This window comes from Lemur catta, chromosome 1 (genome assembly GCF_020740605.2).
Source record: "Lemur catta isolate mLemCat1 chromosome 1, mLemCat1.pri, whole genome shotgun sequence".
In the NCBI taxonomy this organism is placed as follows: domain Eukaryota; kingdom Metazoa; phylum Chordata; class Mammalia; order Primates; family Lemuridae; genus Lemur; species Lemur catta.
Window position 1 is genome coordinate 269,724,916 of NC_059128.1, and position 72,089 is coordinate 269,797,004.

A 72,089-nucleotide genomic window follows, 5' to 3' on the forward strand; every position below is an offset into this window, starting at 1 on the left:
AGTCAATCTAGTGATATTCACAAGAAAAAGGTAGAAAAAACTCCTTAAAAGCGTGGAATAGTGGTTTATTTGCCCTATGCTCACTCAGATTGTTTTAATGAGAAGTACAAAATGTCATTATTTGGGGGGAAAAATAAATCATTAATAAATCATGTTAAAAATCTATGAATATACTGTAGAGAAGCAGAGTAGGAAACAACTATGTTTACTCTTCAATTATTTTTTAATGTTGTTAGTAATGTAACCACTAAAGATACAAATAAATTTTGTCACATTTAAGTTACTTGATTAAAATTATTTTCAAAAGTGGAAAAAGTAACGTTGGACTCTCTATTCATTCTCTTTTTTCAGTCAAATGGTCAATGTGATTTGTATTATTTTTTTTCTGATTTGACTAGCTTTGGTTCCTGCCATTGGTATATGGGGATGTCCATCAAATATAAGTTACCAGCCTTGTATAGGCCTCATTTCTAGAGCTGATTATTTATTAAGAAAAAAATTACCACATCTAAAGCAAAGTTTCTATGAAAATTCAAAGGATAATTATTGGTTTTGTAAAACAATTATTTTTTTAAAAAATAATTTCTTAAGAAAATACTTAAAACAGTGAGACATTCGTCTTCCTGGCCCACTGAAATGAAAGTGATATAGTGAGATCAATTACATAATTCTTCTGTATTAAAATATCTTACAATAAAAATAAACTCCCATGAGCTTAATGGAACTCAAACATCCTTAGATGCAAATCTTTAACAATAGGCACATTTGGTATGAATATTATAAAATTTTATAAAAAACAATTGGCTTTGTAGTATTTCACAAAGAAAAAAAATAATTCCAGTGAAATGAAACACCTCAGATTTTCTGAGCTACGGGGTGTGGGGGTATGCAGTATACTATCTTAAAGGAGATTTTTTGGTGTATGATTATAAAAATATTCAATGTCTATTCAAACTTACAACTTACTTAAACAGGCTATGGCAATAAAAGCAACAACTTCCTGAAAATCATCACATTCCATCACTCAAACACTTACTGGTACAACAAAATACTTTCCAGTTGGGAAAAATCTTTAGTACAGTAGAAACATACTTAGATTAAAAAAATTTAAGGAATTATTGCCGATGATGTGGAAACAGTCTTATTAATATTAACCACTTTTTGTTCTGCATTAACCACATTAATGATGATAACCACTTTTAGATGTGGTTAATTACCACATGATCTTTAATGTTCCTATTAAACTAAGTCAACAAGAAGAACAAAACATTGTAGGTCTTATGGAACCCTTGAACAAAACAAACAAACAAACAAGCAAAACAAATGCAAATGCATTTTAAAGGCCTGCTGGTAAGAGGTATACCAGTGTTGAAGGTGTTGGATATGATAGAAAAATCTTAGCTGGGTGTTTTGTATGTATATTACACATTGTGAGATTCCAGATGGGAGCCAGAGAAAGAGAAAGCAGCTGTGAAAATATAAATTGAAAACACCGTGAAATATGTTTTTTTTTTTTTTTTAAATTTCAACACGAGGAAACTAAGTTTTAGACTCTTGAATACTGGTCACATACACACGCAAACCCTACTTCTATATCCTAAATTATGCATTAACTGGGCTGGCTACCTGAAAAAAATACAGGCAGTCAAATGTCTAAGTAGATGGACCCGTGTATATATTTAAATGACTAGATATACTGAGATCCTTCTTCTTTTCATAATTTCTCAGAAGATGCTTGCTGTCAAAATAGTTTTTGACTCAAATTTTATCTCCTGTAGTCAGAAAATATGCTAAATCTTATTAAAACAGCAGCAAGTTCTTAATTTCCAGTAAAACATCCACAGCTCTTTCTGGAAACTGAAAGGAGTTGAAATAGCTGCAGACCTACTTTGGTCAAACACTTTTGTATAGAAATATAATATATATATATATATATATGTATATTTTAATAGAACCAAGGGATATAAAGTGACATACCAAGGAAGAACATATTTACAAACAGTAAAAATAAGCTACTGTGTATCATGGGTGAAAATGATTACAATGTCTTTAAAGACATTCTGTAAGAGGTAGGTGACAAAGGGGAGACTCTTCTGCCATCTTCAAATGTCCCCTGATTCTACATTCATCAGTGATTTTTTTCATTTTTGTAGGCCCAGGGGATGCTGAATCACTCCCAAGTTATTCTATATTCCAAGGTCACCATTGTCATATGAAGCAGTGCACATCTTCTTTTGGTCACAAAGAGCAGATTCTGCCCATAATTCGACTCCTGTAGACAATGACACTGAAGCATGACATTCTGTGCATTAGGTAGACCTCTCGTTCACCACGGCAGTATCAGTGCTGAATCCTCGAGTTATCTTTGTGCATAAGATCATAACCACAGGCTAACATTTCTTTAGCAAACACTGTTTAAATGCAGAAGGCCTTTGGGAGAGAGGACATCCCTTTGCTAACTTCCGGTTTCCATCCTGGCACTGCACCGTCCTGGTGTGCCAGCCTGTGTCACAGGTCCTAGAGCAAGCCAGCCACGGGCCCGTCACCCACTGTGGCTGTGAAGTATGGGGTGCTACTTTATTGCTGCCATGGCTAGTGACAGAGTTTCCTTTCGGAGTGGACTTCTTGGGAACAAAAAAACTGTAACGAACATCTAATGCTTTCGTGGGGTCTGTTGCAAGAATCTGCACTATTAGAATTTCCTTCGTGGCAGAGTAGCCCATACCATGCAGGAAGTCATCCCTGTGGCTCCAGCCGCTGTAGTTCATGACTGTTCCATTGATGTCAATGATCGTCTCTGAAGTGGAGATCATATACTTCCCATTGATGAGGTACTCACCGTTTTTCTTTTTCAGGGCTAAGTAGGCAGTGAATCTGGTCTGGTCTTTGGCTTTGAACTGTCGCACTTTTATGTGGGTTGCCCCTTCAGGGATCCTCACAACGTCAGTGTAGCCCTTACTGCAGGCAGGAATGTCCAAGGAGGAGGGAGAAGGGGAAGGTGATGAGACAACGAGAGAAAATAAGTAAACATTCAACATACGGATAAACACATAGAAATTTTGTAAAAGTCTTCCCTTATCTTAACACAAAGTTTTCAAGTACTTAAAAGATTAGCTCAAAATCAGCTTTAAAAACCAATCTTATGACAGAATTGCAGTTAGACTATAGTACTGTATACATTTTTATTGAGATGTTCATAATGAGGATGATGCTAGCATGCTCCCTTTATTTTAAAAATTTATACTAACTTCAAATATTTGTCCAGTCATTACCGTTCTTATAACATCCTATTAGCTTTACAAAGCTACTTTACATTCTTTCTGGCACAAAATGGGATATATCTAAACACAAACTGACAAAAATCTGCCTTCAATTAGCGTCATAGAAACCTTTAATGTTTCTCAAACTTGTTTGCACATTAGAATCATCTGGGGATCTTTTAAATATTCTAAAGCCTACGCCACACCCCAGACCAATTAAATCCCCATCTTTTGGTGGGGGTGGGGGCAATAGGCGGCAGTATTTTGAAGCTCTTCACATTGTTCCAATGTGCAGACTATTTTGGGAACACGGATTTAATTAACTTTGGGGCTGGAGACAGAGTAGAGTCTCTGCTTCCATTTCCACTAGAACTCTGGATTTTGTGGGGCAAGGCCACTAAATGGAACATAAAATTCTGTTTGGGTAATGACATCTCACTACTATCATAAAAAGAAAAAACAATAATGCCTTGGCAATTTCTTTCTGAGTGCTTAGTATCTGTAAGACATTATGATAGATTGAGTAAAGCTTTATAGTGAGTGACAAATAAGATAAGTCTCTAAAGGTTCTTCATCTGCTCAGGAAAATGGGCAAAGGCATAAATATCTTTAATGTCCACAAACCTGTGGCAAATGCTAGGAGTGAAATGCTAATTAAGCACCAAGGGAAAAGTGAGAAGGAGTCATCTTTTGCCAAAATCTTTGCCTTTATAAGTAATTTCATAAGGTCGCCGTGTTTTACTTTCCTACTTATTTAAATAGAAATACTATTGCTTGTGCAGTTTGACTGATGTATGTGAAATTGCACAGTCTAATTGCAAGTTCTCATTCAAGGTTAGAAGTTATGGGATAACTGATTCACACACTAAAAATCCAAGCGTGTTTCCCCTGCTCCAGTGTTTCCTTTGAATTAGAGGGGAGGCTGATCCCCAGGGAAGGCCCCTGTCTACTGGGCATCTGATCTACAGCGATTGCCAGACAGGTGACAAAGCTTCCTGCAGTGCTGAAGAGAGACAATGCAGTGCTGAGGGTGTTGCTTACTCTGCCTAACTTCATTCTTTGTTTTTGTTTCTTTGTAATACATTATGGGTCAGACTTTGTTACAGGGCTTTTTTGTAGTGTCTAATATGAATAAATAAAATATAAGCCTATAGTAACTGGCTTCAAAGTCCCAGGGGATATTGGAAATAATATCTCATCTTACACAAAAAGACTATGAAGTAGGGATACATGAAAGTATTTGATCAAGTTCACTCCAGGGTTAATTAGTGGCAGCGCTAGGCTTAAAATCCAGGTCTCTTGACTTCCAATATGTGTTTTTTTCACTATGTCCCCATGCATAGAATCCTTACCCTTGCCAGCCATATTTTATAACTGTTAAATGCAAATAAGTTATGGTTATGTTCAGAGTTTAAATGATATCAGGCAAGGTGTAAGGAAAACAAAGAATGAAGGGCAAAGGAATCAGGCAGGAAGACTTTTTAGTGTTTATCTTTGTTCCTTAGAGCCTGTCTCCTGTTGATGAGAATTAGTGGAGATGGGCAGGGCTGCTGTGGGTCTTCAGACCGAGTGTCACCAGGCACTGGTGAGTGTGAGTATTAGTACCCTGATTTCCTAGTGCCTTAGCAAAAGATGATTCTCTTTGTATTTTTTATTCATTTTCTTTATACCCTGCTTGGTATTGTTTAAACTCCGGACACTAACCAGCTTCCCTGACTACCATAAATGAATGTGGTTGTTGTCATGAAGGAATATATTCATTTATATTCATGTACGCTGTCATGGAAGGGACATTTCAGTGGGGGCAGTCAGGCCCTAGGACTCCCCCCAAACAAAATATGTAACAGTATCAATTGATAAGAGCTGTGAAAAAATAGAGCAAGGTAAGAAGATAGACAGCAATCATGGGGATGGAGGAGAGGTTTTCTTATCCACAAAGGGTAGCCATCATCAGGGGAGGTGACATTTGGCAGAGACCTAAAGGAATTCTGGAGGGAGCATTGTTTATTAATAGGGGAAAGTGTTCCAGGCCGAGGAAACAGCACACACATGCCTGCCTGCCGCCATGTTTGAAGAGTGTCAGGAAGTTCAGTGTGGTTGGAGCAGAGCAAGAGAAAGGGACAGTACAAAAGAGACAAGAACAGGGAAGACGCCAGGCCTTTTACTACCTCCGTAGGTTACCAGACAGTCTTGGAAATGGCTCTAAGTGAGACGTGAGATGGAAGCCATTGGAGGGTATTGAGATAAGGAATGCTATGATCTGATTTGGGTAATAAAGTGGCCACTCTCCTTGCTTGATAAAGATGAGGCTGCGAGGAGCAAGGGGTACGGAGACCAGCGTGCAGACTGCTGTGCTAGTGCAGACGAGATCTGACGATCCCCTGGATTGTGGTGGTAGTGGTCACAGCAGCGAGAGGCAGTCAGATCTGGGATATATGGCAGAAACAGAACTGACAGGATTTGCTGATGGGTGGGTGTGGGGTGTGAGAGAAAATCAGAAGTGAACCATGACCAATATTGGGGCCTGAATAGTTGAAGGATTAAGTTGCCATTTACTGAGATGAGGAAAATCTAGGGAGGGGAAGAGTTAAGATTAGGGTCGTATTTGTGAATAAGTTTGAACTTGATGAACTATTTTAATACACATTACCTCATTTCATCCTCACTACAGTTTTATTCATTGCAAGATAATAGCTATTATTTCTTTTCTAGTTTTGAGAAATTTCATGGTAAAGAAATTAGGTGATTTTTCAAAGATCACATGGCCAGTGACTTACTGAGCCAGAACTTGATTGCAACTATTCCAGCCCCAACATCAGTGCTTTTGTTTTAGATATAAATCACATTAGGCCAAGGTAATTTATTTGGTATATCCAAGGAGGTAATTTGTACCATAAAATAATCTTGGTCAAATCTATGTGCAAGTGGCTATGCTGCACACCACGAGTTGCTATGATGAATTTCTTCATCTATTCATGTGACAAGATGTGCAAATATTAGTTGTCAATACAAAAAACTTAAAATGTTAAATTTAGCATTTTGAAAGTGGTTTACAACTTCATATAGAAAGAATATACAGCATATAGTATATAAGATATTATTTTTTAAAAATAATTTTAGTCCTAACCTGGTTCTTGAATTTCTTTCTTTTTTTTCTCCCTCTCTCCTTCCCATCCTCCCTCCTTCCCTTCCCTTCCCTTCCTTCCTTCCTTCCTTCCTTCCTTCCTTCCTTCCTTCCTTCCTTCCTTCCTTCCTTCCTTATTTATTTACAAAATGGACTGTGCATCACAGCTTCTGCTTCCCTCTGGCACTCATCAGAATTGGGTAAGCTTTAAACTTTCCAAGTCCCAGTTTTCTTATTTATAAAATAACATCAGACTGATCATTTCTAAGTTGTCTTACACCTTTGAAATGTATAAAAATGCAGAATATAATTGGACATTCAGGGTGTTTGACATAGATGGCCCAACACAATTAGGCAAATAATTATTATTTCATTGAAACATAGAATTAGTAAGGCACATTTTAACTCAGAATAAATACTTCAGCCACATATGTTTAAATCATATCAGAGATAATTTCCAGTTTTTGACATTAACATGATGCTTAATCTCTCTAATAAATCCTATGGTTAATTTGGCTTGCATATTGCTCTCAAGTTAAAGACAACATAGCAACTCCCTCAAGAACACAGGTAACTCAGTGAATACCATTCAGCATGAGTGGTTTGGAGAAGAAAAGCAACCCTATATCCCATCAGATTCTTTAGCCAACTCAGCCATCCTGACAGCATTATATTTTGTGCCAGATATTGGTACTATATAAACTTAAATATTCAAAGCAAACGTGTAATCTAGGACCATGAGAGACAGCAGGAGACAGACATTGCTGTATATATTGTTTTAGAGAGTAGATATAAGCCAGGATGGTTCACTATAAAACAATATGTTGCCCACACCACTACAATGAATTTACATTTTGTAGGGAGAAATGTTTTCTCCAGAAGAACACAGCCTAATGAAAATTTGTTTTTACAAAGATAGAAGCCAGCCATCCTTTTCTAAATTAGATTTCAGAAATAATTGCTCTGCAAGATATCACTGATGTAGAATGTCACCCACTTCTTCTTTTCAGTTTTCTGACTCTGCGAGACCTTGACCCTCATTGCAGTTTATCTGCTTTCAGAGGCGCCGAGAGTTTCCTCTGAGCAACCAGAGCCTTATTCATCTCTGCTTCTTCCCCTCTCATATTTATACTGTGTTACTAGAGAGAGCCACATTAGACCCCCTTCTACAGACAGCTCATGATGTAATGTGAGACTCCTTTATCAATTTTGCAAGAGTCTAAAGCTTACTTCAATCCATATAAAGGCAAGGGTTCTATCGTATTACCTTTTTTTATTGAAGGTTCCAACAATCTTTGTGCAGCTGGAGTTGTCTCCTCCACAGACTCCACACTTGTCGTACTGCAGCTTTGAACCGATGATGCCGTCGCAGCCGGTTCTCACGCACTTCCCCCGGACGCAGACAGAGTTACTGTACGGCCTGCATTCAGTCCCATCCGTCACCTGAATCAGGACAAACACGTTAGCGGTGGCGAATATTCGCACATAGGTATATTTAGTTCCTTTGGTACTCTAACAAGTTCTGATCTGTCATTTTTGAGTTTGATTGGAATAGATCGAAAAATAATATCCCCCCCCCAAAAAAACAACACCATAATTTCCAGGAGTATCTAACTGAAAAATCTTTGACATATCGTCAGGAAACAGATCTGGGATAAATCTAGGTTACGCACTTTCTCTCTTAAGCTTAATTCCAAATGTGTTAGGAGACCAGAGATCTTCATCTCCATTTGTATATGCATAACACGTTCCTATGGTATAATTTTGGCTTTTTACTTTGATAGAAGCGATCTTTTCACTTGGTGTTTGGGAGAGCTGTTTGGAGAGCTGAACACAAGCAGGCTCCAGAGTGCAAAGATTCTTCTTTGCTGTATAATTATTATTACAATAACAAATTTGAAAATCTACCTTTGACATTCAAAACCATGTCATGATTGGACAGCACTCCCTATTGTGTGCTGAACTGGAAGACACCAGAAGAGAGACAATCAGATCAGTGTAGAAATAAGAGTCTGAGGAAGTCAGAGGAAAAGTACTTACTGGAAGACACTGAATATATTTTGAGTGCAGGAATTAGTATATAGTTAAAAAGCTAGTTATAAAATAGATGTATACGGACTGTGGCTTGTGTATGTGAGTATATATAACATATAAATATATACACATATATAAATAAACCTATACATTTTATATTTGTGTATGTACAAAACTCTATCTTTCCATATATGTGTGTATTGACTGAATGTATGTGTATGTGTGTGGAAAATGAAGTAAGATATACTTCAACAGGTTAAAAGCTCTCCAGATGGTGGTATTTTCAGGTGGTGTTTATGTTTTTATTTCCCTGTAATATTTTTAAATGAAAATTTGTTATTTTGTAATAAAAAGATGTGATGTTTTAAAAATCACATAAGTTGGACATTAGCTTGTTTTCAATAACATGTCATAAATATCTGAAGGCCAAGTTTCAGAAGTGGTTTTAAATGTAGCACTTGTTTGCAAATCAGATAAACAGTATTTGTAAATTGTTGCATAACACTGATTGTAAGAAAAAAAACTGCTTTATATTTAGAAAATGCTCACCTGTGAAAAATGGGGAATATTACACACACAAATATTATAATAGAAATAACTAGGGTGACATTGATTCATTAATATTCATTGACCCATTCAAAAGCCTGGGTCAGAGATGATGACCTTGAATTCCATCTTCATTACTCATCAAAGGAATTCTTAAGTAAATGATAGAAAAGTAGAAAATTTCCTTGCTTTAAAGTCCCTTTTACAATTGTTCTCAGGACATCCTAGTTGTTTTCATGGCTATTTTAAAGTTAAGGTCACACTTCTTCTTCCTTAACAGTGAGTTGCACTTTTCAAAAATAGCCTTTGAAAAATTTACTTGCTCCATTTATAAAATGATTTTTATTCACTGTACAAAGTTTGAAAATATAAAAATTATAGAGATGAAAACAAAAACCCTCCAAAATCTAACTACCCCCAAAATAATGACTGTTTACATTTGGCATGCACAGCCTTGATCCTACCAAATAACTCCCACCAAGGATGCCTGCTGTTCCTGGGCAGTTGGTGTGTAGTTACCTTTGGAGAAAATACCACGTAGTAGCCAGTGCCCTTGGCTCTGCAGGTCAGTTTGCACACATCCCCTGGCAGGACGCCTGCGTATTTGGGAACCCATTCCACAAAGGTTTTGACTCCTTTTGCATCAGACTGATAGCCATTTTTGGCCTCACACTGCTCATGACGAAATGATTTACCTAGGAAACACACGTTACATTAGTACCCTATCGGTTCTGAAACTTTGATATATTCTTCTGTGCTTAACTAATTTTAAGGAGAAGATCCTAACTTATTATTTTTTTTTTTTGCACAGCCTTTTTATGCACCAGTGCTGATGGATTTTATCTATGCATAGAGTTGAAACTGTTGATTATTTCTTCCAATTCTCTGAATACTTCATTGTTTACAGTAATAATTTTGAAATCACTCTCACATATTTGTTATTGAGTTGCACACTGGTAGAAGTACGCGGTATAAGATTAATGCTGTTTCTCCAGCTTCCCCTATTTATTAATTCTAAAATACAAACTACATGTGGCACATGGTGGTTGCTGACACTTGGAAGCAGCGTACCATTGGGTGGGCAGGGCGTGACACTACAGGAGCGGTAGATGGCCCTCTTCCCTGTGCAGTAGCGGCCATTGTTTCTGGGTGCAGGGTTATTGCAGTGGCGATAGGCAAATTGGACTCCTCCCCCACATGAGCGAGAACACTGGCCCCAGGACCCCCAAGACCCCCAGTTGCCATGGCTCGATGTCTGGAATAGAAAATAGAAGATATTTTAACTCAGATGGGAGAAAAACATTCAAAATGTATAATACATTTGGAAATCACTTGCATTTCATGACACAGTGGACACTTCATCATAGATATAGTCACATTTTCACTGAATTTAACATGGTCATGCTCTGGGATTGCAACACATTTCCAATTCTAAATAATTCATCTTTTCCAGCACTCCCCCTCCCCCTCCCCATGCCCCAGCTCCCAGCACCAGAGAATCTGAAATAATCACACCACAGAGACTACCTCCTGGTTTCTCTGGACCACTTTAAATTATGTTTTCTGATATTGTACAACTCTGTTAATAATCATGGAACCATGAAAACTTTGTATCCAATCTGATCTTGACTCTTTAATGAAGTATATAATGCTGAAGCTTTTGCATGAGGCTGGGCCATTATTTGATTGTGTCTGCCTCTCTTTCTCCCTCCTTAGCACTGCAGTTCTGTAGTCCTTTTGTTGACATGCCACATCCTGTCTGTGACAGAATCTCTGCTACATACGTAAATGTATTTGACCTGGGTGTGGCTTACTTCCTAATTAGATGTGACAGAAACTGAAGTGCACCTATGTTCCCACCCACACACTCCCCAAAGGGAAGGAAGGAAGAGCCCTTTTATGATACCCTAGGTCTACAGCTCAGGAAACATTCCAGGAGGAAGCTGAGTAACTCCAAAGGGAAGAATATTATAAACTGCTTTGCTGAGGGAATGTGTGAAGAACTGCCTCTGGCTGCCTGTGTCAGGGTATCTGATGATGTAAAGTTGGGTGACAGCCTGAAAAGACACAGGCAATGAGCATATGACAACACTCTCCTAGGGACTTTGCAAATCTTGCGGGTGAGAGTGAACACGTACTTTGCTCAGGCCTTGAAAATTAAGAGGGCAGCTGACCTAATGTTGGACTGTGTACGTGGTGGCAGACGGGTTTCCCTGGAGCAGTCTTAAGTCACTTTAGCTCCTAAATTTAGATTGACTTACTATCAGGAAAGAAAATGATCATTTTGGAGCTCACCAAATGTTACAAGGACCATATGTGTCAGCTCTGCTATTATTTCCTTACTGAATTTCAATAAATGTGTTCTGATAACTTTAGCAAGGGAAGTTTGAAAGTGAGCTTTCAAAAGCAACTTGCAGAGTCCTACTTGGGTTCTCAATTGGACAGAATCTGGGTTATATAATTATTCGTTAAAGGACATAACCTGCAAAGAAATTCCTATTATCTGTATTTTCTTCAGAAAATTTGATTACTGAGAACAGCTACTGCGGGTAAAAGATGAAGCTTATACTACAGACTATAGTAACTAAAACAGCATGGTACTGGCACAAGAACAGAGACATACACCAATGGAACAGGACTGAGAATCCAGACATAAAATCATCTTCATATAGCCATCTAATCTTTGACAAAGCAGACGAAAACATACAGTGGGGAAAAGAATCCTTATTCAATAAATGGTGCTGGGAAAATTGGATAGCCACATGTAGAAGACTGAAACAGGATCTGCACCTCTCACTTCTCACAAAAATCAACTCATGGTGGATAACAGACTTAAACTTAAGGTGTGAAACTACAGGAAGAAGTGTTGGAAAAACTCTTATAGACATTGGCCTAGGGAAAGAATTTATGAAGAAGACCCCTAAGGCAATCACAGCAACAACAAAAATAAATAAATGGGACCTGATCAAATTAAAAAGCTTCTGCACAGCCAAGGAAACTATCAGGAGAGCAAACACACAACTTACAGAATGGGAGAAAATATTTGCATGGTACACATCTGATAGAGCGCTGATAACTAAAATCTGTATAGAAATCAGGAAAAGAAAAAAAATCAAACAACCCTATCAAAAAGTGGGCAAAGGACATGAACATAAACTTTTCAAAAGAAGATAGACTAATGGCTAACAAACATATGAAAAAATGCTCAACATCTATAATCATCAGGGAAATACAAATCAAGACCACAATGAGATGTCACTTAACTCCAGTGAGAAAGGCTTTTATCAAAAATTCCCAGAACAATAAATGTTGGCATGGATGTGGAGAGATAGGAACACTCAGACACTGCTGGTGGGACTGCAAACTAGTACAACTTTTATGGAAAGTAGTATGAAATACCTCAAAGAACAAAAAGTAGAACTACCATTTGATTCAGCAATTCCACTACTGGATATTTACCCAAAGTAAAAAAAGGAAAAAAATACACATTCTATAAAAAATATATCTGCACTCAAATGTTTATAGCAGCACAATTCAAAATTGCAAAGATGTGGAAACAACCCAAGTGCCCATCAATACATGAGTGGGTTATTAAAATGTGGTGGTATATGTATACCGTAGAGTTCTACTCAGCCACAAAAAACAATGGTGATACAGCACCTCTTGTATTATCCTGGATAGAGCTGGAGCCCATTCTACTAAGTGAAGTATCCCAAGAATGGAAAAACAAGCACCACATGTACTCACCATCGAATTGGTATTAATTGATCAACACTTATGTGCACATATAGTAGTAACATTCATCAGGCGTTGGGCAGGTGGGACGGGGAAGGAAGGGATGGGTATATACACCTAATGGGTGTGGTGCGCACCATCTGGGGGATGGACATGCTTGAAGCCCTGACCTGAGCAGGGCAAAGGCAATACATGTAACCTAAACATTTGTACCCCTGTAATGTGCTGAAATTAAGAAAAAAAGTAAAAATATTTTAACTAGGAAATAAAACCACCTGATGACAGTGCCCACACATGTCATGGGAATGCACTTCACATCTTGGGTCTCCAAGCACTGGGTGATGAGAAAATCACTTACTGAATAATATTTTTTCTTGGTTTTGTCCACACACTTGCCCTGCAGGCAGATCCTCCCCTTTCCACAAGGTGTTCCCTCCACAGCGGGCAGCTTCTTGGTCAGACAGACCATCTGGCCCTGGCGCACCACGGCGCACCACAGGCGAGCGCAGACGTCCATGCCCGGACACACCGAGTACTCAGGCCCAAATGTCAGGTTGCACTGCTGGGTGGCATCATAGGTCTGTCCCGGGAGTTCTTCGGGGCTCTGGATCTGCTTTCTTGGTAGGTCTAGCAAACAGTTGCCTGAAAGAATAACGGAGATTGACCACTGCTCTAGGTTGCACGTTTCAAATCACTAAAACCATAGATCTAAAAATGAAACGCTCTGGTAGGTGTTGAAGCATGAGTTATCCATGAATCCATCGCAGGGTGGGGCTCTGGAGAAGGGATTCCGTGAGGGCCGAGGCTGGGCACCTCCCTGGACTCACCAACACACCCCAGGATTCTCAGTGGGCCACGTGCTCTGCAGTGTCTATAGTGATGGAGGTGGGGCTGGCAGTGGCATGATGAAAGAAAACTACTTTATAACGATTAGTTGGGAAACTAGCCATTGTGCTGAGGCACTAAAAGACATTAGTAAGGACCCAGAGGAAATCAGATAGTGAACTTTAATGATAAGAATAACAAAAGCATTTACTCTACAACTTCAAGAAACAGAGTTTGTCCTTGGCCCTCTGTTTGTAACCCATTCCCCATTTCCAGCACACCTCTTCCCCATGTGCCTATCGTATGACTCCTTCCCACTAATTCCATAAATCACAACCAAGGTGGCACCTCATTCATTCTCACACTAACTCAGCAAGCATTTGCTCAGCACCTACGATGTTCTAGAAAACATACTAGGTATTGAGAACACAGAAAAATGACCCAGATCTACCTCTCAAGGCCTCTCAACAGAGCAAAGGAGATAAACTAAATAAAGTATTTCTCCCGGACTGATAAAAACTTTAATTAAAAGCTTTCAAGATTTGCAGAACAAAGGAGTGATGGGAGAAGAAAAAAACAAATTTTTGATAATTTAGGCCTGTCTTTATACTCCTCCTCCTTTTTGTTCCCTTTTCGTCTGTTACTGAATGGAATTGGCATTTTCTGGGTATGTAGAGCGTCTGCCAACACCAGGTTGGTGTATCACTGCATTGCATGTGGGGCTGTACAGGCAAACGGGACTGAGATGGGGAAACCACGGAAGATGGGACACAGATGATACAAATCCAGAAGGTGACATGTGGCTCCCCTTCCCCAAAAGCCTTCCCCAGAATCCCTGCCCAGCCAGTCAACACCATTAATTTTCTCTAGTCATATAAGCATGCTTACATAGTGCCCAACCATTTCAGTAATTTTTTTGTTTACTTGATTTTAGGATGTATACACTGATTATAATATCAATAACAAATATTTGTTACACACACTATTCTCAGTTCTTTACATATATTAGCTTATTTAATCCTCACAAAAATCCCAGAGGCAGATTCTATTACACATTTTATTTATTCTACAAATAAAGAAACTGAGGAACGTAAAAGATAGATCACTTACCCAACGTCACATAGCTATTAGGGTTTTATGCTCAGAGCCTGCCCTCCTCGTCATATACCGTATGGCCTCTGCTTAGCATGTGGATATTGCTTTACTGCTGCAGGGCAGGCAGGTACAAAGATACTTAAAGGGTGGGATATCAAGCCTAATGGTAGAAACATCCCCTCTGAAGTCTAATGCTGGAGAAACACTAAATGGCTGAGTGGTCTTGGCCAAGTTAGCTAACCTCACCCTAATTTATTTTCAAGATCTGTGAAATGTTTCTCTTCTCACTGTGATACTGTAAACATAAAGTTATCTAAGAGAGATATAAAGGGTATCCAGAAAAATATGAAACAATGATAGTTGGTTTTATTCTCAACATATTTAACCACATTTTAGATGTATTAGAGTTATTCTTTGTATTCAGCAAAAGAAAATCACGTTCAAATCCTTATGTTCCACTGAGAAGTAGAATATTCAGCATATTTTAAGTATACTGCAAATGTTTTCACAACTACATTTAAAATCTCTTCAAAGTGAATACCTTAGAATTTGTCAATCTGCGATGGTGGCATTATATGAAAATGAATAAAGAGCAAACTTCTTACTTCACTTTTGAGCCAGAACATTTGAAGAGGTAAAGTTTCTTAAGGCAAGCCAGAAAAAGCATTAAAAATAAGTATCTAGCCAAAGAGAACTCTGGGAGAAAAACATCTAGTTAAAAGAAAAACATCAAGTCAATAGGAAAGAATGATAGTAAAACCTCACTAAGCTTTGTTTACCAGACAGAGTAAGATTAGGCACTTCAGAACCCCATGAAAAACGTTATCTTTATGGCTACATAAAAAGGAGCGCTGTGTAAACCAGGGGGTGCTTGGCAGACTGCTGATGTTAGAGGACTGTTAACAGATCTCTGAGTCAGCAAGAATGCTTTCCAATTCTTCAAAAGTGCTGTTTTAAGAAACTTTTTTATTTTACTAAAAAGCACAGTCTGTGAGACTGGATAACTAAATATTAGCTAGGAAGCTTTACCACGTGTGGGTGCACATGGCACGGGTCTACCTCATTTATCTCACACCAAAGTAACTTCCCACCTGACTGTGGGCACACAGTCATCGACACCTGTTCTACCTCACTAGGAGATGAGGAGTGAAAAGAAATGTCTAACGCAAACAATTTGAGATCAGCTTACAACAAGGAGACTTTAACATGTGGCATCTCTTTACAAAGCTTAATCTGGAAGTATAATTTTTTAGAAATAACATATTTACTTTGCTATTGAAAAGGAGATATGTTAGCTCTATAATTTTCCTTTAGAGGTTATACATGTGGAGATGACCTTTTGTTGCTTAAAATAAAAAGATTTATTTCAGAATTGCCATTATTTTATTGCCCCAAAGTTTGAACTACTAGGATTAGTTGCTGCATCAGCTTCTGTTTACCCCTGAAGAAGTGTATAGCCTATTGATTTCATTTTTATTTTGAATTACATCCTTTTATAACAAAAAGGTACAGACATCACTACCAAAGGGCAGACTGGTGCCAAGGAACAATAAAAAAATCAATATCGAGTCTGATTCTGAATTTCACAGTAGAAAATATGTAATATCTAAATAATAGTGGATTGGATATACATTGTCTTTTTTAAAATGTATACAGTTTGGGGCAGGGGTGAAAAGGGGAATTGATCAATCTTTTGGTATCATTTATATTGACCTCTAAAGGCATGCAGCCTGCTGCTGACTTTTTCCTAATCCGCTTTACTTTTATTCTCAACCACTTCTTCATAGCTACTTCACATATTTTTAATTCACCCAAGTCTGAAATTCTATCTGGGCTTTGCTGCCAACATTTTGTGTTTGTTCTGTTCCACAAATTGGCAAGTTGCTTCTTTCTTCTTCCCTCCCTCTCCTTCTCCCTTCCTTCCTTCTTCCTTTTTTTTTGTTTTTGTTTTAACATTTTGTGTATAGAGATAGCTTATAAAAGAAAGTCAATAGAAATGTGTGCATATTGCATGTATGTTCTTACCATCCATGTTACATTAAATGTTTAAAATAAATCAAAAACTTAAAACATAAAACGCAGTGATTTGAGGTGGACAAATAAAGCCATGTGGTAGTCTCTCTGTGCCACAGAAGTCCCTAATGGGTGATGGAAGGGTCATTACACCTCCAGAAAATGGAACTGAAAAATCTATGGTTTTACATGTCTGACTTCTAGTATTGTCTGTCATATCAATGATTAGTGGAAATTATCAAAGTTGCTCTTTTTCCTTTTCATTTTTTTTTCTCTATTTCTAGCACTATGGTCATTTCAATCTTCCCTTCCTTTTCAGTACTCAGGCATGAAATTAAGCATCGGCCCAAATATCCAAGGCCTAGGAGAAATCAATTAATGTTCCTAATGAAACGCATCCAGAGAAGCCTAAGACCACTGCCTGCTCTCTTCCCTTTCACTTCCTTTCTTCACCTCTCTGCCCTTACACCTCTGCCTTTAAGTCTTTCATTGAATGTCTAACATTAAGAAAGAAACTGGTGCATTTGCCTGCTCTCTGATGACTCACTTAGGGCCCAGCGACAGATGAACAAACAAGGGCACTGAAAAAGGAACAGACAATGGTTGTTGACCAAAAGTGACATCCAAGAGGCCTGTTTGTGAAGCTGTTAGAGGTATAGATGCACTGTTTAGTAGATGTACTGATAACGGAATTAGATTAAAAATTCTCCGTGATTATAGGATGAAGGAAACTTTTAAAAAAAACATAGGTCACTATGGCCTTAAAATATACATCTTATTTGCATACACTTTTAAATAATATATTTATTGTCAGAGTCAATGTACAACCATAATAGGCTTTGGCTTTTATTAATATCACCTTAAAAGCTGATGTTAAGCTCCTATTGCTAGCTTTACAGTCTAGCCTTAACAAAGGATTCAGAGAACTGGTTTTCCAATGTCATTTTATATCCAAAGTTCTGAGTTCGGTAACTGGCTATAAACCTAGCTCTTTAAATATGCTAGCTACATGGTAATTTTTCAAAACCATCTCTAGGTTTTCTTAAGCAGCCTGTGTTGTGAGTGCTCTTGGGAGCACTATGTATTTAGGTGGTGGCCTTTCTCATCATCTGGCACTGTGGACTCAGGGATACAGCAGACACAGCTATCTTTTTTGGCTTCAAGGTTATTAAGCATTTGAGAAAGGAAATTCAATAACCTGCTTTCGCTGCACAATTTCTCTGCCAGTGCTTACCTTTAGTTTTGAGGATCCTACTCCTAGCCAGCTTGCCTAGAGCTAACTTGTATAAAGGCTGCAGAATGTCTACAAGTATCTTGGCTGGGGTTGGTGGAGGAGTCCCATGGGGCATGGCTTCTCCTTTTCTGAATCACAAGTCTGCAGACCCAGTTACCTTAGAGTGAGCACTCTGGCTTTTCTACCATAACCTAATTGCTGCATATTTCTTGTTGGAACTAAATCAGGAAACACTCAGTACTGATGAATTTAAATTTGGCAGTGGTTGAGTGCTACAAATGTCCAGCTACTTACGGCTAATAACTTTAAAAATAAATCAAATACTTTGAATTTAATTTTACTCTGCGACCTCATTTCTCTGGTATTGCGGGAGGTGAGAGGGGGAGGGATAAGATATTACATGCAAATGGATTTTCCATTTACAATGTACTCTTTAGGTACCACTGCACAATTATATAAATTTTGTGAGAGTATCTACTTAAACATGGCAGTTGTCTTTGCTGTTTTTATATTAGTCACAATTTAACTTTCCTAGAAAACTGAACATATTTTTTTTCTGTGTATCAATTATTGTATCATGCTAAAATATAGAGATGCCTTTAGGGGTCATGCTGGTGTGATAGAGTTTTTGACGTTTTAGGAAATGGTACCAGACTATTGTGCCTTTCATGTTTTGGGGCTAAATTTTATAGCTTTCTGGCTTTCCCCTTATGGTCAAATGATATCACTTCTTGCTCTCAGTTTACGTATCTAAAGTCTCCCGACCCCCACTGGATATGCTATTTTATTTTTAGTTGCCTAGAAAGTTAAAACAGAAAAATAGTAGGTCTGTAAAATATGAATACATGGGCTCTGAAGGGAAACCTAAGAAGCTCACTAGGAGTAAAGTTAAATGGTTTTATAATAAATATAGTTTCATGATATCAGCTTAATCTTCTAACAAAGATGAATTTATTTGTTTTCTGTCCTCTTGGGCTTTGATTTTCTTCTTAGCTCTCTCCTAAGTGCTGTAGTTAAAATGTTAGAACCCCAATCATCTCAAAATTGAGTTTGCTAATTTCTGTGGCCACATCTTCACTTAAACTGACTAAAGTCAGTTTTGAAATGAAGTAAGACATAGTTGAGCTTTGCCATTGTGCCACACTTCCTTTCTTGTTTTTTTATCATTCTGAAATCACTTTATTCATTATAGGTTACTGATAAAATAGAATTTTTTTGGTTGAAACAAAAGACTGCCTAATCAAACCAACATATTCAAAATTGAGAGAGTCTATATTTAATGACATAAATTAATAAATAAATAAACTATACATAGTTTCTGTCCAAAGAATTTTGGTAACTGAATTTATTTATTTAGTATACATCTGGGAAAGTCAGATAATATTTTACCAGAGCAAATAAAGAAGATGTATTGCTACTAAATTATGTTCTTAGTTGTTCTCTATCATGAGTCCTTTGGGATAGACATTGAGAGATTAAAAACTATGTAAATTTGTTGTAATTTTTTTAAAAATCAGAGCATTGACTTCTTCAAATATAAAAATAATGTTAACAAATGAAGACAATGCTGAAAGCATATTTACTGCACATAAAGTAGGATCACAAATTCCATAAACATGAAATAAATGAATCATTCCAAAATTATGGCAATAAGGAATAAAAGTCTGCACAGCATTGTAATTAGCTGACCTAATACTTGTACAGGAAAAAAAAATTAGTCCCATTTTAGCCATAAGTATTTGCTGCCTTAGCAACTAAATCCATTCATTTAGTGATTCAAGATTTAGCTCAACTTCTTGGAATGTGTAACGTGTGATTTTGGAATAAAATATTAATGTTATTTTATTTTCAGAGAAACCTGAAAAGAATGAAACAGCAAAAGCAATATTAAGAGTGGAGACTTAAGATTCCACCCAGGAGGGACTGTATTAGATATTGATCCTATCAATGTAGATAGGAAGATAATACGGCAATATTAATTTTAGAACTTTATCCACATTTAGTCTACATTGTAAACTCAGCTAAACATAAAATTACCATTTTATTATTAGTGCAAAAGTAAAGCTTAATACATTAACTCTTAGTATGGTTTCTAAATCTTTAAGATATTAGGATATCCTTTCAACTAACAAAGAACATTTATTTTATATTGAGAAAAATTTTAAACCAACATGGATCTGGATTGGTTTTAGGAATAGGAGGATTTAAATACATAGTAGCAAGTACCCTTGCTAGTTCACCACCAATGTAGCCAAAAAAGGAGTTCATAAAAAGACTTCAGCTATATGGTATCAAAAAACTGTGCAGTTGAATTTCTTTTTGTATGATATGAACTTTTCAATTGTTATGACAGTACGTAGTTGAATTTCTTTTTGTCGGAATGAATTGAATTTTTCAATTGTTATGACATTATGTAGCCAAAGTTCAAGATGCTCAACACACGAAGAAATTATGAAAATATTGTCATAAACTTTGTGGAACTGGGAAAAAGACAGTTATCATAGATTCTCTTTATTCAGAATTGAACCATAGAAGAAAATTTTATGGAAAATTATGATGATCAAGAATTTCTGTCATACTTACTTAACCATAAGTTTTAGAAAAAAGATAAATTTTAAAAGAACAAAAGAAATGAAAATGTGTCCATTTCTGTAAGATTAAAAAACTTGAACAACATGATCTCTGAAGATCTTTTCCAACCCTAATGCATTTGTCCTCTTGTGTTTCTATTATTTTAAAGTAATAAAGAATGCAAGAAAATTTGCAACAGCTTGTTTCAAAGATTACTTAGAGGTCAGTATTTATTATTTCTAAACATTGTGACTTCCTCAGTATTTTTATATAATTTATAGCACTAATCCTAGTCTTACAGAATTTAATAAAAGTATTCTGTGCTCTTGAACTGCATCTAAAGTATAAAGCCAAAGATTTTCCTTTGAAGTTCTTAAAGTGTTTTCCCATCATTCCGATTGCTTTTCTATTTCTGTTCTGCATGCAGTCTTTACTCCACTTTCAGGGGAATCTGCTGTCATGATGAAACCAAATTCTTCTGGTCAATGCAAATCTAGAGAGCTTCCTTTCCTGGCTTTATGTTGCCGTAAAGAGAAACCGGTAGAATTGTCACCTACAACTTAACCATAGCCCTATAATGGGCATGTAACAAATAATTCTGAGAGTCATATTAATAGCAGGGAAACCAAGATGTCTGCCAAAGTTCTCACAGGAAGCTAGTGGTGAAAGAAGGAATAAAAGCCAGGCTTTCAGGGCACAGCTAGGCATTCTGTGTGGTCTCCCACACTGCTTCTCCTTTGAACTTTTTCAATTCAAAAGCAAAAATACCATAGCTAGAATGCCACCAAGGACGTTGGCATTACACGCCAGTAGACAATCAATTTCCTTGCTCCTTTTTCTGACACTATCTAAACAACCCATTGTCTTAGAGGGCAAGATGAATGTTATGAAGATATAATGAAGTAAAACTCCCGTTTCTCAGCTTAAGTTGTCTGGAATGATACATACCGTGGCCATCATCCAGGAATTCTGTGATAGTGGCTGAAGTGCATTTGGACCAGGGCTTGGATGCATCAATGCTGGTTAGGATGGAAGACATTAAGCGCTTATCTTCCGTGGAACCAAAGTTTTCTTCACAGAATTTGGAATCGTCATGGGAGAGGCCAAGTAGGTGTCCTGAGGGAAAGAACAGAGGAAGTGAAAATAATGGGTGATTGTGCATTTCTGTTTTCCCATGACAGTTGTGCTAGTGCTTGATTTTTTTCACCACGTGTAGATGACTTCATTTTAACTGCCTTCTTACCCAGGGACTGGACCCCTGGGAAATAAAAGCTGCATGTAGTTAGTGTAGCAGTTACTTTTGGTGAATATTTAGATGAAAGTTGAAAAGTTAATCTAAGGAGTGGATGTCCCCATAATTCATCTGGATCACATATGCTCAGTGACATGTAGAAACAAAGCCTTACTTAGAATCTAGAGTTTGTGAGACGACTGTGGGATTATGTCATAGCCCTCACCACATATTATTGCGATTGTCTAATTCTCTGCCTCCTCTGATCAAACCCCATGAGATCAAAGTACATCTTCCTCCATACACTGTTGAAACCTCTGTATTTCACTTAATGTTGTGCAAGCTGCAAACACTTAATAGACAGTTTTTGAATGTCAATGACTTCTATCTTCTTAGTCAAGTAAATAGGTAGCTATATAAGAGAGAACTAGGGGAGGGGGAAAGAGTGAAATGAAATGAGGAACTTTCAAGTTCCATGCAAATGTAAGCGTGCTTCACCTGTTCATTTCTGTTAGCTATCTAGTGAGTTGTGAATGTATACTATTCTCACAAGCATATAATTTATTTTGAAAATATACCTCTCTACATTTAAGAAATGTCTAAAATACCAAGATGCCCATCATAGAGTGTTAGAAGTTGCAGAGGAAACAAATACTAGGAAGGTAAGTGATTGTTTAAAACCATTCAGCCAGTTGATATTTGTGCTTAAGTCTCCCAAACATGTTCTCCACGATCCCAGCAAATGCCATATTCATTCTATCAAGCTAGATATTATTTCACATCATAACCACATTCTTATAATCTGAGTAAATTACTTTTTATTACATAAGATCAATTTTCGTATAGTCTAAGGACAAAATGATATTCTCTAATAAATCTAAAATGCTGTTTTAAAAAATCTGGGACAGTAGTTTGAGCAGTTAGTAGGAACTCTAAAAAGTAGACAACAAATCATTTCAGTGTTTTTAGCAAAGCTTTCTGGAATGATATACAAACCACTAAAAAGAATGTAGAAAATAACTATAGCAAATTGATGACTGCATTCTCCTTGGGTTCCTGAATGCCAAATGCAGAAACTTTGGCCATTCTATCAAAAGAGTCCAGTGCATACCAATAAAACTCAACAGGGATGAAATATTTCATGCTGGATTCCGACTACTTTGGGCAACTTGTTAAATCACCAACACCTCATAACAAAATTGTCCACTGAGCAACTCACTGCTGTTATGGTTGAAATTAAGTGGCCAGGGCTTGGTGACCTTCCAAGTCCCCGCATTTTTATGCTATTTATCCAGATATTTACTCCAATAGTATTTACTAGACAAGAAAGTTTCCTTTGGGAAACTTTCCCACCACCACTTATGTTTTGTTTGCATAAATGTGCATTATAGTCTATCAAGTATGTCCCAAATAACAAGCAAAGAAAATTTTCAGAGGCTTTTCCAAGTTTTGAGTAGTTAGTTGAGTTTCCAAGAGAAATCACGGCTCACAGAAGAAACAGAATCTTTCACTATGGCTTACTGAAAACAACTTAAAGTTATTTAGGAAACCAACCACTTGTTGATAATGCAGTTTGTGCTTCCTAAACTTTTCCAAGGTAGATTTGTCAGCTAACGCTGAAAAATGTGGGATTTGTGTGGAAATTTCACACTTGAGATTTTTCCTCTGGCATAGAAGAGAGCGAGGGAAAGTGGCCCAAAGTGACCTGTGCAACATAATATTTATTTGAATCCAGATTGTATATTTAAAAATGTGACTTTTTCATTCTATTTCAGAAGATATTCATACTTACTTAATGGAGTAATAGTCTTTTCCTCTAAATCTATATAAATAAATAATACTTCCATATGCATTTCTATCATTGTATCAAGGGATTTCCACTTCATTTGGAGGGTAGATTTTAGGATTCTGATTTAAAGTATAGGCCATATGGCAAACACTAAATGCACTTGGAGGGGCCCAAGACAGTACAGAGAGGTGAGGCATATCATTTTAAATATTTCAAATTATGTAATCAAGGCAGTTTAATTTTAAATATTTTGGCATAATTTTACAAATCTTTTGGCATGCTATTTGGCATACCATTATGAATTTTATGTTCCCCAAATTTACTAATTTATCAATGTAACTTAATTGCCCCCAAAGATGTACATAGGAAATTCTAGCAGACAAGACTGCCATTCTGGGCACGAACAAATCTTAGTTCCACCTCAGCAAGAGGTAAAAGGATATGTGAATTTTTTACAATCTCCAGGTATCAGGCAGAAACAGACTGCTTGAGGATCAACTGAAAGAGACCGACTCTTCTGAGTGTGAGTGAAGGTTCCGTCCCCCATGAAGGAAGCCTGTCAGCTGTCTGGGAGAGGCGTGCTCTCTCAAGGGCAGTGAGAGCCATGGGCAACGCGAAGAACAGTTAAGCACCCAAAGAAACAGGCAGGCAGCTCCAGAGTGGCTGGAACCAGGACACAGTGAGACCCATGTGACTTCCCCTCAGGAGCTGGACAGGATATGAAAGGGAAGATCAATGTGAGGGATATTTGGATGCTCTTCAGGAAAGACGTGACAGACATACTAAAAACTGAGAACAGCAGAAGGAGTGGTATTTTCAGATATTGAGCCCCCAATCAATTATGCTAAGACATCTATTGTCAGTTTGAAATTGGCTGATATTGTTGAGCCCTGAAATTTCAAGGTACATACAAAAGCATAAGCTATTTTAAAGTGGCACTCACATTCGAGACAGCAAGCTATGATACCAAAAGCTTATTAACAGTGAAAATCCAGACTCTAGGAAATTGAAAATGTAATGCCCCAGCCGAATCAAAATTTATACCAATCGCCTAGGACAGCCCTTAGCTTTTCAGACTTCTGTCTTTTTTGAGAGACATTTTTCATAAATCACACATAGAGATGTTTAACATGAATGGTGTGGTTTGGTGATTAAGAATTTCTTCATCAAGCAGTCCCTGAGGAGAATTAGCGGCAGATGGAGTTTAGACATTCCTACCCCAGAGGGTAAAACCACACATAAAGAATATAAAGTAGTGTTGGAGAAAATGTTTACAATGCCCGAAGTAATTTGTTGTTTACATTAAGTTGTATTTTGTGATGAGCTTTTAGAGCAATAGAGACCAACAGAGTTAATTGAGGTGTGAAGTCTTGGAGGAGGCAGGGGAATGGAATCAGGAAACCCACAGAGAAAGTCAGTCTTTACCCTTGGAAAGGAGAAATATTTCTTTCTGGAGAGGCGGAGTGTTGGAAGAGAATGGAGGAGAGGATTCAAAGCAGTTTGGAAGGGTTAACGAAGAGATTTGAGGACATGAAAATTTCCTAGTGAGAGAAAAGGCAGAGGTGGGTTTAGAGGCAGCAATTCACTGTCAGAGTTTAAAGTAGAAGTCCCAAAGTCTTGCTTTAGGGAAGAATTACTATTTGTATTTGCAACCATTTTTAATCAGTAAATATGCAAAAGATTGAAAAGCAGTTTGCTTGAGGAACTTTGTCTTTCTTAGCAAATCTTTAATTCTTGATGATGTAATTGGAAGCTTCTCACCTAAAATCCTGAGGCAATCAAGGGACAACCGCACTTATGTAGTGGCTGCACTTGTTAATGGCATCTGTACTTATACATTAAACAAGATTTTAAAAAGGAGAGGGACATAAGCCAGCGTGAAAGTTAGAGAATAATGCAACTATATAATCCACAAGTATTTTTCCAAGTGATGCACACTCCAGAACTGTATTTTGCTTTTCGAGTTCATGAATAAAAGTCAACGTGTAAATTGTGTTTTTGTAGAAAATATTCATCTATTCTTAATAGATATTAAATTATGTCATAAATACAACAGTCCTGTTACTGAGTGCCCATCACACAAAGAAATGTCAGAAAGGAGTTTATTTGAATTATACTAAGAAAATAAATTTAATGGTAAATTATGTCAAAGCAAAGTCTATAGGGTCAAAATTCTGAGTTATGCTGTTGGCTCAGAAATAGCATACAGTTAGTCACCTGATCATTTTTTCTGGTATTATTATTCTCTTTTTAAATTGGCAAATGAGTGACATTTTATTAAATAAATTTCATCTTTGAAATTCCCCATACAGATTTAAAGAGCATCTTGTTTCTTTAAATTCACAAGTGAATTGTGAAATCTGATTTTAGAAAATCTGTGACAAAGTCCAGCCAGGTAAAGACACTTTAAAGGAAACTATTGGTTTGGCTTTTATTAAACTCAGGTATTACTATATAACTAGGGCTGACTTATAATGTTAACCTCAAGAGGGAAATTGGTTGTTTTTCTAAACTTTGCTCTGCAAATTAAGCAGAATTTCAAGCTCTTGTCTCCTGATCCCAAGCTGACCAATGGTCAAGGGGACATAGCACCACATCCTAAAAAAAATGTCACAAGAAGCTCTGTAATGTGTTTACTTGGGAAAGCACTGCTTAGATGAAGCATCTGCTTCTTAATGAGGTCATGTTTTTATTTTACCTAATTTTCCAGCTGGGATTATGGAGGTGCCAGGGGTTGAAAAGTGAGTCAACAGCCCACATGGGATCAGCATCTACAATCCTTGCAGAAGGGAATCACGAGCTCCAATAATTGGATCATACATGTTTATTCAAACACAAATCTTTATATAGATGTGATAAAATTCTTAAACTCCCATTTCAAAACATTAAACATAAATAGTAAATGTGGTATCAATTATGTGATTTGGAAAGAAGAAAAACCTAATTTTTTTTCACCTTATAAACTGGCTGTGTCAATATCCTTTTGACTCAAACTCAGAAATTAAATATGATCTAAAAAACCACTCCAGAATAGTATAAAAATCTTGGGCTCTATAGCCAGATGATTTGGGTTTGCATCTTACCCTAGCAGGATATTAGTTTTTGGCCTTAGAGAGGTTTAGAAACTTCTCTTTGCATCAGTTTCCTCCTCTTTTGGGGGACCCATTGATAGTACTTACTTCATGGCATTTTGTGAAGATTAAATGATATAAAATATGCAAAGTGCTTAGGATACATGCTTGACATATAGCAAAGGGCCAGTGATTGTTAGCTAAACCTTATTGTCCTTAGTGATATTCTGGGTTTGTTACACTTTTACTTATGGGTATTCCAGTCCTTATCAGTTTTAATAAATTTTGATATTACCAGAAACTCTTGATTTAGGAGGGAAGGGTAAATTTCCTAAGCATAAGAGGAGAAAACATCACACAGTAAAGTGTGTGATGTATTTATTTTTTTGTGCCACCTTCAATTTGCTGGTTTGCACACATGTGACAGATAATCTATAGGCTTCCACTAGAGAAACATAACTTGGTATTTGATTTTTTAAAAAACTGACAATAAACATTAAATCTCTTGATGCTATGGAACACAGAGCAAAAACTTATTCCCACCTTTCATCTGGGGGCCGAGAAAGACACAGTGTGGCATTGCTCCCAACTGGATAGAAAAAAAAATGCTCAGTTTGTGTTGATTAAAGCGATGAGTTTGGGGGTAAATACCAAGTTTAATCCCAGCTTCCTTCTCGCGTCACATCTCACAGCCAGTCTGGGCATCTGATTCTGTGCACTTGGCTTTGGTCTATGGTGTTTCAAGGGCCTCTGGAGCTTTTCAAAACATGGCCGTGTTTAATCTAATCCTCTATGGGAGCACAGTCACACGCAGATCAGCACAACCAGAGAACACCCTCCAACCACAGCAAAACAGGCAGCCTTGCTGTTGTGTCTCAACCACTTCCTAAGCCTCAGCTGAATATTTGGTCTTGACTTTTTAAGTTGCCTAACTTTAGCTTAGGAAACATATTGGAGTCTTGCATAGTAGAGCGATTCACTTGGCACGTTTCATAATTAGCTACTATAAAGCAAAACGTAGGCATGTTTGCAAACTATGGATTTCATTAGCCTACATAGAATCTGATCATTCTCCCATTAGAAGCTGGCCCAGTATCAGTAAAATGATTGTTTTGAAGAACCATGTATGCAGCAGGTGAAGTCTTTATTATTACAAGTCAATGATAAAAGTTTGACAAGTTAAAGATATAAACTCAAAATATAAACTTACATTAACTCAAAAACTTTCCTAAACACATTCCTACTTCCGCTCAAGGCACATGGATGGGGACTGTGTTTGTGATAGTTTGAAGTAACTTTCTGAGATGTTCTAACAATTTAATCAATGTTTACATGTACATAGCACAGCAAGGAGGGGGGCAATTTATGACTGCCTACACAGATGCTAATCAACATGCATCTTCCAGAAGCCTGCAATGGCATCACTTGACTATGTACCTCCAAAATCTAGCTCTTTTTCAAAAGAGTTAGCAGAAAAAGAGAAGTTTCCCAGTTATCATGAGGAATATGAAACCAACAACCTTTCAGAATTCTTCCCTTATTATCCATGTCATTTTGACTTTAAGTAATCTGACACCATGCATAGAAATGGTTCAAGATAGGGACTTCAGCTTTGCTTCTATTTATCTTAAATGTTAATTCCCAATGTGGGAAAAATTTTAGCTGGAAGCAGTAGAAGCAAAAAAGAAAATTTTGATTGTTTGTGCATAAAATGTACATGAATTTGTATTTTAAATCACTATGCATAGAAAGAGAAAATAGCTGGGCACCCCCATGAGAACCTGTAAATAAAAGTGTTATTCTTAATTACTTTATATCCTTTTACTACTTATAGAAGAAATAAAGTAGAAAAATTATGGAAGCAGTCTGGGAATCATCTCCCAGCTTGTGTTTTAAGTGTGGTAACACATTTACACTGTCTGTTTGCATGAAGCAAAATTGCATGTTTTGGGATGAGGTTCAAGAAAATTCAAAACACTGTAGAAAAGTGAGGCTTTAAGATTTCATTTTCATCACCATACTTAGCCTGTATACATAAGTTCCAAATCTGGCAAGTCGAAAATGTCTAATAAAAGGGGAGGGGAAAAATTGCATGAACAGAGTAGAATTAGAATGGAGTGCATGGTTAGCTCAGGCTGATAGCTTCATGCAACTACCCAAAAATAAAGCATTGGAAATGGATCAGCAAGCTGCAATACCCAAGATCCCACTGCCTGTGGAAACAAGGCTCTGTAATAATACACAGATGATTAGGAAATCTTTTGTCAGGCTATCGTTTCTAAATATTTAAGGCTCATATTTTATAACACATGTTCATAATATTTAGGCAAAAACAAAATTAAGGAATAATAAAGCAATTAAAAAACAAAGTGGATGTAAGCCAGATTCTCTTATGAAAGGGAAATTAAATCCATATTCCCCCTATGTCCAGACCTTAAATACCTCAGAGTAGCCCGAATACAATCCAAAAAGGGAATTATGTGTGCAGTGTTTGATTGGAGAATAAATTATAGGGAATTCCAAAGAAATGAAACAGAGATGATCCAATCAAGAAATTAAAATGGACACATATCAAAGATTTAGGTTTGATTTTGCATATAGAAGCCCACATTTCTCCCACACTATTTCTTTGTATAATTATGTCCAATATTCTTGTACTATTAAGTTCTTATTGTGTATATATGTGTGTATATAGTTTTAATATAACATTTGTTCTTATCAGCATTGGGCTTCCTACCTCTCAGACTGCTACATTAGCCCATGTAACACAAGATCCTTAGTTTAGGAATTCAGGAGGGCTGAGAAAGGTGACACTGCAGGGCTCTTCATTCCAGCCTCTCCGGCTTGAGAGTCAAAGTGGCCCTGGAGAAGCTGCATTTATTGCCACAGTGTTGGTCTTACAGGGAAACCTCCCAGAAGCTGTCAATGTGTAAAAACAGATCACTACAGGAAAGCAGGAGAGAAGGAAGAAATGGCCCTTGCTTCAAGGAATGTGTAATGTCATTTTTTGAAGGTCATGATTTAGAAGCTTATAATTCTGTGGATGGATGATGCCAAAATTCAACTCTGTGTCTTATTCCCCATGCTTTCTCCACCCAGCCCAAGATAAACCGGCCTCTGCCGTCCCAGGAATTTAGAACCTTTCCAATGGGACTTCTCTCACTCTGAGTAACAGTGATTAATTACTGGCTTACTTTTTAAATCTCTTCTGTTTAATTACACTCCTCTAGGAATATTTGGAATAATTCCCCTTCGTTTCTGCTGCAGATCAGAATGTTGTCTTGTTTCTTTTCCTGGCTTACTCATGCACATAGATATGTAATAAGTATTGATTAAGGTTCTATATCAGGCTGTGCTTTTATCAGTTAGTTTAATAGGCATGAGTGAGAGACAAAGCCATAATCCCTACCCTGGAGCCCAAACCACGTGTTTTAAAAATACTTCCAGGCTGACCAGCTCTTCTAGGCAGCACAGGAGAGAGCCATGCCTCCTTTCTTATCTACCTTATAGGGAAGAAACGGAGACTCAAAGTGTCTAAATTACTTCTCTGAGATAAAACAGAGAATCCAGAGGCAGAGCTGGGATTCCATCTCAGATCTTTGGCTCCTGAAGCCAAAGATGCTCAATTAATAAAGTGTGGAATTAAAATATTACCAGTAATGCTATTGAATGATTATTTACATTAAGGTTTTATGTTTGTGGGTTTTTTGTTTTGTTTTGTTTTGCTTAGGTGATTAGAAGAGTGTCAATTAAGAACATTAATGTCATAATTAATATTTAAGAATTGAAATTTAACTACAAAATTCTATTTTACTGCTGCAATATTCTGACTTATGCAATTACACTATAACTTCGATTAGAAGTTATTTTAACTTCTCAAAGAAAACATGGCAGTTAGAAATCTACACTTTGTGAAAATAGTCTCTGTTACTAGGAATGTGAAAAAGGAGTTTTAATTTCCATTTAAAAGTTATGATTTTAGCTTTAAAAATATATAGCTTAAAAAGGATAATAATTCTCAAACTACACTTTGCTCCCAAAAAGATGATGCTAAGAGATGATACATACATCTAAAAAGTAAATGAACTATTTAACTAAAAAAAAAAAGCGCAGAAATACACAGGAATATAAATAATACCTACTATGTAAACTCTCCCCAACTTGGTCTCTAAAACAACTCCATGAAATAGGCACTATCTCCCTATATTTCGGATATGAAATCTGAAGCTTAGAGAGTTTAAATAATTAGACCAACGTGACCTAGGTACAAAGTACTTTAGAAAGAATGGAGCCCAGATGTGTCTAGTTCTAACATCTAGTCCTAAGTGTACTAAGCAAATTTCTCACACACCTAGTAGCCTAGATCAATGATTAGGAAGCACATATTCCTTATTTTCGGGCTAATTTTTAGCAATCAACTCAGTCCTATGTTTATAGTTGCAGGATTTAGATGTGTTTCTGATAACAAATAAATTGGGCAAATGGCACTTTAAAGCAAACTCTGTTGAGTATCAGGCTTAGTTTCATTTGCCTTGCTATTAAGAATGAGACAGCAATATTTACCATAAGCTATTGATTACCTTTGACAAGAGCCTACAATTATCACTCATAATGAAGTAAAACATGTTAAATTTTTGTGCAGACCAATTAGCCCTGGATGAGTCAATACTGTCTTGAATAACTTCTAAGATGGACCTCTCTGCATTCCATAGTTGACTGTGACAAATTCTGTCTAGGAGACATTTAGGGATGCTTCAAATGACAGTAAGAAGACAGTAGCCGTAGTGAAGTTCTCTTACATTTTTAAATGACACAATCAGAAGGAAACATCTACTGTGTTGCTAACTTTGCCTTCCCTCTCCCATTTCAGTTAACCCTAAAAGTGCAAATATAAACAAATTTAATCCCCAATGGTACATCTGAACCAGGAGAAATCTGGAATTAATTGCCAAGTATTTTGGTTCCTGTTGCAGCTGTTACAAGTGTTTGATTTGGCGAGGGAAGAGAAAAGGCGCCGCATACCAATTTCGTGAGCCACGGTGAAAGCTGCATGGAGGCCATCGTCTTCAATCACAGCACAGCTGCGCTCTGGAGAACATATGGTCCCAACGTCTGCCATTCCCAGGGTGTCACATGAATGATGCCCACATAAATCCTGCCCGGGAGAAAGAAAGAAATCATTAAAATCAATTCACATCCAGAAGGAGCCACCACATAGAGCCACTTGCTTGCCCCAAATGGCAAGACTGGGATATGTTTATGGTATCACCTGTTCTGCTTTGGAAATGCTCCAAAGGCAAACACAAGGCAGCCACTCTTCTGTGCTACTCTGGGACCCAGAAGCACGGGAGGATAATGGAACTCAATTAGTTTTAAAAGGATATCTTAGGATTGTAGTGTGTCCATTACAATAGCAGCCTCAGCCTTAACAAAGCTGTAATGTATATATGTCATGGATCACTTTCACATGTGGTCATGCTTAGAAAAGCCCTAATATTCTGACCTAAATTCATGCTAAATTTATCACGAGTCTGGCCTAATAAGTTCTTTTCCATCACAGAGACAAACTGCAACCACACATCTGCAACAGAATATAAATTTATCAGTAATTTGGTTGAAAAACTAAACCCATAAGCATAATTCCTAGAAAGATCATCTCTTAATTTCCAAGATGAGCTTTAATTTCATAGGTTGTATTTTCTGAAATTTGTGCATTCTTACTCATAGCATTTAATGTAGTGCTTCTCAACCTCTCAATCCCCAGGAAATGTATGTCATATATTGTATATATGTATGTGAGCATATGCATTTTTCTGGTAAGAAGTTCCATAGCTTTTAAGAGATTCTTAAAAGAGACCATGGTCACACCCCCATGAATGGTTAAAAACTGATCGATTTGGATGAAGGGGACAGTAAGGAGACTCTTAAGATAGGTGATAAAGAGAAAATATAAATCACAATTTTTGACCTGACAGATTTGTAATGATAAACTTTGCCTTTAAATGCTATCTGAGTATTAATGGACATGAGTTTCTTGTGCTTGGCTACTATTTTGAATGAAAATTTATTAAGTGTGCCCATACATATCCCAAAACAGCAAGACAGTATTTCTAGTAAGCCATAAGTTAATAACTTCAAAAGGAAAGGATTTAAAAATATATTAATTACTAAAAAGATGACTGTTTATTAGTTGAAATAATAGGTTGTTTCTATGACAGCAATCATCTTTCTAAGACCAACAACCACACAGTTTTGTAGTGGGAACTCAACAAACGTTTGCTTAATTGAATGGAATTGTGACATACAGTCAGATGCATGTAATCCTCACACACATTTAATATACTGTACATTAGCAAGACCTCAACAGCCTTCAGGCAACCAGCGAAAGAAAATATGACTACCAACCAATTCCACACACTGAATGGCAACATACTCCTCACCCTTCCCTATTTCACTGCCTATTTTTATCACCCAACCAAGGTGAAGAACATTCACCCTAATTCTCTTCTCTTATTACATCTTCAGGTCCTTATTCTGTTCTGTGTATTATGAGTTCCCAGCTGTGAGGAATTACAGTGTGGCACCATGTTATTGTAGCTTCAGACAGTGGAAATCTTGGCCAAGTAGGCTTGGTGAATCAAGTCACCAAACCAACAACAGCCTTCCAAAGTTTCCTGTGTGTCCTCAGATATCATCCCATGGGATCCCAAATTACAGCTGTTGAGAACAAATTAGTAGTTTCTGAATTGAAATTGGAACACACTTGTGCATTATAATCACTCTTTGAGATAATAATATAGTACAATATATTTTTTAACTCCCTCCCCAATAATTTCAGTAGCTCTAGAACCAAAGACCCAGGTCATGGCTGAAGTGAGTTGCTAGACACTGTAGGTTATTTCTGCACACACAAATTTTTTTAAACCAAGATTTATGTTTATGTCACAATTTGGGGTTCATTATTCTCAAATAATACAATTCAAGAATTAAGTTTCCTCTTCTTACTCCTTACTTCATTTATAAGCTTGAAGAGCCACAGCAAAGGGAAACGCCCCCCCCCTGTTCTAGATGGAATTTAAATTGGATTCTTAATACCTCTCTGTTTACTGCTAATCAATTGCTTGTTAGAAGCCATTAATCCTCCTTTCCATCCTTGAATTGGATTAAATGTATTTGGACTTTTGCCATGGAAATGTGTGCATGTGACAAAATTATGAACAGAAGCACTTGTTATTATTTTTTTAACCACACTGTTAAAACCCCTTGACTATTTCTTTAGCTGCAATTATGTAAACTGGCAACCTTTCCATCTCGCTCACACTATTTGAAACCTTGGCAGTACAATTATGGTTTCACTCTCAAGATTTCCAATGAACATCTGAATTTCTTTGTGATCCAATGTTCATCTCAATGTATTAAAAGTAACTTGTGTATCAAATTATTAAGAATGCAGCATATCACATTCATGTCTATTTTCTGGTTGTGATTTACAATGTGTATATATGAAAACTTACTTGCAGTTTGTAGGATTTTTAAAAAAATTATAGCAGGGGTTAAAGATACTATGGGGGCAATAGCATACATACATGAACTAATCTAAGTCTGGAGGCAGAAACAATGAAGAAATGTGAATCACATACAATATCCCTATAAGAGGTGAATGAATTCAAAGTGCTGAGAAAAGCTTTTCTATTTACTCAATAAGGATCTGAGATAAATTACATCTTTGTTGTATCAAAGATGGCTCTTTTTATGCAGGATCAATATTTATCACCATTGTGTGATGAGAAATGCAATGGGAGATTTAGTAAAATGTAAGGATTGCAAGAGTATGCAGAGATTCACCTGGTGGTTTTGTGGTGTGCTGTTGGCCAGGATACAAGACTGAGGCATTGCATCTAATTAAAAAAATATATCTGAGATGGTCTGCAAGATCAACAAAGATTTGACAGGAAGGTCATTACACTGTGACATTCACCAGGTCTGCCCTTTCAGACGACTATAAATATGGCAGAGTTTGTGATTAATCATGGAATTTAGAAGCACTAATAGTACCTGAGACCTATTCTTGAGGACAGGGAGGGGAACAGGGAGTCAGCAAAGTGTGCTGCATTGAGAAGCAGATGCCTAGAAAACAGTAAGCCTTGGAAAATCCCAGTGATCAGTATTGAGAGGTGAAAATGAATAAAGCAGATACAAATGTACAAAATGAAAAAAACATCAGAGGAGTTGTAGGATATCTTGCCCTGACTAAGAGACTGGTCTCCTATGTGGCATAAACATGCTGAGGAAAGGAGATAGAGGAAACACAAATGCTGAGAAGGGTAGATACCACAACTGCAGCAGTAGCAGCCAAAGTTAAGAAAGAATACCTTATATAGGAGTTAAATTAACAGCATTTCTGCTTCTATAGAAATTACCTCCTGGTAAGGGCAAGTGTGGAGCTCAAGGAAAGGGTATAATAGAGGGTTTAACAAGGCTTGAGATGTCTACCTATCTGTCTACATTATTCTTAGCGAAGAGAGATTAGTGACAGAAGAATGAACATAGTGTGGTTCATATTTTAATCCTAAGTATTACTCACACACATACTTACACACACCCATGCATATTTGTTCTGTGAATCTGATTCTTGAGCTGTCATTTGCCTTTCTGTCTACGCATATAGCAATACCCCAAATCAAGGGGGTCTTGATTTTAGACTTCCACAGAGACTACATTAATTGGAACTGTTAGGCTAACCATTACAAAGACCCATGTTATACGGTATCTGTCCTTGCCTCTGGAGACAACTAAGCAATACCAAACATATAGGGCCCAGCTGGGTTAGGAGCCAAGGGATCCAGGTGCATTTATTCCTAAAACAATTATTGTGCTCGCTCTACAATCACCCAGACACTGCTCAGTGCCGACAACACGGTAAATAGATAAAATAAGATCTGATCCTGAGCCTCAAGAAGCATCAGGATCTAGTGGGCAAAATAGCTATGTCAAGAGAGAAGCAAATGTGAGATGCTATTATGAATGGATTGCTGAGGGAGAATGGAAGAGGAATTGATAAATTCTCCCTGAGGGAATCAGTAAAGGTGTCTCAGCAGAGGTGCCTGGATAGTCTGGGAGGAAAGGTATGCTAACAGGGGAAAACTAGTGGAAACATCGTGGGATGGTAAAAGGCAGAGTCTGTTTTGGGGAACAACAAGAAGATAGTTGTAGGGCACTAGCGAGGAACCTGGAAAGATAGTCTGGGCTCAGAGTTTCAAGATAGGAAATTTTCTCTGACAAACGTCAGGTAAGAAGGAGAAGAAGAGACAGAGAAAGTAGCTTGAAGGGAGTAGATGCCTGGAAGAGTCATTTTGGAAAGTGGGAATGGAAGCTGGTTAGAAATAGTGACTGGAAGGTAGATTGTTTTTTAACCCTAACTCTATTGGTAAGAAGCATCATGTAAATCATTTACATGCTCTGCCACCAACATAAGGAGTTTGGACCAGCTGATCTCTAGGGCTTGTCCCCGCTATACATGGGTGGGTATAAACTGAAAAAGTTCCAGTTTATACATGAAGAAATTAAAGTTCAGGGGCATTAAGTGCCCAAACTAAAGCTTGAGCATAGTGAAGCTGAAATTCAAACCTACATCTAAACACTCCCAATTCCTGATCTTACTTCTCTATGGTATGAAATCATCACGTATGTTATTCTTGACACTAATCTTATCTTTTACATTCACAATCTGCACTTGGTCAAGCAAATTTCTTTTCTTTTTTTGCAGAAAATGAAGAACAGCATGATATCTATATCTCATTTTTTCTTATTTCTTCCTGCCTGGATTATCACCTGAGATTTCTAACTGGTCCCTTTGTCTCTTGTGACTTCCTTATTCATAGGCCACTGTCAGTTACCTTTTTAGAGCACAGATCTTATAAGACTCCTCCACTCCTCCACATCAACCTCAGCCTGGCATTGAAAACCTTGCACAATGCAACCCCGGCCTTCCTGCCTGCCTCCACTGCACATTCCTCCTGCATCCTGTCCACTATTTTCTGCAGATCTCATGAATATTTTAGCCCACAAACCTGAGCTCAAGACATTCCTTCTGCTAGAAAGGATTAATTTACTCACATCCACTTCTTTTTAAGATTTCTTGACTTGATCCATGCCTCTTAATTCCTAATGCCACTGCTTTAGTTTAGACCACCTGGAGGCTGCTCTTGAAGATTACTGAAATAGCCTGCAAAGGCTCACCCAGGATCTCGTCCAACTATTTAGACCAGAAGGCTCATTTTGGAACATACCTCTAGTGACTGATGTTTTCCCACTGATGTTCTTTCCATTGAGTTCCATTGCATTTAATTTACAATTTAAATTTCTTACATGATGCTATTGACTGAACTGTGTCCTCCCAAAATTCTTAAGTTGAAGCCCTAACCCCGAATGTGACTGTATTTGAAGACAGGGCCTATAAGAAAGTAAATAAGGTTAAAGGCCATAAGGGTGGGGCTCTGATCAGATAGAATTCTAAGAAGTGACACTGAAGATCACTCTCTGGGCCATTGCACATGATAGCTGGGTGTGTGTCTTCAATGTCTGTCTTCTTACGTGTCCAGCAAACTCCTACTCCTTCTTCAAAATCAAACTCAGATGGGGTTGTGACCTTCTTACGTACTTCCATAGTACCTTATGACCACATCTGTCATAAAAGTCATCATGCTGTACAGCAATTATCCATTTCCTTGTCTGTTTCCAGGAATAGATTCTTAGGAAAGAGGCTACTTTTTTAAACCCTGAATCCCTCTCTGACTATGAGGAACATATTGAATTTTTGAATAAATTATAATAATCATAATATTTTTAGTTTAGAGAGCACTAGACAGGACTGACTTCTGTCTGTGTCATTTGTCAGCTGTTACTTTAAAATGATTATCTGTTTCTCTTCATATGAATTTCTTATATATCATATTAAAATAATGATATGATGGTTGCAGATTGTTGAAAGGATTAATTACAAAATAGTTAATGGCCATGGATAGTACCTAAGAATGCTCAGTAACAGCTGGTTGAATCCAAATCAAATCTATTAATCTTCTGAGGACCAATTCGATTCTACATTTGCAATAAGGCCTGTATAAAGTGCATAAGCAGAATAAATTGTTCCCTCCCCTTTCCTTCCACAGATTTTGTTTACAGCTCAGTTACAGCATTTATCTGAGTTTTCCTAACATTAAAATAATGTATGCATGTATCTGCTTCCTCTCTGCTGGATAAGCCCAGTGGGCAGAGAACAAGTATTTTCCAACTTGCTACCTTCAGCTACCTAAATGACTGTCTCACACATAGGAGGTGCACGTAGGCATATGCTGAATGGGAGAAATACAACAATGCAATAGGTCCTGGGTGTTGTGGTGTATTGTCTCTAATAGACTTTATATTTTTCAGAATATTCCTCATAGTCTGTTGTAAAAATATCAATGAAAGCTGCTCAATATGCTACCAATCTCCCCATTTCTGAGTTACCCGGGCTTTTATTGATTAGGATTGACCTGTAAGCTATGATGCCTTGGTAAGGGTCCACTTTCCGACTTAAATGAGATTTGAACTCAAACATCTGACTGAATTAGTCTAGGCAGCAAGCCAATAAGAAAAAAACATATCCTTCTTCCTCTTCCAAGTTCTGGTCTCCCACTACTGCCCCTATTGTAGAACCTAATGAGGAGCTGGAAGGTAAATGAGAAATGCTATATGTGGAGTCCCAGCCCCAGGGTCATAAGGCGGAATGTCAAAGAGAGTTTTAGCTGAGAGACGATGGCCTATTAATTGGGATGCTGATAGTTAATAAAAGCGAATGAATCTTCTACATTGTGCAGTCCCTTAGCTGGTTCCATTTCAAACCAATGCTTTCAATCTGTGAAAGTAAGGCTTTCCAATTTCCAATTTGGTCATCAAGCAGGTAGGCTTTTGTTTCTAAAGAAGAGTGAATGGTCTACAAAATGAGTTGAAGAGTCTGTCTTTAACTAAATTATTTTAAAATAAAAGAGATGGTCAGGAAAAGGATTCTGGAAAGCACAATTAAATCCTGGATTTCTACTGTTCGGTGGCAGAAGTGGTGTGAATCCTACCACTAGTGTCATTCCAGAATGAAAACAGCTTCTATGTCAGGAAATTTACTGGTGCTAACTCTTTCTAATTAGAACAGTACTGGAGTGCTGGGTACAGTCCTGAGAGTGAAGTGTGTTAGTCTGATAGATGAATTACTAGCACTATTCTGCTGACTCCCAGACACAACGTTCAAGGTGGCCTCAGCTGGTAAACAGGGGTGGAAAACATATCCTCACACATTTGCTTCATGCCTGGAAAACAAGCAGTTTAGGAAAAGACATCTGGACACGAAATTTGAACAGGACTCAGAGCCCATGAAAACATGGATCTGATGGCTTGGCGTCTGGTTGCTAAGCAACGTACTTCTTACATTCAAAACAGAGTTGTAAAAGTAGAATCCTGGTGCCAACTCTGGATATTTTTCATTGAAAAAGAAATAGCTATGAAAGTTTTTCTTTAGGCCTTAAGATATTTGATGTCCATGAAATAAAAGAGCATAGATTATCTCTCCATCAGCCTTTTTGTTTTCTACTTTCTGAAGTATTAGGCAGAGATTAACTTCAATTTTGAAGTACTCTCAATGAATGCTACCTAAGGGTCTTGAAATATGCTTTTCAAATATTCGGTTCTCATGGAATTAGATGCTTATACTAGAAGGCCAACTACAAATGAGATCTGCTTTACTAAAAGTATGCTTCTGCTTGGCAAGGAGGCCAGGGAGGGCCCGTGAAAATATTTTCCATGTGTAGACCAGTTTGAAAAATCTATGTCATTATAATACTTATTAAAATTAAGAAAGACCATTAATTTATTTCTCTCTTCCTTTTAAAACATGCTGATAGGTTTCAGAGTTTGGGAAAATGGGAATTATTAACTACTCAAACAAGAAACAAATCCCCCCAAAACAAGAGACTAGTCACTTAGAATCACTAACTAGTTTCCTTTTTGTAGGGGGTGGCGAAACAATCAGGAAAATTATGGGGCAGGAGGTAGGGAGTAATGGACCTTCCATTAATTTTTATTTATTTTAAAATTATGAAATGTGTACTTGTATTAAAAAATGAAGGTGAACTATTAAAATGACCTACTCTTTGGAACAGTATGCCTACAAAAGTATTTTTTCCTCTTTCTTTAGAGAGCCTCCTTCCATAAACTCTCCAAAGACTCCTTCTTGGCAGCCTCTTGTGATGTAGCAAGGCAAGGAAACCCAGACATGGAAAGTTGCTCACAGAAAAAAAAAAGAGAGAGAGAGAAAAAAAAAAAAAAGCCTTGGTAACCAAATAAGAAAGGGATAGTTTTACAGAACTTCTCTTCATAGAGAAGGCTACAAAATGAATGTTCTACAGTTTCAAAGACTAACGCTGTGCAGAGGAATTAAAGGATGGCTTCCAGAAGGTCACTTAATGAGGAAAAAGATTTTCCGTTGTGCACAGCACTGAGCGCTGCCTGGCTCTCCCTAAGCTGCTGCCCTTCAGTGTCTTTGTTTACATGTGGTTTACATTTATGTCCACCCCATGAACCACAAGTGTTTCTCTACTCCAAATTTATCAACACTTTTCCTTCATACCAGGGGTGCCTTAGTAAAAACAGAAGAATTAGGTAGCGAAGCTGTGTGATTCAGGTCTCCTTCAATCCATCATTCAATTTCCTATCCTTGTTCTGTTTGCCTCATTTCGTACCACGATTTCACAAAATACTTCCAAGTTTGTCATCCCTCATCTGTTCTGGATGGGTCTCAAACACTTAAAGAATGAGCTTTAAAAGTCAAATTCTTAGCAGGCATTTGAGAAGCACAATTTAAGACTGCCAATCCGAGCAAAGTTGTGAAAACTGAGGCTCAGAACTATGTTCATGCCAGGCCCCAAATCAACCCGGACTTTTTGTCTAAATGTCACACCAACGTGGTGGTCTGATGACTGTGTAAATAGATATTGTGTTCCTCCCAGAGCCTCTGGGCCTATAAGGATCCATTTCTTTCCTTTCCTGTAACCGTCCTTCTTAAAAGAGGGAAATCCTGGGAAAACATTCCGTCCTCATGTCTTGACTCTTTGCCCAGACTTCTGCACTGGGGCTTCAGAAACGTATTCATCCAAAACCCAAACATGCAAACTGGCTGTGACCCTTCCGCAGTGGCGGAGTTGGCACGGGCAGTGATGTGACACATTGGTCAACTGGGCAAAGCAGTTCTTAAGGAACCTCACAAGTTTGTTCCCTCAGCTGATGGGGTAACTATATCCTCCCGACCCTCCTTCCTTCCCAGGAACTGAGGATCCAAGGTGGACTTGTAAGAACTCCATTAGCGATCCAGACTGGAAAAAGAGTCCTCGGGAAAGTCCTCCCTCCACTTGTATAGCAGAAGGCAATCAACTAATAAGGTGTGGGCATTTACAAAAGGAGGTTATCAGAAAAAAAGTGAGTGCTGTGAATGAACCATCAAACAGTTTCTACTGGGTTGGACAGTTACGTTTTTGGTTTCACTGGAAAGTAGAAGACCCGTGATTCCCAAGGCAATCTTGCTTTCCTTTTTCCCCATTTAACCATTACATTTTCCGAAACATTCTAGTGACTTCCTATCATGTTTATGTACTCATGCCACCGTATCTCAGACTGGATGACATCCAGCATTCTTGACTGCTGTTTGCCTAGGGCAGGGCTAGTCATCTAGGGCAAAATTTGCTGCCGGGGCTAATCTGAAAACAGAAGCAGAGTTGAAGGCTGGCTGAGTTTCCTACAAGAAGCAGTTAAACAAATCCATAGTGGCAGGTAGTTGGGGAAGAAGCAAAGCCATCAGCAAGACTGTCCCTTCCAACAACGTCCTTATCCCAGCGCTGGGACCACCCATCCCAGCTGGACCTACCTCCCGAGTAAACAGGATGGCTGCATCGTAATGTTCCTCGTGGTCATCTCCCAGCTGGTTGTGTTGGTGCTGCCACTTGCAAAAGTTCTTGAGTGTAGTGGCTGCGTTCTTGCTCACTTCCAGGCTCTTGTCCTTGTCGCCTAGCACCACCACCTTCACCACGGCCAGGCGGATGTGGTTCTCGATACTGGCGTGGCTGTACAGCCGGTTGGCGATGGAAGCCAGCGTCATCAGGTAATGCTGCAGGCCCCGGCCGTACATCCGTGCCATGGACGCGTCAGCCACCAGGAGCAGCTCCACCTGGCGGGCCCGGGAGATGGAGCGGCGCCGCCGCCGCCACCACGTCTGCGGTCCCGGGTCCCCAGCGGGCGAGAGAGCGGACTGGTCCAGGAGCTGCGGGGCCAGCGCTGTGCGTCCGCCCAGGCTAACGTGCGCCGGGGGGCGCTCTCGGGGCCCTGGAGGGGACGCAGGGGTCTCGCAACTGGTGCGCGGCGGCAGGGCCTCGAAGCTGAAGCCCTCGCGGGTGTAGACGTGAAGGATCCGCGCAGACCCATCCCCGTACACGCGCCCGCTTTCCGCCTCGGCCCCGGGCCCGCGCAGCAGCGGCTTCAGGGTGTAGCGCGCGTGCTTGATCGCGAAGAAGCCGTCGAGACCCCCACAGAGGTCAAAGACAGCCAGGGAGCGGGGGCTACTGTCCACTGTGCCCCTGTAGAAGCAGTGGCTCCGGTGGCGCCGGGACACGCTCGGCCCGCCTCCTGCGGGCACGAAGCCAGGGGCGCCCACCGAGCCATCCCGCTCCAGGTCCAGGAGGAACCTCCGGCCGCCCGCGTAGACGAGGTAGCCCACCTTGCCGCCGCCTGAGTAGAGTTGGTCGATGTTCTGCACGAGCCCGCTGCTCCTGCGCCGCTGCGCCAGGGGGTGCGGATGACCCGGAGGCTCGGCCAGCTCGTGCGCCTCCTCCCCCTGCCGCCAGCGGGGCTGGGCGGCCGCTGCAGCAGCCCGAGGCTGCCCGGCTTTATCCTGGGCAGGTGCGGCGGCGGGGCCGGCTGCGGCCAGGGGCAGGCGGAATGCGCACAACAGCAGGGACGCCCACCCGAGCAGCATAGTGCGCTGCCCGCGGGGAGGGGCTGCGCGACGGGGACTTTATGGGTATTTGTTATTCGCTAGGGAAGTTACCGGGGCGGGGGATGGGGGGCACACGCGCGCGCACACACACGCACACACACACACACACACACGCACTGTCTTGCTTGCAAGGTTGAGTCAAGTGTCGGACGGAGGGAGGGAGACCCGGCAGCAGCGCCAGCCTGTCCGGGCCGCGGTGCCAGCGTGCGAACTTTTCTTTGTTGCTTTGGAAAATGTTTGGATTCGTGCTCCAGAGAGAGGAGGAGGGAAAAAAGAAAGAAAAGAAAAAAAGCCGGGTAGTGGAGATTCAGCAAATACGGAAAAAGGAGAAAAATCCAAAGGCAGCCACGATCGCTGCTCCAAGAAAAGTAAGAAAGGTACCGCGCACTCGGCCGGCAACTGGTGCGCGCAGCCGCCAGGCCCCCTGCTGCTGGGGACTCGCTGGCTGCGGAGGTTCCAAGCTCCCGGTCCCACTTCCTTTCTTATTTTGTGGGTTTCCTTGGCTCTGCTGGAACCAGGAGCAAGGGAAGAAAGAGAGGGAAAAAAGCCATAAAAATTAAAGCAAAAACGCAGGGGGCGGCCTGCGGCGAGCTGGTAAAGCGGCGCGTCCGTGTTCCCCTTGGCTGCGGCGTCTTCCTGCCCGCCGTCATCCCCAGTCGGCCGCTGCGAGCGCCGAGAGCAGCGCGAGCGCTGTGAAGATGCGAGGAGGTGGAACAATGAATTTATAGCGGCATGCCATCCTGCAATGGCAATTTCAACAATTCGTCACTGCACGCTGCCTCTTAAAGGGAGAGCTTCCCCCACCACTCCCACCCTTCCCCGTCCGCGCCTAATCAGATGGGGGAGAGCAAAAGGGGAGGGTGATCGAGGAAAGGGAGACGAGAACGGAGGAAGGGACTGGGACCTGGCGAGGTGGAAGGAGGGACAAGGGAGGAAGCGAAGGCGAGGGGGAAAAAGTATTTGGGCAAGAAAAACAGATCTCCTTGGCCTCATTTAAAGCCACAGCGACTCCGGGTCCGTCTGATATTTCACAACCAATTGGGTTTCGCTAACCTCGGCTTACCTCATGTCCTGAAGGGGTGTTTTGGTGTGTTTTTAAAGTTATTGAGACATTTCAAGTCTCTCCCTGCCTCCTTCTCGCCTGCCTTTCTTGCCCTCGGTAGGAAGTTTCTGCCTCAAGTTGTTCCCCTTTGCACACCCGTGCGCTCTGGCCCCGCAGACCTTGCAACTCCATCCACCGATGGCTTTCGGCTTCCCGCGTGTCCCCTAACCCCCGCGCTCTTCTCCTTTCCTCCCATCCGCCCCGGCACCGACTTTCCTCCCTGCCCATTCCCCAGCCTCTTCGCGCTCTGACGCTCGGCGTGTTGGGACTCCGGGTGACTAACTTCTCCCGGCCACCAGCGGAGCGGCTGGGCAGCCGAAGAGCCGAGGGCGCTTCCTGGCGCGCTGTTGTGCCCCGGGGCACGGCCGCCCCCAGCCTGGGAACTCCGCGGCTTCGTGTGCGCACCGCGGGCTCCCCCCTTGCTCAAGCGCGCCTTAGTCAGTGCCCACAATCTGTCACTTACTCCTGGCCCACTGGAACTTCCTTTGCTTTGAAAAGGTAGGGAGGGGAAGAGTTAACTCCCGGAGGGAATTCCGCTCATTTTTTTTTTTTCCAAAAGATTTTACAGTATTGTGCTCACACTTTCTCTTTTTCTTCCTGCTTAAATGATAATTAAGTGATAAATACCCATATCAGTTTTTGTCCCCGTAGAACAACCATTCATTGCCATAGGCTTCGACCTACCATCATTTGCAGAAATCCCTTTTACGAGAAAAATAATAGTTCTCGGGGGAGGAAGGTTGGTGCTTATTGGTAAGCGGGTGGCGTTGCCAACGGCTACTCATTTGCTCCCTCCTCTTTGTTTCCTTTAATTATCAATTCTAAGAAGGAAGAAGGAAACCCGACGACTTTCTAACCAATGCCTGGTAATGGTTAGAAGGTTTAGTACTGTAGGGGCAAGAGCGCCCCCTCCAATCATTCTTCAGGCTAATTAATGCACCAGTGAAAAAATGAATCTTGTGTAATTTGCACGTTCTCATCTTTTTTCCACGTTTAACTTTGATGGTGCAGAGGATAGCAAGGCCGGCGCCTCAGTGGTCCCCGGGCAGATCATTTTCTTGGGGAGGGAACCAAGAGGGTCCAGGCCTGGCTCGAGGTCTTCAGACTAGTCGTAAACATCTGGAAGGAATTCCGGCATTGTCCAGCAACAGTGCCCATTGCTCTGTGTCTAGAGCACTCTCTGGAGTCATCTGAGAGACAGAGAGAAACATGTCCTGACATCTCGTTCTGATTTATAAATTAAGTGATCATTGGGGCCCCAGGGACACCCAACAGCCCCTGATGGATTCTGAAATAATACATCAGGACCTGGGAGAAAGTTGTCATTGCCTTTTAATTCCACAGGTCCTCAGTGGTGGACTAAAGTGGTCAGTTGTTCCAGGTCAATACCACCAGCTGACTGGGTGGGGGTGGAAAGGAGGAGAATCTAGGTTACAGCAATCTTCTCTATCCCCCAGTGGTCTCCGAGTCTGATGTTGCCATATTCTCTCCAGTGGTCATTGCCTTGTGCTTGCAGGTAGCAGTTTTTGTTTACCAGCTCCAAAGAAAATAAAGTCCAATATTTGGCACTAAATAACGTCTCCAAAACAACCTTGATTCAGTGAATTTAACCATTTCATCATGTTCATCCCAAAGGATCATTTCAATGGAGAGGCTTTTTATGTGACAGTGGCCTTAAATTTATTAACTACAATTCTTTTTCATTCACAGATTTTTCACTTGGAATTTAAGGAAATTCCAACTGAATTTTCTTAATGAAGCTTTTCTGCTCTTTTAAAAACACTGTGTGCTTCTCACATGGATCTTGCATCTAAATTTTATGACTTCAAGCTTAATTTCATAATGCCATTTGTACTCAGAAAATTCAAATATTGAGAAATACATTGAAGGACAGAACAGAAAGAGATAGTTTCAAATGTGAACATCAAGTACTAAATATTTATTAGAACCATATATTCAAAAGGAAATTAAATAATAGAGCTTAAAAATATGAGTAAATTCTTACATACTCAGAAAATTTCTACTTAGATGTAGTTTTTTTTTTCGTGAGAAAATAACTTGGACATTTTGGAAAGTTCATTTGGTAATATTTTAGAAATATTATGCTAATGGATTAGGATAAGCTATATTCCAGAAAAAAAATTAATGTCTGTCAGTCCAAGGAAGTAATTTGCACTGGATGAAAGTAGCTAAAGTTTTAATTTCATTTTTACAGTAGAAAGGCAAAATATATTAGTAATCATGTTTAGGTAGACTAATTGCTACTTCATTAATCTAAGTAACAGTTTTATTTGTACATATTTAATGAGAACTTTCTACTGCATTTATAGAGTATATAGTCACAAATACAATTGATACATACTTTTACATCTCCCATAAGGAAGACAGACTTTCTACTCTAGAATTTTACAAGTTGGAAGTTATCTTGGAGATCATCTAGAACAACATCTTCCACCTGACAATGAGAAGGTGGAAGGACCTAGAGGCTGAAGTGGCCTGCCTATGGATAAAAAGCCCACTGGTAGCAGAATCTCCTGAAACTTAAATCTTCCAGCTTCTAATTTGGTGCTGAATCTACGAGACCTTTTAAAATCTATCCAGTTTACCAAATATCTATCAAGGCTTTACTGCAAAGTGCTTTGTGAGGCTCTCTAGAAGCATGTGAAAATTAATAAATCATGATTAATGTTCTCAAGGAACTCATAGTTCAGAGATAGAGCCAATTGTACCAATAGATACTTGGAATACAAACTGGAAAATATAAACATAGAGGGAGAAAAAGCAAGAGAATAACTCCTGCAGGTGCTGTGAGCCCTGTATTTCCAGTACGGCTTCACTCCATAGGATTTGTATATCCTTGTAAGTAGTATTTTTTCAAATTTCCATTTGCTAAAGTGTCATTTCCTTCCCCCACCCCAAACTATGATTTTAATGGTAAGAGTGAGGAAATATCTGACAGTAAAATATTCCCTTCCAGCCAAACACCTGTTCCATACCTCCCCTGTAGAAGAATCGCAGTCTGTCTGTGTTTTCCTTTCTCACATCAAGATCCCTAACCCTAGGCTGTGCTGCATTTGGAGGCTTCTTAGTACCATTTCCTTTGGTAGCAGGATGCATATGGATTCTCTGAGTAGGAACTGCTCCACTACAGCGTGGGGCCATTTATGAATGCCTTAAAGGTTCTGGGTGAGCTTTTTCCTCCTGTGCCACTGAGCTTTGCAAATTCTACTTCTTTGGGAGCAGAGAAAGGAGGAGTGTATTGTATTTACTATTCTAGCTTTGATATATAACTCCTGAGTTTTTAGAGGGTGAAACTACACGTGAACAGTCCTTCTTCCCTCCTTTTGTAGCACTTTCCCTCCATCTCCATTTCCTCTTATATCCTACGATGGTGGAACATGCATCTTGATGCATCAGTGCATATACACAGTCTCACAAACATTAGCACACATAACCCATGTCAGCATGCATACGCCTCACACACACTTACTCTACCTCAAGTTACCCTCTAGGCTACACTGATGGGTGAATAGAAAGTTCTAATCAGAGCTTGGATAATAGGACAGGGCATTAGATGATCAGCCCCCTAGCCCCCGAAAAAAGAAACTTTCTTGAGACCTGCATTGCAGAGATTTTTGTTTTTCAGGAAAGCTTACTGCATACATGACAAAACTCCAAACCATTTTCTCTGTCTGATTAGGACATATAGATAACATATGCTTCACAATCAATTGTACTTAATATTATAAAAAATACATTTTTGGAAAAACTAGATTTTCATTTTTCTTATACACAGAAATTTTATACTGCATAAAAGTCTTCAAATGAGTAATGTACACATGTATTATTTAAGACATACAGGTGTTATCTGTAAAGTAATACTGACAAATCACTTTTTATGCTGACCAGCTGTGAAATGTTGTTTTAGCTTTTTTCACACAATTATGCACATATTACTTGCTTTTATGAGTTACCTACATTCTTTTTCTTTTTACCTGATTTTCCAGAAATCATCTCAAAATCAAACTTTACTGGAAACACATGGAAAATTAAGAATTTCCAGCCGAAAATAATTTGAAACATTCGAGGTTTCTTCCCACACTTCATGATGGCAAATTTCAAGCAAAGTTTTCAAATTACTTAATGAGTAGTAGTTACAGTTGCAATTGTAGTAGGAGTTGTTACTTCTTAGTCCTACCTACAATTACATTTTTTTAAAAAGTTGGGGTTACATCTTAACATCACTCTGCTCAAGCTCCAGAATATCATAATCTTTCTAGAAACTATTCAGTATCTCCATATTAAATGTATTTGCCTTATTCTGGTCAATCAAGGAAGAAGCTGAAGTTAGTCCAAACAAAGCTGATAAAGATCAATTGGGGACTGCCTCACTTGCCCCTGGCTGGTTGAAAACAGTAGCTTCCCAATCAATGCGATTACCTCCTACCCGTGATGGTCAATGGAAGAGATACACAGGACAGTGTCATTTTGCATGACTTTCCACGGACCATTCCATACTTCTTTAACACACACCTTTCCCAGTTCCGTAGTAATAGGTGGAAGAGCAGTTATCTAGGTTACAATCCTAGATAGGGGAATTAGGTACAGACATTACAGTTTTTACTCCATTTTACCTAGGAGGTGTCACTCTTCCTACACCTCTGCTTCCCAACTCCCCCCCAATCATGTTGGAACCAGGAAGTGACAATGCACCCTGAATGAGAATTTGATTCTAAGTCCCAGGACTTACAGGAAGGAGTTCACCATCAACTCCCCTTTTTCTCCTTCCAGATGGTGCAAGCTGCACCTGTTAGAAACTCCCCTTTCACCACTAGCTGAAGCATCCCAGGGTCCCAACAAGATTGCCACCTCTGGCCTTTGAAAGTAAGAGCACATGAGCTTGAGGCAGCAGGACCAGAGGAAGTGGGCTTTGAGTGATTTACAGTTCAGGGAACTAAGCTTTCCCCATGGTTTCTTGTATGGCTCTTCTCAGGAGCCCCATTCTTAAAATTTACTCCTCTTTTTCTTTCATCTCAGGACCCTCTTCCAATCCATCTGTACCCTTTCCAGTTTATTTTAGTGATGAAACAAGATTCCCTCATCCTTCAGGGATGGGGGAGCATCAGAAACTTTTGAGAAGGGAGGTGAATGGGAAAGAAAGAGATGGGGGTGCAGTCACATATGAGACTTTAATGCATGTTCAAAATCATCCTTTAGAGAGACTCCTCCCTCGCCAGATCCGGCCAGAAAGGTTATCAGACCCTTAAAGGCCCGTGTCATTTTGGGTCCAATTTGTTCAGGTAACTCTGTTGAATGATACCTGAAAGAATTCTTCTGACTCATGATTTTGCAGAATTAATTACCAATAGGTGGTTGTAAATTACTAAGCACATGTTTGTAATTAGGTATATATACACTATATATAAAATGCCTGTTTTTCTGCATCTCCGACCCACACTTATTTCTAGCAAGCATTAAAAATCAAATAGGCAATTATTTCAATTATCTGTTAGCTTATTAGATGCTTTTCTTTCTTTTAGAAAATTCAATGGTGCATACTGAACCTAAAAAGTGTGGAGGTATTAACAGAAAGAAACAGGCCTGTATGACACAGAGAAACTCTCTCACATATATTCCACAGCTAAATGCCCCACAAAGAATCCATAAATAACTTTAAAAAAAATGCCTGTAGTCAGAGGATTAAAGGGCAAACTAACCCAACTAGAGTCTCTGCTAGCTTCCAGCCAATCAGTTTACCCTCTAAAAAATGCAAAACAATGTCTTGAGACTATGAGATTTTTTTTCTCCTTCTCTCCCCTGTATCATAAATCTTGTTTTTGCTTTTGATTGTTGACAGGAGTTTAATGGTTGGGTTTCTCCCACATGAGTAAACTTTTTGCTTGCTAAAGATAACTCTATGTCTCAGAATTATTTTGGGCCTCCCATTCTTTTTTTTTTCCCCCACATTCTTTGCCTATCTTCCCCTCTCAGTCTGTCTCTCTGTCTGTGTGTCTTCCCCATAGAATGTATGTTCTATGAAATCAGGAATGATCATTGTCTTCACCACTGTTGTGTCTCCAGTTTCTAGCTCAGTAACTGGCATTAATGAATACATATTAAAGAAGAACAACATGCATATTAACTATTTTTTAAAAAAAGATTATGTATGCAGGTGTTTATAGTTGCCTATTGCGTTTCTTTACTATCTTTTATTCTCATAATAAAAAGACATCTTTTCAGGGAAACTCAGTTCATGTGTTTGAATAAAACTGAATCCTTTCCCCCAGATCTGAACACTAGATACAAAACCTGGCAACTCAGACTGCCCCCTACACCTGGCCAGAGCAGCTGGTCTGGGAAAGCTTTGCCCACTGGAGTCCCACTTGGAACATTTGCTCAAACCGTTAGCCAAATACGCTCTTTTCCTGGGATCAGAAGATCTAAGGACCATGTATTAAAAAGAAAAGCCTAACTGCTATGACAAACACCTTTAAATTTTCAGTGGTTTGACACAAAGTGTATTCTTTGCTCATATCACTGTCCATTGTGGGCTAATGGCTGGCACTGTGCTGTACCACGCAGTCATTCAGGAACTCGGGCTTGTTTTATCCTGTGATCCTGCCCCATTCTTAATCTGCTGCCTTCAAGGCTGATATAGAGGGATGAGAGAGAGAGGGGAGGGAGAGAGAGAGAGAGAGAGAGGGCACACCCTCCCTTACTTGCCTTTTCTGGAAGTGGCATATTTCTAGTCCATATGGCAGAAATAGCCATATGGCCTCACCCAGATGTAAGAGTAGGGGCCGGAAGCTGGGGAATAGAGAGCAGCTGTAAGCCAAGAAAAAGAAAGAGGGAGAAAAAACATCTAGCCAATCTCTGCTGATTGCCATTTTATCTTTGAGATGCCACAAAATGGGAACAGCCTAAAAATAAAGCCAAGCAGAAGTGGGAAAGGGAGAAAGTAAGAAAGAGAGGGGAAAAAAATGAGAAGATAAATCACTAAAATTCGTGAATGCAGCAATGTCAATACAATCCTTATTTTTGTTTAAGCTAGTTTGAATTGGGATTCTGTCACCTAAAACAGAAAGAATCTGGGTGAACACACCCGTTTTTGCTTGCCATGTTGTTATGTCTAGCCCCTAGCCCAGTGCCTTGCATATGGTAGACAATCTAAATGTTTTTGTAATCGAAGAGCAAAAGAATGAAACCAAAATGGTCTAATATTAACTAACAATCTTATCTCTAACATTATCCCTGAAAATTATAGCGTTGAGTAATAAATATTTGACACTTATTCTGTTATTGTATTTTCTGTTATTCTGTTCTATGTCACTTACCTGTGCATGTCTCATATTGCTCTGTATCAAAATTATCAACACCTTTTATCTGAGTTCACATACTAATTGCAGAATTTTCACATTTATGATTAATCAAAACCGAGGCTTCAGTTGTATTTCTATTATTCTAAGCCTGCTTCATCTTATGAAATATTAAAAATTTCTGTAAAATCCTGGAACTTAAGGACATGCAACACTTCTCCAGTGAGTACTCTGAAGAGACTTTTGACTGACATGCCTCATCTCTGTGCCTGACCGTCTGGTATAGAAAAATTCTAATCACTGTGGTCTTGAGTAGTTAGAGAAAACTACCAGGCTGAACAGCATAACAAAATTCTTGGACCAAGCTATGAGGCATAGGTGTAAAAAATTTACTACATGCTAACTTTCTGTATGGTTGAGCACACCTCTCCAAAACCAACAATAAGCCAAAATGCTCAAGTTTATATCCCAGCCTGGGCACTAACTGTCATCCTGGGGAAGTCATTTAGACCTTTTGTTTACCTGTTTCCTCGACTGCAAAAGAGTAACAATTGTAACACATACCTTGTTGGATTTTTATGAAGGTTAAGTGTTTGAATACGTGTGAAGTACCTGGTACATAGCAAATGAATGATAAACATATCATTATTATTTTTATTAATTATCCACTACAGCAGTGGAGGATTTTGTGTAAACTCTTTCATCTTCATTTAAATTTTGACTCAAAGTGTTTATTTCTGACTTTGTCCTGATAGGAGCTTTTGGAAGAAAATCACTAAGGTTGTATAAAGAATAAAGATATTTAAGACATTTTGGGTACTAACGTTAAAGAAAAGAAGCCTGATGAGAAAAAGTAGAAAATCATAACGGTTTAGAAAGATGCATCTTAAAACGGTCATTACCTCTATAGCGAAGAATTTTAAAAAAATAATTTGTCCTTCCAATTCATGTCCTCTTGTGTCCCTGATAGTATTAAAGCTATTTGTGTGCTTACCTTTTTGTCCCCCGCATATGCTAGATTGCCACCAGAGTATGAGGATTGTCACTCCACCTGCAAATGCATCAGTGCCTAGCACATTAGACTATAAAGACTCAAGAAAAATTTGTTTAATTGATTTCAATTAAATCAATCTCATAAAATCTCATAGAGTTTAGGCGAGAAGAGAGAAAGCAAAATACAAACAAAAATCCCATCAATTTCTGTTTAATTCTTTTGCCTTGGTCTAAGTTAAAGAAAAAGAAGAAGAATTATAGCTTAAGAAAGTAATCATGACTATCTATAACTAAGTTTAATGGAAATTTTTGTTTTCTAGAGCCCCAAGAATGCAAGCTGGAGGCAGCTGAACTAAGCACACCTGGAGTAAATGCTGGTCTTAAACTTCCAGAAGCATTTTATTGTCTTTGGCACGTGTGAAGTCAACAAAGGCATTATTTGACTTATTGCCCCATGTGTATTCTGTTGAAGAGAAGAAACTCATAGAGGAGAAATAACGTGCTCAGTAAAGAACATCCTGGCCTATAGTAGAAGAAAATACCTTCCCAAATATTCATCCATGAGATGGGTAAGAAAACATGAGGATTCAATGAAGCCAAGGATAAACTGACTCATCTACTTTTGTGGCAATGTAGCATATTTTGGGATTAAGACTCACTTGTTTTCCTGTTCTGTCATTTCCCAACATTAAGGAACTTGAATAAAAACTCCTTGGATGTTTATTGACATTCCATTAAAAAGAACATAAGACATAGCCAAATTCTTTTTATTCCTTCAAAAATGTCCACAAGTACTTTGAGCCAAGGTGGTATTTTAAAATATGTGGGTTCACAATGTTTTCTTGATGTATCTATAGAGTAGAACATACTTTCTCTTTCTTCATGTTTCTGCTAATGGAGGAAAAATAAACTTCCATCTTCTGGAAAGCAGTACATCTTAAATATTTTTGGACACTTTTATCTCCTTAAAAATTGTTGAGGACCCTAAAAACTTCTGGTTTATATGGGTTATATCTACTGATATTTACCATAAGAGAAATTAGAATTTAAAAAAGTTAGTTCACTTAATAATAATAATGATAAACCTATTACATACTAACGCAGGTAACATTTTTCAATGACAAATATTTATTTTCTCCAAAACAAAGAAAAAAATTAGTGAAATGAGTGGTACTGTTTTATATTTTTGCAAATCTTAGAAGGTAGCTGGATTCTTGTGTCTTCTCCCACATTCAATTATTTTAACATCACATGTCATATACCCTCTGGAAAACTCCACTACAACGTCTTTATATTATTATAAAAATATTTTTGACTTTGGTGATCTCCTGAAAGGGGTTTCTCTAGGAACTTGCTACTCAAAGCCAGCATCTGCCTGACTTGGGAGCTTGTTACAAATGCAAAATCTCAGGCCACACCCTAGACCTACTTCATCTACATTTTCGTAAGCTTTCCAGATAATTCTCATATATGCTAGTAAATGGAAGGACACTATTGCTTTGTTTTGATCTCTTAATGGCTTCTCCCTAGGGAACAAGAGTGGATTAGCTGATTGGTGAAAGAAAAAGATAAACAAACATTGGCCCACATTTTCTAGTTGGGTATAATTAATACAGTAAAAATCATTGAGCATATGTGGCTTTTTTGTAGGGGAGGGGGTTGGTTTTCTGTGCTTAAAGGTTAATGTAGAAAGCTTGCTAAATGTTTCACTCTTCCTATAGCAGGTCCCAAGGGCTAAAAAAGGAAGTCAGAAGCATGGAGAATCAAGTTCAAGACATCCTCCAATTAAGCTTTACTGGTTATATTTTGATACTTATCTGGCTCTGAGGTCTATTTCTTGGTTGGTTCAGAAAGGGAGAGGGTTGTGATAATGTAGTACTCCCACATATCTCTAAACCTAGTAAATATGAGAGTCTTCTGTACAATGCTTAGTCCAGTATATATGCCCATTTTATGTTGCTGCTGATTTTGTATATAGACAGTCTAGAATTTAATATTGGTTCAATTATTATTTTTGTTTGAAAAAGTACACTGTAAATATTTTCATTAGATAACAAGGAAAGATATGATCAAGAAAGCACATTGGAGGTTATACTTTTATGTCTAAGTTATACTTATAAGTGTATAAACTTATAAATTTATGCATGTTTGCACTCCACTACTTATACATGTAATGAACATGGGTAAGATATAAAAATAGAAAAATAAAGAGAAATAGACACTCTCTAAAGAATGTTGCTTTAGATCTGAAATAGAAGCGCAAAGTCATAAGGTCAGAAGCTGTCTGGACTCTGTGATAAGCAGGCAATGGCATCTGGGAGTTTGGTCCCTGAAGGCTAATGGGGCCAAAAAAGTGCACTATAATAAATGGGGGCCTGGAATCAGTCTTAGCACTTAAAGCCCAAACTTAAATCCTCTCGCCACTGATCCCTAGATCATATTAGCGGGTTTAAGAAAATAGTAACTAACTGCTATCTGTAGCAATGGCTTGTAGCAAGCTATGGCCCAGGTTAATAGGACCAAGCTCAGAAACTGTAAACTGAACCAAAGAACCTAGTGGATTAGTGAACGTATGTATCTGTGATATCTCCAGTATCTACTGTGGCAGAAGCACTGGAATGATGTCATATCAGAGTGTTACCATTAATGAATGCTAAGCATAAATGTGTAAGCACACAGGAAGATAAAGGAAGAAAAAAAAAAAACCAAACCATCTTTTTCTAGGTACACAAGTAATATTACACAGAAATAAGATACTAAAATATACAGCCAACAAAATCAACATTCAAAATATGAGTATCATTTCAGGAGAGGTTGATAAAAATTTTTAGTACTGTTTCTGAAGATATTTGAAGAGATAAATGAAGAAATAACTTCTATTAAAAAGAATAGGGCATTATGAGACTGCATTAAAGCAAAATTTTAAAAAGAGGAAGTATGAAAAGGAACACATTAGAAATCTTGAAAATCAAAAAAAGTATTTTTAAAATATAAAACTATTTTAATGGATTCTATAAACTGTACATACAGCTGAAGAGAATTAGTTATTTGAAGAAGGTACTGGAAAATTTCTCTAGAGTTCTTCATAGAGAGACAAAAGGACAGGTAAAAGATGTGTAAGTTAATCAAGAGAGACACAATAAAATAAGAAAACGGAGAGAAAAGCAGCATATGAAGGGAAAACATTTGATAATTTTCCAGAATTCATTAGATAAAAAGTTTACTCTGAGTGCCAAAATATATTAATAAAAAATAATTTCAATTTAGACTCATTGCACTGAATCTTACTAACAAAAGGGATTATTATTATCTTAATGACCACTAGAGTAGGGGGAAACCCAGACTGAGACATTTTTTACCAAATTCTTTGTCAGCACAAATATATAACAAAAAACAGTGGATTAATATCTTGAAAGAACCAGAAGAAAATAACTGGAAGCCTAGAATTTTATACCCAGCTATATTATTTTCCAAGAATGCAGACAAATGAAGATTTAAAAAAATTTTTTTTCCAAGACTAAGACCGTTTATCATCAGAGACTCTTACATAGATAGGAATTGTTAATGGATAAAAATTAGCAAGAAGGAAGTGCAGAAGGAAGTACAGAAGGAAGGTGAGCTTTAATATAGGAGTCATCCTGAAAGAGCTTTTAACGACCAAAGATGGAACAATTTGAGCTAAATAAATATAAAAGGTAGTATTGGTTTATAACCCAAAGCTAAAAAATAAACATCTATGAGTTTTATTAAATAAATAAAAGTCACAAATCTCCTATCCTGAAGAATTTCACATAACATGTCTATACTCGCTTCCTTAAGGAGATGGAGATGAACTCTCTATTCCTTGAGTATGGGTTTCACTTAATGACTTGCTTTCAATGAATTGAGTGTGAAAAGGGGAAGAAGTATCTTTATGATAGAGAAATCCTGCCAACATCACCTTGTCAGGTGGTCAAGGTTAGCAACATCACTGGTAAGTAATACCGATGGCATGTACTCTTGATATAATGTGATGGGAATGGCACTTCATCTCTGTCATCATCCTTCCAAAAACCTCAGTCAAACCATGAGCAAAACACACTAAGAAAATGAAGGGCTAATGTTACTGCAAGTTTAGGAGGGAATAAAAAGAAAGGAGAGCGGTAAGGAGTCCAGAAATCTTTTTAGTGAAATTGAAATGTAAGTATAGAAAAATAAAAATAGAAAATGAAGGCTTTCTTTGGGCCCAATTGAAAGGACAGAGAATTAAATCTTGTAAAGCTTTAAAAATGAAAACAGAAGAGACTAAAAATTGTCAAGAGATATCCAAACAGGCAGTATTCAAACAGGATTTAACTTTAACGTTAAAAAGTGGAAACTACCCTGGGCAAACTGAAGACAAAGAGAAACAGACTTTGTGAATGGCAATGGTGTTTTGGTTTAGAAAACTGAATTAAAGTTTGAGTGCCTATACATGGGGTGGAACTCAGACTAAGTAGGCAGGACAAGGCTTTCTAGTCTATTTTTCTATATGATGCTATAGGGAAATAACTCCCTTTTTATTTTTTGATTTGTTAGAGTAATCCACAATCCAAAATGTTGTAAAGAAGGCAAAGCCTAACTATGAGGTGGCCATAAGGAGCCCCAGTTTCCAGATCCCAGTTTCCTCCAAAGAGGAGGCTTAGAAGAGAAGCTTGATACACGTGTGGCAAGAGGAAATTCCTAGAAAGTACTGCAAGCCAGAATTGAGGATTATGTACTTTGCATCAAAGAGATCACTCTTTTCCTGAGTTTTCTCCTGCTCTAATAAATTCAATGAGACACTTGTCTTAACTACAGGTGGCTCCCACTTACAGCAATTTGACTTGTAATGAGTCACAAGCTCAGTGCTCTGCCCGTTACTCAGAGCCCTGGCAGAAGGCCATGCACAGCTACCTCATTGGCACTGTCTGCTGTCTGCCATGCACCGATACTTAAGACCCTATAGTCTGCACGTCCTTGGCTTCAGATGACCTCTTGATAGCCTATGCAACTTCCTCTGCATGGGATTCTCTTTGTTGCTTCAAACCTTTCAATAATCAATAACAATAAAGGTGGATGCATTATATAAAGCTTTGCTATTTACCCTTGCATATGTTCTTTCAATAACCAAATATTTATTGAACACTTACTATGTAACAGTCACTTTAAATATAATAGTCACTTAATATAATATAATATGTCACTAGAATAGTCACTTTAAATGGATGAGTGTATTTAATCCCTTAAGAGACCTTTGTGGAGGACATTATTAATTGTTTTTTTCTTATAGGCACATTAAGGTTTGAAAATGATGCATGACTTCAGTAAAGACAAAGATGGTATGTAGCAGAGCTAGGGCTAATATCCAAGTTTCCGGACTCAAAATCTTGTTCCCTTTTTGCCATACTGTATTGTTCTGCCTGGGGAAGACCTTTAGTTGTTCACTTTTAACTACAAAGTATCACTGTCAGTTATACCTTCAATAAGCTAAGTATTCTTCATGTGTCTAATTATTGTATTGTTCAAGTATATTTATTTCTATACACTGTAAAAACCTTTATGCTATAAAATGTATATATTTATGATTTAATGATAATTTTAATAGAGAGATGTAATCATTTTATGAAAATTGAGCATCAGGCTGTTGATTAGGCAATAAATAATCCATTATTACAATGTTGTATATGTAAAACAAATCAAAGTCAATTTGAATCATTTTATTTACAGCTTGATTGATCAGCTTTCTCTTCAAGAACTGTATTAGGATGATCTAGGAAAAGAATAGAGGGCAAAGTCTTTGAAAGAGAAATATTATTTTCATTTTTGGTTCTTGGGTATAGATAATGTGAAATTAAACTCAAGTAGAGATTCAGAAACCTGGCCATTGCTTTTTACTTTGAAATTGTCCTTATCAAACACAATGCCTGTTGATTATTTTGATAGATTATCATTTAGAGGTGAGAATGGACTGCCTTCTGAATTCGGCTTGCTATCTTCCAAAAATCCTCAGAGGTTCTTATTAGCTTGGTGAATTTTCATGGTCTGAGGTCTGGTCTTTAGCCTTGCAGATAAGAAACTGGACCTTTCATCTCCCCGGCTCGCCCACTTTTTAGTGCTGACAGCACTCTTGGATACGTACTTTCTTTGGCATATTAAATTTACTGATAAAGTTCAGCAGCTCCTTTAGTCCTGGAAAACATTTTTGTCCCCTCTCTTTATGTGTTGAGTTCAATTATATGGGGCCAGCAGAGAATAATCTCTTTTCCTGGCTAGTAGTAAGATTTAAAACATAAAAACATAGAAATTTATGTACTTTCTCCTTTCGCCACTACTGAGCTATTTCTTTTAAAGAACACTTAAAATGTTTTCTAAAATGAAATAAAATGCAAAAGACATTGTTCTCTATAAAGATTTATTGGTAAATTATATGAGTTATGTAACATGGGAAAAAGTTGAGGAAAACATGGTAATTACCCAGATTTAACACCTTAATAGTTAAGCAACTATAATTTTTATGTGTTATTTCCAGCCTTTGATTTTACAATTATGTCAATTGTATTTTTTACCATCTAGGTTTTAAAAAATGCTAAAAGGCTTAGGGTGAAAATATAGTATCCCTATGTACCTTCAGACCCACTAGTTCTATTTCTCAGAAGCAACCATTTGCATTTTCAAAGTGTTTTAGCTGAGATTTTTTGATATTTATTTCCATATTCCTAGGTGGTATGTTAATAATGCTATTTCTTGATTTGGCGATATTAATCATCACCCAGTAACTTCTCACAGTAGCTTTAGATTGATCTCTTACATATCCTTCCTATCTATTTTGTTTAACTCTGTTCACCCAATAGAGTTAAACAAAATTTTAGAAAAAAAATCAATTTTTTGTGGAAGTCCTATTTTCTTAATGTGTAGGAAGCAAGGTTGTTGCCTGAGAGCAAAGAAAAGGAAGGAGATTTTGGAAGTCTGGGGAGAGAGGAGAATATGAGAAAGAATGCTGATCTAGGAGAGTAGGAGAATACATTGGTTAATCATTCATTACAGTGTGTTCTTGAGAAGATAAGCAAGAGGCAATAAATACATGTGGTCAATCTTGCATGCTTAAAGAAAGACAAAATTCATTTAAAAATTTTATCTAGAAAACATGCATATGACTCAATGCTATAAGTTTTTATTTAGCTTAAATATGATGGTCAATTGTACACCATGGTTAAAAATAAATAAATACACTTCGAATTCCAAAGACCTGGCATCTCTAGTTGGGCTATGCATGTGCTCCTTTAGTTGTCTCCCTTAAACTAAGTCAAAGCAACATCCATAAACACACTAAAGTTTGATTATAATAAAAAATTTTATTTTTCCCCAAAGGACTAAATCTGGGTCAAATTCACCAAAACAAATATAAGTAGGCTGATTATTTAGGGATTTTAAGCACGGTGTTTATGAAGTAGCTTGTTGTGCTAGGAATAGCATGACTTTGGGGTGGAAGAGTCACGTGTTTGTTTTGAATCTCAACTCTGCTAGTTCAATCCCTCATCTATTAAAATGTTCAAAATAGTATTTCCTCATCTATTAAAATGAGAAAATTACCAGTTTCCATATCTATTACAATAACATTTCCCTTGCAGCAATGCTGGATGGAAGAGAAGTAATTTTTATAGAGTACCAGGTACTTTGTAGGTCTTTAATAATTAGAAATTTCTCTACCTTAAGATTACACCATGGCAATGCTATGGAGTATTCATTGGAGGAGATGCATAGGGTATGCCATTTATATTTAAATCCAAAACATTTCAAAGTCAATCAATCATTAAAAAAAGGTCAAGTTTCGTTTGTGTTCAAGGCAATATTAACATTGTTATTGACAGCTGATTTACCCCTTGTTTCAACAACTCTCTACACTCTTCACATCCATGTTTACCATCCTCCCTGTCCAAACTACAGCCTCTTCACCTACTATCTTCTCTTTCCACCCACTCTTAAAACAAAACAAAGCAAAGCAAAGCAAACAAACTCAAAAAATTAAACACTCCCTGAAAGACTTGTTTCCCTATTCACCTTGTATTGCCTGACCTCCTTAAGGTCCTGGGGTCACCCCAGGCTGAACATCACTAGCCCAGAGCTGGGACAAAGTAGGTGGAGAGTAAATATTTATTAAGTGAATGAATGAATTGTGTAAACAGCCCACAATTCCCCCCTATCATTCTTTCTTCAGTTAATGATGTTGATATTCATTCATCTGCTGCAGTTAGAAGCCTTAGATTCCTCCTTATTCCTGGCATTTATTTTGGTCAGCAAGTCTTGGCAGTTTGACTTCAAATATAACTCAAGTTCATCTCCTCTTTTCTGTCACTCTGTCATATTCTCTCACCCAGGGGTTGCTGTTGTTTTCTAACTAGTCTCCTCTTCTCTGACCCCACCCTAGTTTCTTCTCTACCTGACTTCTAGGGTAAATGTTTTACCCTAGATGATATGAACAAAATTATATCTTATGAACCCCCATTGACTTACTGCATTAAAGATCTTGAGAGTTCTCCATTTCTTACATTAATAAGTCCAAAATACTTAGTACCACATAAAAGGCCATCAACAATAGGGCCCCAGATTACCTCCTAAGCTTCATTGCTAGACTTGCTTTAATTTATATCCTGCTCCAGTCACATAAGATTCAGTTCTATTTTTTAAACACTCTTAACTCTTTCACTGCCTCTGCCCCTTTGTCCTTCCTGTTATTTCTAATTTAATCACCTTCCACCTCTGTTTTATCTGGATAAGATGCATTTAATCTGTAAGTACAGCTGAAAGTATTTTGTGATTTGCACCCTGACTCAAGGAGAAACCTATCTTTCCATTTTTGTTTACCCACTGCCATTGCAAAGGATTGCAGTCACTTCTGCATGTCTCTGGACCCCACAAGATCAGTACAACCTCTGTGGAAAGATCCTTGTTCTAACTTTCTTTGTACCTATATCAGTTTTCTTGGCTTCTGAAGCAAATTATTACAAACTTCATGGCTTAAAACACAAATAAAATTTATAAATTTGAATAATCCCATCTGCATTTGTTCTAAATTCATTTTTTCCTCTTGGTAATTACTATTCTACATATTTCCCATATCTGTTCATTTTTTTCTGTCTCTTACAATCATGGATATGAGAAGTTATCTAGTGGGAATTAGTTGCTATACACAGTTTTCCAGGCTTTCTTAGAAAACTTTCAATAAGTCAAACTAAAGTTAAATCATTAAACTCCCAAAGATGTGAATGACTCTTAAGTTAATATTCTAAAATACTGCAGGTATGCCACGTAAGTTTACCACCCCATCAAAGTTGAAATCCCCACTCCACACTCTTAACCCCTTTGAAAATGAAAATAATATATTATTTTCTTTTAGTTTTCACATTTTCTATGAATTACCAAAGATTACCTATAGAGACTTGGCTCATCCTCTGCAATTGTTCATGTTTTAACAATGCAATTTAGCAGGCCTAGACACTGAGACACATTAAAAAGTTAATGTCCTTTGCTATTAATATTTTTTCACTAATTTGAGGCTTTAATTTTAACTAGATGGATTTATTTGAGTTTGGAAATTATCCTGTTGATAAAGAAAATGAAAATCACATAAGATTTTGAATCCCAGCTCTTAAACTTATATAAATCAATTATGAATCTTATCCATTTGGTTGTTCTGTTCTCAGAATATTAATAGTTGTTGAATGACTGATAAATTTTTACTGTTCTTAGCATTTCTCAAAAGCCTCAGTTTTGTGCTCAGTTTCTTCAATTGTCATTTTTCTCTAGTAACTACCACTTCTCTCTTTTGTGTTTCTGATTTGCAGTATGCATGTACTCAAGAGCTGTTAGATTTGGGGATCTATAAATTGTCTTAAGCACATGAACATTTTCTTCTCCATGTGGATAATTTTTAATTACATACTTAGAATTTCACTTGTGATACACCATCAACCCTCTTAATCTTTCCTCCCTTGCAGAATTTTTATTCATGTGGTCATTGTCACACTTTTTTCTCCATTTCTTGAAATCCTGGCCACTAAATGGAAAGTTTATGTTTGACAGTGTCAGATGCCAGGCAATATGGATATACTAACTTGTTAAAACTTATTTCAAATTGGGTCAACTACCCAGGGAATTCTTGAGCTTGTTTGGTGTAAAAATTTGAGTCAGGTACATTCTCTGGAATATTTTAATCTGAGTTTCCATTAAATTGACTGGAAACATGCCAAGCCATGTGTTATTCATGATTTGTTTTTCCACCCTACCTCCTCCACTGTTACCCACATTCATCTGACCGTAAAAGGCCTTCTAACTAGGGCAGGACCATCCATGTTTGGGTTCCTCAAATGTTTTAAGCTATTTTTCCAACTGTTGGGGTTTGGCAAACTCTTGTCAACTTTTTGCCAAGGTGGCTATTTTTTTCTTTTTAATTTTTAAACCTGAGTGTATTTTCAGGGAAATGTAGTCCATATGTTTCTTATTTATCTATACATAACTCATAAAAATAGTTTCTAATAATTATTTTATATTCACAATATCTGTATGCTATTCCATGTCTGTGTCTTAGTCTCAGAAATGCTTCCCTTTCTGTAATTTAAATTAGATGAAAAATTTTGAACCAAGTTTGAAACTCAGATGGGCCAGTAAATTGAAAGGTTGGCAAAACACATTTTTCATTTCTCTTATTACCTTTACTAGAAATAAGTGGTGTCCCTTTTGCCTAATTCAACAAAGCTAGGTCAGTTCAAATAACTAACAAGTAACACATGAAAATAGTATGTTAGAAATCAATGAGGAATGAGTTCTTTATATTGTATCCATAACTGCCGGACCCATTTATTTTGGAATTCTCCTTCTTTTCCACTCCCTGAGAGAGACTTTTTTCCAGAAATTATCTCAGTGTTAGTCCTCAAGTAGAACACATTTTTTTACATAAACAAAAAATTTTCACATGAACTTAAATCTTGATGTCTAACATCACAAGCACTTTTACTACGTTTTGATTTTTTTCCTTTCATCTTAATTTATCTTATTACTATCAACTTAACTACTATCTAAAGTATGTTTACCGAGTCTGCCCTCACTTTGCCACACTGCTGCCATTGTCCTCTCTATTACTCAACAGGCCTCTTTCCTCGTTCCCATCTCTCTCTGCCTCTAATCCAGCCTCCACCCGGCTACCTGAGAAATTGAAAAATTGTGTTGGGTGCTTTATCTAAGCCCCTGAGTTAATTTTTTTTAATCCTGAAGATAGACAAAGAAACTTAAATCTCTGCAAAGTTAGGAAAATAATTGGTATCCAGTGATCACTGCTCAATTTTAGTTGACCATTATGTTCAAATTGCTAACGAAAAAAATCAAATACATTTAGCTGTAACAATATAAAAATATAACCCTAGAAGCTGAGCTCAGAGGTAAACTTCAGCTATCTTTAAAAATTCCATAGGGAGGCATGATATTGTCTATCAATCATTCTGTCAGCAAGAAACAGATATCACATTTAAATGATGGTCATTCCAGGAGACTTTAAAAAAAGGACGGTTTGCAAATGATTGGGCACAGTGTAGGGAAATTAGGGCTTGGTGTGGGGTAACTTGGCATAACCACAGTAACAGTTGGGCATGACAAAAAAAAGAGAAGGGATCAATTTCCAGGAACCCGAAAAGAAAGTCTATAGAGAGGGCCACTTGGGGAGGAGCAATGACCTTTGGTTGAGGAAGGCAGCCAGCCTGAGGCAACAACACAAGAAAGCAGCTTTGGAGGCAAATTTCTTAAATTTACTTGCTTCTCTTTTTTTGAGCAAATACAACAGAATCCAGAGGGCGATGAAGCCCACTAATATACAGATGCTCCTCGACTTACAATGGGGTTACAGATCCATAAACCCAGGGTAAGTAGAAAATATTGTAAGTCAAAAATGCATTTAATAGACCTAACCTATCAAATATCATAGTTTAGCCTAGCCTACCTTAAATGTCCTCAGAATACTTACATTAGCCTACAGTTGGGCAAAATCATCTAACTCAAAGCCTAACGTAAAGTGTTAAGTATCTCATGGCTGTTTACCATCATGATTGTGTGGTGGACAAGGAGCTGTGGTTCACAACACTGCACATAGCCTGATAAAAGATAAAAATTCAACAATCGAACTACATTTTCTACCAAATGTGTATCCTTTTGCACTGTGTAAAATAAAAATTCCTAAGTCAAACCATTGTTAAGTTCCCATCTGTAGTCTGTACAGGTCAGCTTCCCAAAAGAAAAGGCGGGGTAGAAAAGGATGGGAAATGGATTTGGAGGGTCAAACAGAAAATTATCTGGGACATATGGAAAGGGCCATCAAAGACCCCTGTGTAAGGATAATATAAAGGAGACACAGTGTTTACTAAACTTTCTTGGCTGGGTGGTTCTAGGTACCTTCAACAGCTAATTCATTTACTTTTGATAATTTTCTCCGGTCTTGCAGGTTGACATCTCCTACTGTATGTGGGTAACGAACATCTATAATATCAGGTAATCTCAAGTCTCTAATCAAGAATGGGGAACATAATATTCTATGAATATAAGTCTGAGAAGGATTATCCTGCTCGAGATCATGGTCTGCAGAGAATATACTATATAGTCATCCCTTAGTGTCTAAGTGCAATTGGTTGCAGGACCCCTTCAGCTAACAAAATCCACATATGCTCAAGTCCCTTCGTCTACCCTGTGAAACCTGCAGATACAAAAAGTCAGTGCTCCACATGGAGGGTGAGGAATCTGCATCTCCCAAATACTGTACTATGTTTTCAATCCCCGGTTGGTTGACTCTGAGGACACACAGATACAGAAGGTCGACTGTATTCAGTTTTTGCACTAGGTTGTATCAAGACTCTCTGGACCACGGTTTTCAGATCCAGTTTTTGCAGGCATCACTCACACCTTGATCTCTCATAACCCTTAAGAGAACCTCTTATGATGGAAGGAGCATAGAAGAAGGAGTTAGAACACTCGAGTGCAAATTTTGGTTTGGGTTCTCAGAAAAGCCATTTAACCTTGCTTAAGATTTGTTACTCCTTTAAGTGTTACATTCTCATCCACCTTTTTACATTTTTCTATCACCCAAAGTTTATATACTCATTTTTAAAAAAATTTCTCACTAAAATTATTTTCAAGAATTTGAATTGGCTTAGAGTGTCCTGAGATTACAAAATGAAACACTAGAACACTGGTGTCATTACAACTGCTTATTTGTGTGTTAGTATTTTCTTAAAAATACTATTCAGAAATAAAATATTTACTAAAGTTGATAGAAGAAATGGAAACAGACAAGCATAATCCAGGATCCACACTTAAAATTTCATTTGAATATTCAGTATAGCTTCATTTTCTTATTGATTGACTCTGCCATAAATTTTAACTTACCAAACACATACAAATAAATGCTGCTTTTATCTGACTGTGAATTATAGTGTGTGTATGAGTGAGATTTTATATAGTAAAGTTTTCCTTTGCTAAAAAAATAAAATATCCGTGAATCTAAAAGATCTGTGTCCATTGAAAACTATGTTGTTTAATAGACCTAAATGGGATGAATGTATGTCATTAATTGTCTAGTTGAGCCTTGATGACTATAATTGCATCCTTCTCTTCCAAAACAAACTTTATTTTCTTAATCCTGTCTCAGGGCTATTTCACATCAAAGCTATTTTATTTTATATGTTTCCCCATTTGGGATGCTGATTCTCCATCTATTTCTTCAGGCAATCAAGCTTCCATATGGAACAGGTGGTTGTCTGGTTTACTAATTAATTTGTTAATTTTTTCATTCAATTCTTATTCTGACCCAGACACCTTTCTAGGAATAGGATACAAAATGATGAAAAGGATAGTAGAGATTTTTGTATTCAATCATTACACTTCAGTGGTAAATATCCTTTTCTTCCACTAGTCTTTTAGGTTTTTGATGTTGTCACTAATTTATTGTTGTTTCTTTTCTTTCTCTGTTAGTCTTTCTTGAAGATACCCTGTCTATTTCACCTTCCTAAATCACTGGAATCATCCTGTGGACCAGGGTAGATCAGCTTTTTCCTTACATGGGTGGACCAGGGGGAGAAACTAGACAAGCATGTTCAGTAGTTTCCCACAGGATCCTCTGGAGCATGAATCTTATCTTGAGATTGTCCTGCTCAGAAGTAAAGGGGCTGCACTGTTAGGCTCCCATTCAGTGAGTCATTGGGTATGAAGCAGCTTTACCAGTGGGGAGGGGGTGGGTGGAGTTAGCCTTGCTGCATGCATCTCCAGGTGAATCAGCTCCCATCATCTATTGGCTGTCTTCTGAAGAAGGCTGCTGGCATGAGCTGTTAGCAGCCAACCCCCACAGCATCTCAGAGGGGAATACATTGGCACAGTAGAAGAAATCTGGTTAGGGCAAAAAGAATTTATGTTACAAATATTTTGATAATTGGGTAAATTTATCTCTGCAATAGGAATATGATATTTGAGAAAGATAGATTATAGATAACTGGTACAGATATGTGTATGTGTGTATATATATATATATATATATTCAGATAACTGGTGTTTTTTTTGTGTGTGTGTATATATATATAAACAACACTGGGAATTTGGGGTTCCAGATAAACTTTATTATAGAAAAAACATCAGCACCCGATGTTCAGTTTTCTCCTAAAATCTTTATCACATGTCAGATAGTGCCAATATTGTGTCTTGACCATGAAATTGTACAATTCCAGCACCAAGATGACTCTTGAGTCCAGGGCTATGGTTATATTTGATTCCCCAACCTACAAGATCTACCATTACTGCATCCCACATGGTAACAAGGATGCGGAGTCCCTGGATGCCATCACAAGTTCCCCAATGAAGCACCCTCATTACTCCACCATTAGCCACTGGCAATCATCAGAAAATAATGGAGACACCCCAGCAAGCCACACATTGTCAAAATTTCTAAATGAAGACAAATCCTAAAAATGGCAAGAGTCTTTGGTATTCTTCCCACACTTCAGATACAAGTGCACATGTGTATATATTAGTAAGCACTGAGAATTCTTTAGGGGGTAATAGCTTTCCCATGACCCCATAGGCTTTTTCAATCTACCTGAAGACCTCCTAAATTCAGTAGTCCACTGTAATATGACTCCCAAAGTGAGACCTTATAAAATATGAGCCACAGAAATTAAGGCTTCATTAGAACTTGGCCTCCAGAAACTCACTAGGCATCAATTGTGGAGAAAAAGAGCTTCTAAATTGAGCATTGGTTACAAAACAGCAGTAAAAACCGACCAGAAGGCTATCTTTGTCCACAGGATAAATGATAATGTAGAGTTATTTTCTACTTTCTACTTATTGGCCCAAATCAACAGTCCAAAAGCTACCATATCTGAAATATGAGAACAAGTTTTTTGTTAGATCCTTAAAGTATCTACTATCCTCTGAATAATTAGCTAAAATTTCATCAAGACCAAATTACAAGAGAAAAACTTTGTTTCTGAACACTTCTAAGAAACCACAAGCTCTTGTCTCTGAAGCAACACACTAAATGAATTACCCAAATTGTTCAGGATGCATCATTCTGGGCCAAGAAACACTATGGGACCAAGGTGCCCCTGAAACCAAACCACAGTTTTCAGCATCCACCATGTCATTCCTGTGCCAAACAGGCCACAAACAGAAGTCAGAGACCTCACTAGACCCTAAACAACAGCACTAGACTCCATGAATTGTCAACAAATATACAAAGGAATAAGTAAGTTCTGACCACCAGTCTCAACCCACAAGCATTTACCATTGTAAATATCCAAAAGAGGCCTCTTTCACCTTTGCCTGGCAACAGACCTTCAGACTAAATCAATGCACTTAGTTTTGCAATGGTCTGTGCACTGTCTTCCCCTCAAACCAGGTTCAGGTTATGATTTGGCAGGTCACCCAAAGCCTTCGACCAATTCCTTCTTGCCAAGTCCATGCCCCAGGAAACTCTGCTTACTCTTCCACTGAAGACATTCCAGATCCTAGAATCCTACTCTCTCTAATAATGCTGGTTTTCTTTATGAGAACATAATTTTGGAATGTACTGCTTCCACAAATCGTGGTACCACAAATCTCAGGTCAAAAGGAAAACACATCTGGTCCATGTGATGCTCATTCTATTCTTTCTTTGGCAGGGATGCCATCTGGAATAGCACCATTCCTAAATTATCCATGCAGGGCTGTTGATAGCAATTCTGCAAGAAGTTGCTCTTTAGCAAAGGAAAATCTCACTAACTCAAATCCCTAGAAAACAAACAGCACAGAAGTGCCCGTTACATGCCACACACAATAGGAGAATAAAACAGTAAATCCACCATGGATTTTGTTCATAATGAGCCCACAGTCATGTGGAGAGATAGGAAATGTATTAAATGAACATGCTTTGCAGAGCAATCACAGTGCCAATCGGAGATGAGTGTCTCGTGCAAGGGGGAGAGGAGAAAGATTGGTTTCAGCTGGCAGGATCAGAAAAGGCTTTAGAGAGATGTCAAAGTGTTTGTAAAAATATTTTTGGTTTAATTCTCCTTCAACCATTTCTTCTGAATACCAGAATCATTCCCTTAGGGTAATTTCAGTTAAAGTTGCAGCAATCCCTAAAATAGAAGAATGGAGAAGACAGCAAACCCAGGACTTGGCCCTAGATATATCCACAACCTGATAGTGTCCAAACATGTAGGCTGGTCTTTCTAGAGTAGTTGATTATGTGATCAATTAGTTTTTTTCTCTGGTGAGCTCAGCTTCTGTTTAATGCCCTTGGGAGCTGGTATATGAGGCCCCTACCTTTGCTCATTTTTGTGCTATACTGGGTAGCTCTTTCCTTGGCAGGTGGCTTGATTTAAACCAGTACAGTTTGTCTGTTAAATCCTGCAAGTAATATTTCCATGGGGGAGACCAACATTCCAGGAAATTCTAGGCTACAATTATTCCTCAAGCCTGTCCATAATCAGCTTCACATTTATACAGTATATTAGTTGTGGGGCCAGAAGCTCATTAGGCTAATGATTCTCACAGACAGACCCTGGATCGTTTTCCTTAAAATCAGTTGAGATATTATTAAAAACCTAGATCCTAGAGCCGCAATCCAGGAATCTGAATCTCTAAGGTTGCATCTAGGAATCTGAATTTTCATAAGTCCCATATTAAATTCATAGATTCCTGTGTAATTCACACTAAAGTTTGAGAATGTCTACCCTCCTTTATTAAAATTATCAAATGGTGGTGTTACCTCGGGGAGGTCATTGATTCATTCACATCTGATATTTGTAATGTCACATAGGGGTCATCAGGCTCTGTCTGTATAATAGGATTGTAATGGGGGAATACACAGGGTATAATGTCACACAAAAGTAAGCTACAATTATTGAATTTTTTAACGTCTATGCATTATGTTCACCTAATTTGCCCTAAGCACTGACAGTCTCTCTTAAAAACTAAACACACTTAATAGTTCACACAAACAGATAGATCACACAGATTTTCCCTGTGAGTAGAGATGATCCTAACAAAAACATAAAGGGGTCAAGTTTTGTTTGTATCACTTGTTCTTTCTGTTGCCCCAGCATCTGATCCCAACATTACCTTCATAGGCCATTCCTTCCTGGTACTTAGGTGTATTGGTGTTTTTCAGGATGAAAAAATTTTATTAGTGCTATCCTTTCCATGGCTGGCAATATTTTCACAAGGGCTCCCCTCTTTGTAATGCTAACTGGTTAACCCGATAAAGAAATGTGCTCCAGAAACATTTTAACTGTGACTTCATTTATTATTTTATTGGAGGATAATACCTTTACTTTGATTCCTAGCTTTCTGGTGGTTTTCACATGCTAAGCCACGTCTGGCTTTTTACATGAGCTGTTTTGAAGCTCAAGTAACTTTGAGCACTTTGTATAATACCGTGACTGAAGCTGTCAGCTCTACCATCTGCTTCCCTGAGAAGATGAGAGTCTAGCTGAAAGCTATTGTATCTGGAATACAGAGGGGATCCACAGGGCACGTGTTCATGGCTGTCTAAGTGGTGGAGAATGAAAGCTTTGGAACCCAATTCATTGGGTTTGAATCCTGGCTCTCCCTTTGCTCACTATGTGATATTAGAAAAATAGAGCTTGTTCACCTTTGAATGGATCATTTTTCTCTTTTTTAAAATGAAGATAATAATATTTCTCTTACAAATTGATTTCTAGGATAAATGAAGTGTTTTGAATAGTATCTGGCACACAAAGAATTTGAAATGAGGATGTTTACTTTTGCTGACTATCCATGGAAAAATCTATTCATGGAAATGCTATCAACCTGACTTCAATAAGTTAGGGATCTTTAAAATACAACCTGCTAAGAAAACAAAACAAAATAAAACAAAACTAAGCTATGGTATCAACAAATATTAGTTTCTTCACAGTTTTGAAGTATGACTTAAGAAGTAGCTAAATTTGGAAACATAATCAGACATCTGTAGTTTATAGATACATGATTTATAAAATAATTCCTGTGAACTTATTCCTGCACAAAATAGTAAGTAGTTTATTTTTTTGGGTGACAATGCTACTTCCAAGAATAATGTTAATAAGCAAACAAAAATCTTTTAATCTATCTGTCCTATCACTGTTTTTGACTTTCTAGTAATAAAAATGAGACATTGTTAAGGTACTGAACTTGTACATTTTGTGAAAGAGAGGAACAATTTTATTATGTTCCATTCATTGACAACATACAATCCTATATGTGTGCTTTCCCTCCCTCACTTCTCAGTCTATACAAAAAAATGTGCATTTCAGAACCATGTAGAATTCCCATATTGCTTATTATACTCATATACAAACAGTAAAAAAATTATTTTTAATCAAAATGGCACAATAGAGCAGAAATTGAAAACATTTAGCAATCATCATGTTTTTAATACTGAGAACAATTTCTACATTCACAAAAACAACAGCAGCAGCTCATTTCTAGTTAAGTACACTTCAAACTTAATGAATACTTCATTTTCTAAAAAAGTGGTTATTAAACTAGAGTCATAAAGTTATCTAAATAATCAAAATTATGAAAGCAGACCATATTTTGATATTTTACTATTGAGATGCAAATGGGGCAAACTCTATGACTAATAACTGCCATTTACTAAGCATCTACTATCTGCCAGACACTTCATATGCAAAGTAACATTCGGTTGTAATACTAACCCTAAGAAATAAATATTGTTATCTTCATTATATATTAAACTCAAATGATGTTCAGAAATGTTTCATCATTTGTCCGTGGTCATTCATACTTGCAGTAAATATCAGAATTGCTGTTGGAACCCAATCCTTTCAGATGCTAGAACGAGATTCCTCTTGTACTGCCCTGTTGCCTCCCAGCTCAGTGAGATGAAGTTAAGCCGGGGAATGTTTTCAGAATGCGGTTTCTGGGAAGGAATGATTATGATGCCTGAAATTTCTCCAAAGGACATTTATTTCTGTGAGTCTTAAGGGATTTTAGTTCATTTAGAATTTCATACCAAAACACAAATGCACTTGAAGTTAAAATGAAGTTTATTAGTTAACACCTTAGCAACTCTTGGTGAATAGCTGGCCAGAGCTTTTATGAAGCAGAGAAAAAAGATGCACTGAATAGTAAATGAGAGCAACAATGAAAAATCGATATTTTTTGCTTCTTAGAAATTTTGCCTTTTTGGTTGTTGTTTCTACCCTTGCTATACAATTGTTAAAAACATGAAAATTGAAGACCAAAATATTTTTCTGAAGTGTAGTGATTTGTTATATTTGTATTTTAGAAGAGCAGTTGGATATACCCTTTTATGGAGTCTCATAAAAGTGATTGGGGAGTAGGCCTTAGGAAACATTCAGTGGTAAACAGATGGCACTGGCTTGTAAAAACCACAGCCTCTGGGAATCTGCTCTAACTCTAACTCATGGACAAGCATATTAGTGGTCTGTGGGCTCTAGCAAAGGCCGATATTATTTTGAAAGGAATAGTCTTACAATTTTGGGGTCCTAGGCACATATCATTGTGTTTGTTTGTGTGTATAGTTC

General features: G+C 38.0%; 1 protein-coding gene across 1 annotated transcript; it reads right to left on the reverse strand.

Annotated features, from left to right (window-relative positions):
* Window positions 1–1,929: 1,929 nt before the first annotated feature.
* ADAMTS5 (ADAM metallopeptidase with thrombospondin type 1 motif 5) lies at window positions 1,930–43,584 on the reverse strand. Its single transcript, XM_045540501.1, has 8 exons — window positions 41,476–43,584; window positions 31,551–31,683; window positions 21,386–21,553; window positions 13,058–13,341; window positions 10,036–10,219; window positions 9,484–9,659; window positions 7,652–7,827; window positions 1,930–2,958 (listed from the first exon to the last, which is right to left on the reverse strand). Exons 1-8 carry the CDS (start codon window positions 42,577–42,579, stop codon window positions 2,391–2,393), a joined length of 2,793 nt encoding a protein of 930 aa, XP_045396457.1. The 5' UTR covers window positions 42,580–43,584; the 3' UTR covers window positions 1,930–2,390.
* Between the last annotated feature and the right edge of the window lie 28,505 nt (window positions 43,585–72,089).

What these genes read in the sequence shown, in the direction of transcription:
- ADAMTS5 (XM_045540501.1), bottom strand. Translation starts at nt 42,579, where the DNA reads ATGCTGCTCGGGTGGGCGTCCCTGCTGTTGTGCGCATTCCGCCTGCCC. An exon ending in ATTCCTGGATGATGGCCACG is followed by an intron (nt 13,342 to 21,385) that starts GTATGTATCATT and finishes TTATTCTTTCAG; the next exon opens with GCAACTGTTTGCTAGACCTA. An exon ending in CCAAGAAAAAATATTATTCA is followed by an intron (nt 10,220 to 13,057) that starts GTAAGTGATTTT and finishes TTTCTATTCCAG; the next exon opens with ACATCGAGCCATGGCAACTG.